The following is a 59,272-nucleotide window of genomic DNA, read 5'->3' on the forward strand; positions in this document are numbered from 1 at the left end:
ATTGAATTTAACATTTGTAATCTTGCAAATTGTATACCCTAAAACCTGTAATTTTCACTTCAGAGCATTTATAGGAAAACTACATGCTGCATGCACCATGGGGCATGTACAAGCAGTAGTGGTTGAATATTTGAGACATGGACACCAACCAGTCAGACCACCCAACTAATCAGAAACTGTACCAGCTATAACTAATGGGGTCTTACCGAAGCACAGCCACTGATGACCAAGTCTGTGTACAAGAAGGCTCATAGTTTTCACAGTAGCAAAAAATGACCCAAATGACCATTGATGGGAGTATGGTGATAATTACAGTATATTCATAGAACAGAATTCTGTACAACAAAAAATTTTTACAATTTCTGCATTAGCGTGTTAAAAATCTTAAACTATGAAGAATACTAAGTATTAAATTTACAAACAAAATCTGTGTTTAAATATACCAGTAAATCTTAAGGGAATGGGAAAAGCCAAAGTCACCTCTTAAGGAAAGTAAGGGGAGGAAGAGGAACACACGGGATCTCATCAGTATTATGTTCTATTTCTTGGGTGTTAGGTCATTCTTTTCCCCGCATTGGGCTCCTTGCTTGGGGAGCCTGGTTCTCCCAGGGGTAGTGGGTAGTGGCTTCTCCAGTTTATGTTTTATGCTCTGCTGCCTGCATATATGTTACTATATATATTCTTTTGTACATATCAAACATTCCATTTTTTAAAGTATGTATGCAACACCATTTATGTAAAATTGTATCCATATGTACACATAAAATATTTTTATTAAAGAGCTGGTTAATAAGATTGCAAAAATAAGCTTTAGAAGGTGCTACAAGAATACAAGAATGGCACAGTCTTGCGCTAGGTACTCAGATGATGGGCGGAAGGCTTAAGTTGGGTCTTAAAGGATGGATATAAGATAGAAAATTTAAATGAAGGTGAAGAAGAGCACCATATACGCCAGCTCAAAAAAGAAAGTTTAAGAGATGCTCTGAGAAAAGCAAGTATGTAAGTTTGGAGTAAAGAATTAGGTAGAACTGGGGAGATATATTTAGAATGAAAACAAACGTTTACTTAACTTTACAAGCGTTTACTAAGCATCAGTTACATCCCAGGCACCTGGCCAAGGGCTACAATGAGACCAAAATGAAAAGGTTCCTGAAGAATTTACAGCTTAGAACCGTAGATTCCATGAAATAGTGTAACACCACCGCTGCCACGGTATTCACACATTTCTTCGTTTAAGTGATTCTTCATCTGTTCATACAGTTATTTAACGTAGCAGTAACTTTGGGCATTACAATTGCTGCCGCAAAGTTAATTTCTGATTCTTTGTCCTCCTACTATTGACGTTTCTCTTCATTAAGTATCTACTAGTGTGTGTGTGCAAGGCGCCCCGCTTGGTGCTGTGGGGTGGAAAGGAGCTGGGAAGACCTGAAGTCCCAGCCCCACCGGGCCTCTCTGTCCAACGGAAGGGAAGGGAAAAGGCTCGAATACAATCCTGGCTTTGATAAACGTTCAAGAGGAAAGGGCTATATTAGGAGGCCAGAAGAGGTCTGGGAGGGTGGCGGCTTTATGGCAGGACCGGGCCCAGAGGGTCCGCACCGCCAGGTAGGTCGGCTGGCAGCAAGGTCTCCGCACGCACCAGCCTCGCGGGAGGGGGAGTACTCCAGCTGGAGCTGGGCGGGGGGAGCGCGGCGCGCGCAACCTCGGGTGGGCCCCGCCCCCGGCGGCGGTTCTGTGCGCTGATTGGCCTGCACGAGCTTCGCTCCCGGTTGGCGGGAGGTCTCCGAGCGGGTAGTGGCCGCTGTGGAGCGTGTGGCGAGCAACCGCCTGAGGCCTCATAGCGTCCGGGGGAGGCTGTCCCGCGGCCCGGCGCCCTCTCCGCAGCCCCAGGCTTTCTCAGGTATCTTCCGCTCGCGCCCTGTCTTCGGGCCTCGCCGGCCACCCTCCAGTTGCGGCTGCGCCTGGTCCCTCCATCCCTCTGGCAGCGGGCCCCGCCGCCCACCGTGTGTGAGGACTGGGTGGCGTTGCGGCCCCTTTCCTACGCGCTTCCGCTCGTGAGTCCCCTCAGGCTCCCTCGCCGCGACGGGAACACGCCCTCCCAGCGTGCGGGGCCTGGGCTCGGGAGAGGGGCGGGGGGCGTCCAGGTCGGAGTTGGGCGGCGAGGGGAGGCGGCTACGAGCGGTGGCGTGGGCGAGCCGGCGTGGTCTCCTCGGGAGCTCGCCGGTCCCCTCCGTCGTTCTGTGGGGGCTTCGCGAGCCCGTGCCCTCGCGCGGGAGGCCGCGGACCGGCGGCGCAACGGGAGCTACGGAGGGACGACGCGCTCGCACGTGCCGGGCGGTGGCCTCCCGCCGCGGGCCTGGACAACTTGCCGTCGGGCTCTCCCGGCGCGCGGCGTGGCAGAGAGGCCCGGGGGTGGGGGGCGGGGACGGCCCCGGCCAAAGTTATCCTCCGGGTGGGCCAGTGTCATTCTGCGTCCGCCCCTTCTCCTTCGGCCGCCTTCATCACGTCTTCTTGCCCAGGCGCCACGGCACCGTAGTCGCGGGATCTGAGCGGCTGCATCTCCGTGCTCCGCCCGAGCCCTTCTCCCGGTTTCGCGGTGCCCTTTCCTGCCCGGTCCAGCACGGCCGCAGACCAGCCAGCTTCGATTTTTAGAAAAGAAACTTGTGAAGTAATTGAACACTTGAAGACCGAAAAACCCATGCTTTGTCAAAATTGAGATTCTGCCTGTTAATTTTATTCTCTAACAAAAACGCGTTTTACAATACCTATGATCTCTGTCACCAATACAATTTTAACATTTAAATTATATTTATTACTGGAGATGAAATGCGGCTGTCATATTCTGACTCTTCTTTCCTTGAAAGGTACCGTTACCTATAAAAAAGATAAAATAATAGTACTGCTGTATTTGGAGTTTTTGCTAAGGGTTCAGCACTGTGTCCATATAGTTCCTTTGCTCATTAACCCTACTAAATGTGGATTATTAACAATATCTAATAATTTTTATTGAATACTAGTCTGTGCAGGTTCTAAGAAAACAGGTGTTTCTAGTATCATCATAAGTGAGGACACGGGTGTTCCCAGGATTTGAATAACCTAAGGTCACATAGCTAGACAGAATCCAGTCTTAGTAAAGGTCTATTCTCCAGTATTTTAGCATATACTCTCAACTGGCTCCTCCTTCCTTTCTGCCTTCAGGCACACTTAAGAATCCTGTCTCTCGGGGCACCGGGGCCGCTCACTCGGTTAAGCGGCTGCCTTCGGCTCAGGTCATGATCCCAGGGTCCTTGGATCAAAACCCCGCATTGGGCTCCTTGCTTGGGGAGCCTGGTTCTCCCTCTCCCTCTGCCTGCTGCTCCCCATGATGTGCTCTCTCTCTCTCCCTCTCTCTGTCAGATAAAGAAATAAAATCTTAAAAAAAAAAAAAAATCCTGTCTTTAAAAGAAAAATTCTCCTTTGATTATTGTCCCTTCTAGCTGCTGTTCATTTTCTTCTTTCCAATGATTGCCACATTTAGAAAAGGGGAGGAGCTTCACACCTCGTGCACATCCTTTTATAACACATCACCTGTCATCCTATTCAGTCTAGTTTCCATTTATTCCCACCACTTAATTGAAGTGTCTTGGTTTATTCACTAATGGGTTGGATTTCTAATCAGATATCAACCTATCGAAATGTCGGTGCTGTGTAATTTTACTAGACTGTAGCACCTAGAGCTTGGCTATGTCTAAAACTATTCTATAGGGGCACCTGGGTGGCTCAGTGGGTTAAGCCGCTGCCTTCGGCTCAGGTCATGATCTCAGGGTCCTGGGATCGAGTCCCACATCGGGCTCTCTGCTCAGCGGGGGGCCTGCTTCCCTTCCTCTCTATCTGCCTGCCTCTGTCTACTTGTAGTCTCTGTCTGTCAAATAAATAAATAAAATCTTTAAAAAAAATTTTTTTAAACTATTCTATAACCATTAGGTGATAAATTAAATTAGAAAAAAAATTAAAACATAAGAATAATGGAGATTTTATAATAGCCCCACGAAAACTTCCAGCAATTTTGCCAGAATATTTTTTTTCAATTTGCTATATTGTTTTTTAACAATTTAAGTTTTGTGGTTATGATAAGGAAAGATGCTATAGTCATTTCAATAAGGATTCTTTTCTAAGAATTATTTTAGAAAAACGGTGATAAACCCATCTTTCTCCCCTAAAACAATGGCTTATTTAACCACTAAGTCACAGTGTCACATGCATATTTACAATGCAAATGCTAGACTTAAATTTTTATAAAGCAAAAGCTCATAAGCTGGCTTTGTGTCTTGGCAAGATGACAGTGAGTAGTATTAGACTGCTTATCATGTGTCAAGTGTTTTACACATGACTTCATTTAATTTATTAAAAGTTTTTTAGTGGTTAAAGTATATGGGACTTTGGTGTCAAACAGTCCCAGATTCAAGTCCTAGTTTTACCACTCACTAAATATGTGTCCGTGGGCAATTTTCTTCTTCCCTAAGCCTCAAAGTTCTCATCTAGAAAATATGGATAAATAATGCCCATTTTATAGAAAAGTTCTGAGGATTAAGTGAGAAAATGCATTTAAAGCTTTTAGCACATTGTCTGGCACATATTAAGTGCTTAGTGTGAGACTATAATTATAAGGAAGTCAAGTTTTCCCTGCCTGCCCTGAAATGCCATTGGATATTGCTCTTAGATTTTTCATATAGCCACACGAGTCCCCAAATACTACTACTATTGTATGGTTCTGTGAGCCACCACCCCTACTACTCTTTATATTGCCCCCAGAGAAAAGAAATTATTTCAGTTGCTTATAGATTAACTGTGGTCTATTAAAAAAAATCCAAGATATCCTATTCAAGTGTGAATTCTGGTATGATTATTTTCATGTTGGTGGAGTCTATGTAAAAACTCATTAAAGGATTTTGCCATATGAGCATAGTTTCTTCTAGTTCCTCCTTCTTCCCTGTCTCTTAGCTTTTCCTGATATGGCTCATATATTTTTTTAAGAGTTTTTTTATTTATTTGAGAGAGCACATGAGAGAGGTACAAGCTGAGGGAGTGGCAGAGGGAAGGGAGAAGCAGGCTTCCCGCTGAACAGGCAGCCTGACACTGCCTGATCCCAGGACCCTGGGATCATGACCAGAGCCAAAGGCAGCTGCTTATCTGTCTGAGCCACCCCCTGAAATGGCTCATATTTTTTATTTGCCTTGCATTCTTTTCTTCTTGCCATGAGAACTCTATTCTCTCATTATATCTAAATAAAAAACAAAATTTAAAACTATCTAGGGGCACCTGGGTGGCTCAGTGGGTTAAACCTCTGCCTTCAGCCCAGGTCATGATCTCCGGGCCCTGGGATCGAGCCCCAAATTGGGGTCTCTGCTCCGCGAGGAGCCTGCTTTCCCCTCTCTCTGCATGCCTCTCTGCCTACTTGTGATCTCTCTCTCTCTCAAATAAATAAATAAAAATTAAATTAAATTAAATTAAACTAAACTAAACTAAACTATATCAAGGTGAAATTTGACCAGGAACATACCATTGATAGCTTCTATCCTTAAGCTCCTTCATAACTTTCCAGCCCAGTGTTTGCTGATTAACTTCAATGAATCTCTGTTTGGGGAATTTCACACAGTTCTTTCCCCATTTCCTCAATTTTTATTTGAAGTATCCCAACACATACATAAGGGTTTAGTGGAGTAGTATAAAGCTATACTGTGGACATATTTATTCGATTGACAGTATTTGCATTCTATTTCACAATATATCCATGGTTGTCCTAATATAACAAAACTATTTTAAGTTATTTACTTAATATTGAGTAAAACTTACCTCCTGGGAAATATACCATAGTTATTCTATATTCTGGTACATTCCATCCCCAAGCCTAGCCCCTTCACCCCAGTTTGAAAAGCCCAAATTTAATTCTTTCTATCTAGTTGTAAGGCTGCTCTTACTTTTAAAAAAAGATGCAGATGAGACCTCCAGTTGTCTCCCCAATGAGGTCAGTAGGAAAGAGCAGAGAGTTCTTACGCAAGTCTCAAGGTATAATTTATCACTCATTACTTTTTTTTTTTTTAAGATTTTATGTATTTATTTGACAGAGAGAGATTACAAGTAGGCAGAGAGAGAGAGGAGGAAGCAGGCTCCCCGCCGAGCAGAGAGCCCGATGCGGGACTCGATCCCAGGACCCTGAGATCATGACCTGAGCCGAAGGCAGCGGCTTAACCCACTGAGCCACCCAGGTGCCCACTCATTACTTTTTCTGTGGAGTTTGTAGCACCCCAACTCCATAATTGCCTTCAATTAGGTTGGCCCTTAGGATCTAAGAAGATAGATGAGGTGAGGGGAGGAGAGTGAAACAGAGTAAGGAGAAGCGATTATAGAACAATTGAATATAATTTCCTCTGCCTAGTTCATTATCTAGCACCTTGCTGTCTAATATGTAGCTGCTAGCTACATGTGGCTGTTGAGCAGTTGAAATGTGGATGGTGCAACTGAAGAATTTTTACTTTTAATTACTGGAGGAGTATAAAATATTTTTCACTTATACACTATTGTTTTGGTAGGACTACATTTCACTCTAACTGTTGGAAATTTAGCAGCTAAATTGAAATACACTGTACATGTAAATACATACCAGCTTTCAAAGAGTTGGTTTAAAAATAAAGTTTGTAAAATATCTCATTAATTTTTATATTGATTACACACTAAATTGATATTTTAGACATACTAGATTACATAAAATACTAAAATTCAGGCCATTTGCTTATTTATACTAATGGAATACAGCTTTAAAAAATAAAAAATTACATATGTGGCTCACATTATATTGGGCATTGCTGATCTAGCCCTACTATATCCAATCTTACTTTCCATTCCTTCCTTCAGCAGGGAAGTTTCTGAGGGTCAGGAAGGAGAATCTGTACCTAACTCCTTGAACACCAAGGGCGGCATGGCTGCCTGGGTCACTGTGAGTTATGGATTCAGAGGTTCTCATTAGGGTCTTAGAGTAGTTTCTTGCTTTGCCTATGCTTATCTCCATTTCCTATTCTATAAATACTTTGACCACAAAAGTAATACTAACTAGTAATTATGTGAACTGATTACCACCAAACATGGTAATGATTTTGCATATTGTTAAGTATTGATGAATTAACTTTGTTTCTAATTTTGTTGGATTATAACACTGTACATTCATGTACACTTATAATCAATCACTCAAATAATACGGTCATACACTTACAACTTTAAAAATTAGAGTGATCAATTTATGAGACTCCCTCAAAGCACAAATACCCTACATTTCTTTGTTAGGAATGTTTAAACTTTTCAGTAAATACCAATAAATGCTTGTTGAATAAGTGAATTGTGTAACATCAAGGAATTAACCAATAAAAAAATATTTTGTGTGGGACTGCTTTCAATATAAGACTTGATATGATAATAATTTAGTTCTGGAAATAGTTTGCCTTTTTCCATAAAAAATTTTAAGTGGCATATATAATAACTATATGGTAAAATTATGTCAATAGAAGCAGAATTTTAAAATACTAAGAAAAAAGAATACCACAAATAGATTATAGACTCGGCATAGTTCCTGTAATTAATTTTCAAATTTGGTTTTGGGGTCCCTAGCCATCAAAGAAAAATGGTATACAGGATCTTACTGTTGGGAAGAGAAGGTATATCAATTACGCAAAGAAAGCATAGCATTTCTTAGCACTGAATTCTAAAAGCAATTTCTTACATGGGTCACTATCACAAATAACATTTTAGTAGCAAGTTCAGTAACACTTTATATGAATGCATCTGTAATGTCATCTGATTAGTTGTTTTTATATAGAAATGAACAAGAGTGTGGTAAATAATTATATGTTTTATTTTTACAGGAACCTTGGGAAACCAAAATGAGACATAATCAACTGTGTTGTGAGACACCACCTACTGTCACTGTTCATGTAAAATCAGGGTCAAATAGATCACATCAGCCTAAAAAACCCATTAATCTGAAGCGTCCTATTTTTAAAGATAATTGGCCAGCATCTGAAAAAAATGCACATAATAGCAACAAGTCTAAACGCCCCAAAGGACCCTGTCTCGTTATACAGCGTCAGGAAATGACTGCTTTCTTTAAGTTATTTGGTAGGTTTAAAATATTTTAATAGGGGTAATTGTAAAGTACTTAAAACTGAGAGAATATAAAGGTCTACTTTACTGTTTTCATAATAATCAAAGAGGATGTTATTTTCTATGTCATTTGTGTCTCCAGCCAGTTTGTTTTTGTTTTACTTAGGTCGTTTTTGTTTTTGTTTTAATGCTGGGTTTTTGTTATTTTGGATTGCTTTTGGTTTAGAAGTTCAGACTCATCTAGCTTCTGGACTACTTAAATCCAAGTGTCAAATGTGAATTCTGGGCAATTCAAGTTCATATTATGAGTTTTGTGTGACCTAAGTAAAATAGCTACATGAAGTCTCAGATGAACCAATTGACCCAGTTTGATTAGGCCTGAGGTGTTTCCCAGAATTATCAGTGCTAAAACTGAGCAAAGTGGGAAGATTGGTCAACCTCAAGAAGCTTCAGTATTATATATAGGGAATATATTTTTTTAAATATTTTATTTTTATTTAAGTATTCTCTTCACCCAACATGGGGCTCGAATTCATTCTCCAAGATCAAGAGTTGCATGTTCTTTCAACTGAACTAGCCAGGCACTTCACATAAGAGGATCTTGTTAAAAATTATGCTTTATCATCATACTCATGTAATGAAATTGAGTTTAAATTTATTTGCTCAGATCACGAGACAATACTACTTGTTGACAAATTTCTTAAAAAAGAAATTTCTTTATATTACTTCTATTAGCCAAGGAAGGGAAGATTTTTTAAGGTAAGGTAGTAAGGTATACAGATTAAATAGTAGAATAGATGAATCTGGTTAATATCTGTAGGAATGAAGCAAGTCAAGTAGATACCATAGTCTATTAGATCCAGGTGACAGGCAGAAGTGTATAAGATAGTTGGGGACAAGAGTGTTTGCCCTACTCAGAAGACAAAAATCTTCAGAAAGAAAGGAAGAAAGGAAGGTGGGCAAGCTGGTTAAGATTTTAAAGAAAAGCAAAACAGAAGAAAAATATAAATAGAAAAATGTTGAACTACCAGAATATTCCCTGTCAGGATCTAGAATGTTGTTAATATAAATTTCCCTTTCTCTTTAAGACTGGTGCAAAACCATTACCCACAAACGTTTTTATTATTCGTAACTGATCATGAGAAATAAGAGAAAATACCTGGCTCTACTGTAAGTAATCTAAGAAATAGTTGGGGGCCTGGTTGGCTCAGTCAGTAGAGCATGCAACTAACTCTTGATCTTGGGGTCGTGAGTTAGAGCCCCATGTTGGGCTTAGAGTTCACTTTTAAAAAATGAAATTAAGAAGAAATTAATTAGTCTAAGAAAATGGTACTTATTCCTGGAATTTCCATATATTTGAGCATATTGATATTTCTAGGATGTAAAAATGAGTATAAAGAAGTATGTTTTGTTTGTTATTTAACTTAAAATGAAGGGGGTGAATGGGAAAAAGCAGATTTTCTCAGATTATATTCCGACAGCTACTCATATATTTAGGGAATATATGTTTTAGCCTTTTAAAATTGAGTGTTTCTGACCTAATTTTGCATATTTTTAAAAGTATTTTTGTTAATCTTTTGTCATAATACTGTTTTTCCAAAATTACATGTTAATTATGAATAGGTAATAAATTATGAATCTTCTTTATATAGACATTTTCACTGGTATTTAGATAATAGATAATTGGGCAGAGATAAATAGGAGATGAAAAGAAGAATTCAAAACTAAAAATACCCTGAGATCTAATAGGAGAAAGTAGTAGAAAGAATAAAACAAGTAATATTCATTAAGACATTATTTACTAAAGACTGAGTTATCTTTTGTCAGATTCCATTTCCACCAGTAAAGATAGATTTTGGGAAGTCATAAAGTGCTAATCTAGAGTTACCCAAGACATCTTTCTCAAAGAGCTATTGGGCAGCAAGAAATCAAACACTTCTAACACTTCCCCTCCAGTCTGAGCAAATCAGATGGGAAACCCAAGAGTAAAGTAGTAGCTTTTCATACAGTGCTTGCCATGTTTACCAAAGAAATGCAAACTACATTTTAGACAACACTGGTCGGGCCATTTTTGTTTGCTTTCTAAGCACCATTTATAATCCTCTATCTAGAATTTAATTCTTCAAAAGGATTCTGTTTTTAAAAGACAAGTCATAGCTATCTTTTGTTGTAGATGATGATTTAATTCAAGATTTCTTGTGGATGGACTGCTGCTGTAAAATTGCAGACAAGGTAAATTTGTTAACAGTGTAATCGTTAATCAGCATTATTATGTTACTAGACCATCAGAACTTTAAAAAAGCCTTATAAGAATTTTTAATCATATTAATTAAGGTTAGAAAAAGAACCTGCATTACTCCCTCAAAGTGAAGCCCTTACACATTAATTTTTGAAATTTTTGAAATTTTGAAATTTTTAAAATTAGCATATGTCAGAGATTTACTTTATACTTGAGGAATTGTAGAATATTACTGATGAGATTTAAATGGCCTTAAGTCCATATTTGTTCGGTTGGAAATAAGAATGAGTATAGACTTAATACATTTTGATCAGAATTACTGCCTTTTTTAAAGCTGTAGAGAAAGAATATTTTGATATTCATTCCACTAAGGAAGTCTGTTATACATTCTGATATTTTGTAGGTAACTTAGATAAAACAAATCCCAGTAATTTCAAGGAGTAAAATTAGTTTATGTTCTTTAAGAACCAGTGTTTCATAAGAGATCATCATGATGCTAACTTACATATATAGGGACCATGATATTTCTATAGTCTTTAGATTTAGCTGAACAGTTATGATTTCAGCTTTGTAAATGCCATCTTAGACCAAGTAGTCATATCAGAAAATTCATTGTGACTCACATCACACTTAATTTTAATGTAACAACCAATGGGAAAGGGATGAATGGAAGACTAGCTTATGATTAAATACTTACTAAGTTAATACTGATGTAAACTTTTATTTCAAGCTTAAGGTAGCAAAGATAAAATTAGAGTTTGTTTTTTTAATTTCTAATTTTGGAAATTTAATTTTGGAAAATTTCAAACATATATATCTTGAGGTAGAGAAAATAGAACAAAGACCCTCCATGTGCCCATCATGTAGCTACTATGATCATCAGCTCATGGCTCTGCTTGTTTCCTACAATCCTTCCCAGAACTGGATTATTTTGAAGCAAATCTCAGACATCCTAATATCTTGTCCATAAATTTTTCAAGATGATGTATTTCTAGAAAATGAAATCCTTTTAAACATATTCACAAAGTCACTAATATTTTTTAAAAATTAGCAGTAATGTCTTCATATAAAATATCTATGTAGATGTGCATGTGGAGTTGTAGAGTTTTCAACAGTTAAGTGCATTACAGTAATTAAAGTTGCTGGACAGCAGGGGGCAGTGCTTTTAAAGTAACTAACTGGCATACCATATCAACACTATTTCAAGAGTTCTCTACTGAAAGTACCTTGAAAATTTGGAATAATCTTTGTAGTCAATCCTATGAAGACAGGATAAATAGGTATTTTATGAGAGGGAATCTAATACATCGGTACTATAAGTTGTTTTTAATTTGGATAGATAGGACCTGGCATAGTGTCCTAATACCAGCCTAGATACTTCTTTCTAATAACAAATTTAAAACACTGTTTTCCAATGAAAATAGAGCCATGTATTCTAATTTCTGGTTAGAAGTTATTTTTAAAAGGTAATTTTAAAAAGTGAGTATATGAAATTGCTAAGAGAGTAGATCCTAAGTGTTTTTAACAAACAGGAAAAAAGGTATATGAGGTGATGGATGTGTTGATTTACTTGACTTTGGTATTCATTTCATAATGTATATGTATATCAAATCATCACATTGTAAACTTTAAATATATACAACTTTGTCAGTTATACCTCAATTTAAAAATTGCCACCCTTCGATCAGTCATTCAGTCAACGAATAAATAAAAAGTATGGATGTCTGCAGTTAAGGAGTCAGGAAAAAGTTTTTGTATAGATATATGCATCAAGCCAATGTGGCAACATACTAACGATTGGTGAATCTATGCAAAGGATATATGGTTATTTGTTTTATTATTATTTCAACTTGTCTATGGATTTGAGATTTAAGGTAGGAAAAAATTGGCTTTCTGTACCCCTGGGGATAAAAATATATGTTTATATAAAAAATAAAAAATTAAAAAATTAAAAAATAAAAGAAAGCAGAGTATGTAACACCAAAAAAATAAAAAAATAAAAATAAAAGCCTTCCTTCCATTTAAAAAAAAAATTGGCTTTTAGTTAAAAAAATATTGGCAATAATAAAATTTAGGAGTTCTTCCTAATCTTAATCATGATAAATGGTTCAGAACTATTTCTCACCATGTACATGGACTACAGAAGTCAAAAAGTAAGGACCCAAATAAGTAGGGAATTCTGTAATAAAAATAAGTCATGCTTTATTGTTTTTAGCTTATTATTCATCTCAAAGATAACTATTTTAAAGCCATTTTACTTATGAAAGCAAAACATTAATATTAACTTTTACTTTTTTCCTTATAGTATCTTTTGGCTATGACCTTTGTTTATTTCAAGAGAGCTAAATTTACTATAAATGAGCATACCAGGATAAATTTCTTTATTGCTCTGTAAGTATGCTTTCTTCTAAGTGATTTTTGTGGTTCTTATTTGTAATATAAGTGATACCTTATTTATTTATTTATTTATTTATTTATTTTTTAAAGATTTTATTTATTTATTTGACAGAGAGAGATCACAAGTAGGCAGAGAGGCAAGCAGAGAGAGAGAGAGAGAGAGAGAGAGAGGAGGAAGCAGGCTCCCTGCTGAGCAGAGAGCCCGATGCGGGACTCGATCCCAGGACCCTGAGATCATGACCTGAGCCGAAGGCAGCGGCTTAACCCACTGAGCCACCCAGGCGCCCGTGATACCTTATTTAAAACACACTGTTTTGGGGCAGTAGCTGGCTTGGTTGATAGAACATGCAACTCTTGATCTCTGGGTTGTGAGTTTGGGTACCACATTGGGCATAGAGCCTACTTAAAGAAATAACTAAATAAAGTTAACATTGTAACTCATAAAAAAATAAACAGAGGCTTTTTAAAACCTGATACATATCTTTGAACAGGCCCTTTATATATAGAAGACATACTTTTTTACTTCAATAGGATATTTTTATGTTCTTTTCACTGATCTTATCCTGCAAGATGCCTAAGTATTCCACTTAAGTTTGTTTTTTACCTTTTACGTTTTTCAGAGTGCTCCATATAAATTATCCCAAATTTTCCTCTTTTGAATTTAGTTATGTTTTAAAAACAAAAATAGTCTCTTTGAAATTTCCAGTAAATTTATAGTTAAAATCATCATTGTCCTTTTACATTAAACAGCTTGTGGAAATGCTGTAGACATACTAATTGTAGATTTATGTCTATAACATAGAAGTTATTCATATCTGATACCTTTAGAAATGACTTAACTCTTTTACTTAAGACACTGAACTTTGACCAAGGAATATGGTTTGTTTTCCAGTTCTTCCATTGACTTTGTATTAGACAGTTCATACTAACTTTGTAGTCTATTAAATGGTTTTAATAACATGGCTTTCTGATCTATAGGTCAGAATTCTACTAGAAGCAATGTAATTTAAGAAAATCAATCTCAATCTCAAAATGTTTTCTACCTAAATATAATACTACAGTTGGAAATGTGTGATATAATTAAAAGGACTTAACTAGTGAACTACATGTGAATACTTAAGGTGAATAGCACAACTGTTAGCACTGATGAGTGAGTTTTAATTCAAAGTCTTTAACTCAGACTCCAAGTGGGAATAGGACTTGAAGAAACTGATCTCTTCTTGTGTTCAGAAGACATACTTCCCCAAGTGTGAGGAAAAATGAACTCTATAACATTTGGTGATGATTGCTAAATTGTGGGGATATAACAGTACTAGCTAATACTGAATGCTATATGTAAGATATCCCAAAAATGATTTTTATAAGCTCCTTGAATCTCCTCTATGAAATACATTATCTAATTATTTTACAGATAGGGAAGTTGAGACTTAGGAAGATAAGTACTTTCTAATCTCACAAAAGTTAGTAGTGGCAGAGCTCGGGTGCAAATTCAGGTGTGACTTGCCAATGACCAAATTCAGTGATTATTCACTGTTTACATATCTCTTTAGTATTATATCTGTATGTTGATGCAATATCTATTTTGTAGTTTTTCCCCACCTGAAAATTAAAAGCAAACCAGAAGAAGCTTTAGTTTTAATTCTTACCAGATTCCTGAAATTGGATTTGTTTGATGTTTTAGTAATCTTATAACCAGTAAAGCACTGTGTCCGTTTACACTATGTAATAGTATATGCAGTTGCATTTTATATTGCATAATAAGTTCCATGTTAAAAATAACATGGATTATTAATTTCCATTTTTTATCTAATCATAATTTTTATATAGCATGACTTAATAGTTCTCAGTAAATATTTTCTCAGTTAGCCACAGTTCTACTCGAGTTCTTTTCCCTTCTATGTATTCTTACAACACTCTGAACTTTTATTGTCATGATTCCATATTCTATTGTACAGTTATTTGTTTCACACATAGCTGCCTCTTTTACTTGACTATAGGCTTCTTAAAGGCAAGGAATGTGTATCTTTTTTGGGTTTTTTTTTTTTTTGCATCCTTAACATATGGATGTTCTTAATTCTTTATTTGGATAAACATAATTAACTATTATACCAAAAAAAAAAAAATGGACTCTGCTCCAAGAAAATCTACTTCAAATTAGAAGACAACTTACATGTATAAAATACAGATATTTTATCACATTGAGCCTGAAAAATTGTTAATCTAGAATAGAATTACAATGTAGACAGGATTTCATAGAACCATAGTACATTATAGATAGTCTATGTTTTGCTTAGTCAATAAGCATGAAAGGGGCCAACCTCTGGCTTCTATCTACCCTTGAATAAGAACTCTCAGGGATACTAAAATAAGGAATTACTTTATGTAATTTCAGAAGACATGTTTTGACTCATATAACTGAATGGGTTTAACAATGAAGTGCTTTATATTAAGATAATATATAATTTTTGAAGGGAGGATAAAGTAATATGTTGGTGTGAATTTTATATTAAAGTAACTAAATTGAATATGTATATAGTTTTTGTTGAAGGACATAAGTGTATATACAATTAAAAGTAAGTCTTCCTCATATCAAGACCTCAAGATCCTTCCTCAAGGATAATTAACATTTCATATGTATCTGTCTAGAAATAATTTTCTATACATGAACTAGTATATATATCACCCAAATAGAAGTGTACTATATACTTTTGTGCCTTTTGGAAATCTCTGATGTGAAATATCTACAAAAGGAGTGCATGAAGTGTATATATGTATGTATGTTAAAAGAAAAAGCAAAACAAATACTCATGTACCCATGACTCAAGAAAAGAACATTGCAGAATCTTAGAAGCTCCCAGTGCAGTTTCCCAGATAGAGCCCCCTTCCTTCCACAGGTAGTAATTTTCTTGATTTTCTTTATTCCATGTATAAACCTCTAAATAATATATTGTTTAGTTTTTCCTAAACTACAATGACTATGTAGAATAGTCATGTTTTCTGTTCTTCTGTAACTTCCTTCTTTTGCTTTAGAATTTTGAGCTCCATCAATACTGATATGAGTAGCCCTGGTTCATTCATTTTGGCTGCAGAATGATACTCTATTGTTGCTTATATATTTGATTTTTTTTTTTTTACTATCTTGTTTTTATGTCCCACTTTTTCTGTTTCTGCCTTCCACTCCATTCTTACCTTCTTTTTGATTGAGATTTTTAAAATTTTTACTTTTTGATACCTTTTGTCCTCTATTTGTTAGGAAATTATGCAGCCTATATCTGTTCTTTTAACAGTTATCCCAGTTACTTATTTTTTTTTAACTTGCTAGATTACTGGTTTATTATAAAGGATGTAACTCAGGAACAGCCAGATGGAAGAGATGCATAGGGCAGGGTATGGAAAAAGGGCATGGAGCTTCCATACCCTCTCAGCACATCTGATTTCCACATGTTCATCTACCAGGAAGTTCTATCCCATTTATTTTTAATCAAGAATCTTAAGTATTTTAACTCCAGTCACCCCCTTCTCAACTTATATTCTCTTGTTTTGCAATCTGTAGTTCTACATAAAGCCCTCCAAAAACTTAGACACATTATTGTTGTTGTTGTTTTATACACTGAATATTTGTTTACATTAACCCACATGCTTACATCTTTGCTTACTGTTCCTTCTTCCATCTCAAACGTTCCACTTGGGATCATTTGTCTTCCTTTCTTACTGCTTTTAAGAACTTGTTTCCTTTCGTGTTTGTCTATTTCAGTATCTTCACACTTCAGGGTCTGTTTCAGTTTATGGTGCCTTGTTCTCTTATGTATTTTGTAATTAACTTTCTTGGAAAGTCATCTAGGGGGTTTTCATTGTTTCCAGTGAGAAATCTCTATCCTTATCTCTGTTTCTGTTTTATCTAAAATGTCTTTTTTGCTTGTTTGTTTGACCGCTTTTAAGATTTTCTCTTTATCACTGGTTCTGAACAATTTGATTATGATGTGCATTGTTGTAATTTTTTCATATTTTGTGCTTTGGGGTTCATTGAGCTTGTTAATACTTTATAGCTTTCATCAAATCCCAAATTTTTCAACCGTTTCTTCAAATTTTTTTTGTCCAGCCAGTACCTGTTAGGGACTCCAGTTTCACCTCTATTATTTTTATTTCTTTTTCTGTGTGTGTCCATTTTGAGTAGTTTATATTGCTGTCTTCAGTGCACAGATCTTTTCTTCTTCAATATTTAGTCTGTCAGTCCCACTCTATATAGTTTTCATCTCTAGAAGTGCAATGGATGTGTCCCCTTATCTTTTTGAACATCCAGAATAAATATAACTGCTTTAATGTCCTTGTCTATTTAATGTCTATTATTTCTAACATGTTTCAGTTTTCACTGATGATACTTTTTATTATGGGTCATGTTTTCCTGCTTCTGTGCATGCCTGATCACCCTCAAGTATTGAAGATGATACAGATTCCCATATGTGTATAAGGATTCTACCTGGGTGTGGGGAAAGAGCATAATAAAAGATTAGAGGGAACAGTGCCTTACATTTACCCAGGGCTGAAAATAGTGCCTGTTCCCACCAGCCAGAATAAACTCATGATTCACAGGGTATTGAGTATAATACTCAGGAATGTCTTGGCTCAGTAGTGGGGAATGATTAGCCCCAGTCTGAACATTGCTCCAGATCCACCTAACAAATCATAAAAGTAAGACCTGAAAGGATCAGACTGTTTCCAAGTAACTTAACTGCATTCCAGAACAAAGCTCAAGATTTATAGGAGTACAAAAATATGCAGAACTCAACAAGGTAAAATTCACTCTATTTTTATTTTTGACCTACATTTCTTTAATTATGAGTAAGGTTGAATGTCTTTTATGTGTTTAGAAGTGATTGTGTGTGTCTGTCTGTCCATCTGTGAACTGCCTGTTCATGTCCTTTTCCCATTTCTTTTTTGAGTTGTTGGTCTTTTTTGTTAGGTATCTGGCTAATACAGTTGAAGAAGATGAAGAAGAATCCAAATATGAAATTTTTCCATGGGCTTTAGGGAAAAACTGGAGAAAATTGTTCCCTAATTTCTTAAAGTTAAGGGACCAACTCTGGGATAGAATTGACTATAGGGCTATTGTAAGCAGGCGATGCTGTGAGGAGGTAAGATTTTTTTAAGTACTTTATATATGTAATCTCAGTTTTCTCTTTATGTAATTTCCCTTGTCTTGTTTTTTAATGTGCTTCTAATATTTCATTTTTCATATATGTGAGAGTAGACTGTTAACCCTGATGGTTACCCTGAGTACAGCTTGTATATTACAATGTTGATGTTTTAATTTTATACCACAATAATTAAAAATTGTCATTTGTTTTTCAGAGCAACCTACTTCTGTAGTAAGTATTTTTGTTTGTGTTTCTGTAGTCTAAAAGATCACAAATATATTGGGAAAGAGCAGTGTGCACATTCCAAAATATGTCAATAACATTTGGAGCTGAATAATAGTTTCCATTAAATAAAGTTTGTGAAATTTCAAGTTCCCAAGATTGAAATGCAAACTGCATGGTCTAAAATTTTTAAAAATTTAAATATGTTAAAAATCATACCTCTTTTCACATAGAATAATACATAAAGTATGTTTCTTTGGTGCCAGATTCTATTAAGATAAAACAGAAAGACACTAAAAATTAAATGATGGGTTATTTTGGGAAGCAAAAGCAAAAATGAACTACTGGGACTTGATCAAGATAAAAAGATTTTGCACAGCAAATAAGATAGTCAACAAAACCAAAAGACAACTGACAGAATGGGAAAAGATATTTGCAAATGTCTTATCAAATAAAGGGTTAGTATTCAAAATCTATGAAGAACTTAATAAAACTCAACACCCAAAGAACAAATAATCCAGTCAAGAAATGGGTAGAAGATATGAACAGCCATTTCTTCAAAGAAGATATAAAAATGGCCAACAGACACATGAAAAAGATGCTGTCAACATCACCGAGCATCAGGGAAATACAAATAAAAACTACAATGAGATCCTACCTCACACCACTCAGAATGGCTGAAATTAAGAAGTCAGGAAACAACAAATGTTGGTGAAGATGTGGGAAAAGGGGAACCCTCTTATAGTGCTGGTGGGAATACAAGCTGGTGCATCCACTCTAGCAAACAATGTAATTAAAAAGTTAAAAATAGAGCTACCCTATGATCCAGCAATTGTACTACTAGGTATTTACCCTGAAGGTACAAACATAGTGATCCAAAGAGTTACCTGCACCCCAATGTTTGTAGCAGCAATGTCCACAATAGCCAAACTATGGGAAGAGCTCAGATATCCATCAACAGATGAATGGATAAAGAAGATGTGGTATGGATGTGTATGTATATATGTATATATACATGCAATGGAATATTACTCAGCCATCAAAAGATGAAACCTTTACTATTTACAATGACATGGATAGAACTAGAAGGTATTACACTAAGCAAAATAGGTCAATCAGAGAAAGACAATTATCATGATTTCACTCATTGGAGTTTAAGAAACAAAATAGGATCATAAGAGGAGGGAGGGAAAAATAAAACAAGATGAAACCAGAGAGGGAGACAAAAGACAAACCATAAGAGATTCAACTATAGGAACCAAATAGGGTTGCCGGTTGGGGTTGGGGCAGAGGTATAACGGGGATGGGCATTAAAGAGGGCACGTGATATAATGAGCACTGGGTGTTATATACAACTGATGAATCACTGAACTCTACCTCTGAAAATAATGATACATGTTAGTTAATTGTATTTAAATAAAATTTAAAAAATAAAAACAAAAGATGGGTTATTTTATCTAACATTCTGTTTTCACTAAAGAAAAGAGTTAATGTTTCAAACTAAAGAATATTCTAGAGTAGAAAATTAAATGGAAGGCAGTGATCATTGTAAACCTATACTAGTTCAGTGAAGTTTGGTAAATGTGAATTAGATAATGTTATAATGAAATGAAGTCCTATCCAGTTAATGATGATAGTCCAGAAGAGCCAATTAATGGATTAGTGTCAAACTTCAGGGACTATTTTGGAGATGCATCATAGAACTCTTTTCAGAATTAACTTTCTTAATTATATTAATGAGATGAAGATATTAGAAAGCAAGCATAATTGTGGATCAGACTAAGAGGATTGTTGAATGTTGGGGGAAATGAAAGGATTCAAAAATAACCAAGAAGACTGAGTAGCAGGCCAAGTTTTTTCAGAATTGAATTCAAAAGAAAAATAAGAAAAATCAGATGTGTATATTTTCCCCATATTATTGGATCCTCACTAAAGGATTTAAACAACTCATTCCAATTACAGAGCAATGAAAGAGTCCTGTATTGCTGTTTTTTATCACTACCTCCCTAGAGGATAAATTGCGCACCTGTGCCATCCTTGGACATGATAGTAGGCCTTATTTGAACACTCTGATTTTTCCAAAGTAAACAAGCCCCATGGTATACCCAGCTAAGAGCATGGAGTGGGTATCAGAGGCAAGAGGCTGGGCTAGGTAATGCTCACCTCATGGCAGATTGCCCACCCGCTCCTAAGAACGACTTGCACTATAACTGCAGCAACTTAATTTACATGATTAGAGCTGGGGTTATTTCAGTTGCTGGCATCAGAGTGTTAAACAGCCAGAGAATGGTATGGCTTAATGGTGTATATGTAAAAGACTAAAAAGTTTTGGATTGCTGTAAACTCAGTTGTGTAATGAGATTTACAGAAAAGATTAGTCTCTCAAGGCTTCAACACTGACAACAGATCTTTTCCCTAAATCTAGATGTGCATATCAAATTCCCTATCTATATTTCATTATCTAGTAGATACCTCAGACTTAACATGCTGAAAATCCAGTTTCTGATTCCCGCACACAGACCTCCAAACTTAACTCCTCCTATAAGCGTCCACATGTTAATAAATGGTAACTTCATCATTCTAGTTGTTCAGTCAAAAAAAAAAAAAGTGGTGTCCTTCACTTCCAACATCCATACCTTAAGAAAATAATCTAGCATCCTACCATTTCACCTCTTCTACCACTAAGCCCTACTTTTTTTCCCTCTTGCCTCAGTTATTGCCATAACCTTCCAAGTAGTATCTCTTATAATCTTCCTCTCCTGTAGTCTATTTTCATACACCAGCCCGACTAAATCTTTTAGAACCAAGTCAAATCATGACTCCTCTACTCAAAATCCTCCAGAGGCTTCCCATCTCACATAAAGTAAAGGCAAAACCCTTATCATAGTTCTACCTGGTCTGCCAACTCTCTTACCTCTTTACTTCATCTCACTTCCCTCCAACTACACTGGCTTCCTTGCCATTCTTTAAACACAACAAGGACATTCCAAGCTCAGGATTTTTTTTTTTTTAGGATTTTATTATTTGGAATACTTTTCCCCCAGATATCAGTGTACTTCTCTTCCTCCTTCATTCAAAATTCTACTTAAATATCGTCTCAGAGAAACCTTTCCTTACCACCCTCTATCTAGTAGTATCTCCTGAAATGGAATAAAATTGAAGAGTCCAGAAATAAACCTTCATTTTTATGGTCAACTGAATTTTGACAAAGGTACCAAGAAAATTCAATGGGGAAACAATAGTCTTTTCAACAAATGGTGCTAGACAACTGGATATCCACATGCAAATGAATGCAGTTGGACCTCTATTTCACGTCATATATAAAAGCTAACTCAAAATGGATCAAAGACCCACCTTTTTAAAAAAGGTGTAGTGATAAATCTTCATTATCTTGCATTAGGTTTCTTAGAGATGATACCAAAAGTGCAAGCAACAAAAGAAAATAGAGATCATCATCAAAATTAAAAATTTTTGTCTTTCAAAGAACACCATAAAAAAAGTGAAGAGACAAGTCACAAAGTAGGGGAAAATTTTTCCCAATTATCTGTCCAATAAGGGATTGTATCTAGAATTTATAAAGAACCCGAACAACTCCACAGGAAAAAGACAACTCAACTTTTAAAAGGGCAAGGATCCAAAAAGGCTTTTTGAAAGAAAATACACAAATAGGCAAAAAAGTACATGGAAAGATGCGCAACATCATTAACCATTAAGGAAGCATAAAATCAAAACCACAAGGACATATCACTTCACAACCCCTAGGATGGCTATTATGAAAAAGACAAATAGAACAAGTGTTGTAAGGATATGGAGAAAATGGAACCCTCATACATTTCTGGTGGGAATTTAAAATAGTGTGGTTGTTTCGGAAAACAGTGTGGCAGTTTCTCAAAAGGCTAAACAAAGGGTTACCATACAATGCAGCAATTCCAGTCCTAGCTATATACACACAAAAGAAATGAAAGCTATGTCCACACAATAACTTGTACATGAATATTCATAGCATTATTATAAAAGTCAAAAAGTAAAAACTCAAATTTCCATCAAGAAATGAATGGATAAACAATATTATATATCTATACAATGATATATCACTTGGCAAGTGAAAGGAATGAAGTAGTGATCTGTGTTAAAACATGAATGAACCCTGAAAACATTATGCTAAATGAAAGAAGCCAGTCACGAAGGACCACATATTGTATGATTCCATTTAGCTGAACTGTCTAAAATAGACAAAGCCCAAGAGAAACTAGATGAGAGGTTGCCAGAGGCTGAGGGGAGGGAAAAATGGGGTGTGATTTCTTTTTTTACGGAGTGATGAAAATACTCTAAAATTGACTGTGGTAATGGTTGTACAACTCTGAATATACTAAAAGCCATTGTATTCTTTAAGTGGGTGAACTGTATGGTATTTGAGTTTTAGCTCAATAAAGCTGCTAAAATAACAAGTAGTACCTCCCACTATTCCTCTGTATTTCTTTTCCCAGTTTTCTTCATAGCATATAACCATCTTATAATATATTCCATTTCACCTATCTTGCTAATGTCTATTTACCCTTGCTAGAATATAAATTTCAAGAGGGCATGATCTTTATTTTCTTATTGTACTCCCCAGTCCCTAGAACAGTGTGTGGCATATAGTTGGTACTCAGTAAATACTGCTGACTGACAAAGTGAATGGAATGTAAAGCTTGCAATTCTTTTTTTTTTTTTAAGTTTTTTTGTTTATTTATTTGACAGATCACAAGTAGGCAGAGAGGCAGGCAGAGAGAGAGAGGAGGAAGCAGTCTTTCTGCTGAGCAGAGAGCCTGATGTGGGGCTCGATCCCAGGACCCTGGGATCATGACCCGAGCAGAAAGCAGAGGCTTTAACCCACTGAGCCACCCAGGCGCCCCTAAAGCTTGCAATTCTTTTTCATACATTCTTATCTGTGTAGTAGAAAAACAATAAACTATAAAAGTTCTTCACTGGGCTGATTTAGCACTGCTTGTTACAACAGGGGCACATAGATAGGATTTCTTATGGCTATTTCAACTAGGTCCAGTTGAATCATGGTCGTATATAGGAAAGGAAATTACCTGGACTTTATCCTGTTCTCTTAACTATTCATTTAACAGCTAAGTTAGGAGTAAGACTCAAGTTCAGTGTTGTGGGGGTTGTTATCAAGAAGAATTATATCATTCTTGCCCTGAGGTTTGATGCATTAAAGTGGCAAGACATGTTGTTAGAAATTTAGTTAAGTATTCTATGCATTTGTTAATTGACATTACTGCCAACCCATTTCTTTAGTCTCATCCTAAAGTAAACCCAAGTTATGATAGTATTTACAAACTGGCTTACAATAATTTATATCTACATTATGCTGTACAAATTCATAAATATTTTCATATAAATTCTTATCCTCACAAAAATATCTGTGAGGGTTGTAGAATTCTCATTTGACATCTGATGAAACTGAGGACTGAGGACGTTGAGGTTTACTCAAGATCATACGTCAGTTGAGTGGCAAACCGAGAACTTCACATTTAATGAATTCCTAGTGTTGTTTTCTCTGACAGCTTGCTTCCCACTGCTTATATTGGTTAATTTGGAAAACACATTTATGTCTATTGTGTTATTTTATCTCAGGAATTAAATAGCATTTTTAAAAAGGACTGAAGTAGCATAAGTATTCTATTTTTTCTGATGAAGAAACTAGGGCTTAAGGATTGTAACTTGTCCATGGTCATTCATTTAATAAGTGGATGGGCCAGCTAGTACTTAAATTTGGCACTCTTATATACCACTATCAAAAAACTTATTTCCTCCTTTCAGATAGTATAGATTTTTTTTTAAGATTTTATGTATTTATTTGACAGAGAGAGAAATCACAAGTAGGCGGAGAGTCAGGCAGAGAGAGAGAGAGAAGCAGGCTCCCGCTGAGCAAAGAGCCCGATGCGGGGCTCGATCCCAGGACACTGAGATCATGACCTGAGCCGAAGGCAGCGGCTTAACCCACTGAGCCACCCAGGCGCCCCAGATAGTATAGATTTTTTAATTCATCTTTTTCTCTCACACCCTCTCTCTCTCTCTCTCTCTCTTTTTTTTTTTTTTTTTTTTACCTTGGTTGTTGCAAAGAAGCTAAGAGCCAAATTGTATACCTAACTACATTAATTCTATCAGTCTACTATGGGCATGTCTGCTTGCTCCCTTTAGCCAAAGTTTTCCTTTTGGGTCCTAGTTTAATGATTTTTCTTTTTCTTTTTTTTTTTTTTAACTTTTTGTCAGCTGCCTCAAGTCCTTTTTTGGAAAGAGATGAAGTATGATTATATTGAAAAATATATGTAGGGGTTCTCCAGAAAAGAGTAAAGACAACTTCCCTATTTATTCTGATCTTATCATCTTACAATTAGTTTACCTTTTTGGATATCAACTCCTCTGAGGTGGAAATTATTTAGATTGATGATAGCTTAATTTCTAGATTGGTTCATAGATTATGGAATATGCCAATCTGATGAGAATAAGATTCCAATTCCAGTCAGTTTATGCATGATGGAAGGTAGCAGTTTTATCAAGAGGAAGCTTTTCTCTGTTCTTCTTTCTTTTCTTTTTTTTTTTAAGATTTTATTTATTTATTTGTCAGAGAGAGAGAGAGAGTGAGCACAGGCAGACAGAATGGCAGGCAGAGGCAGAGGGAGAAGCAGGCTCCCTGCTGAACAAGGAGCCCGATGTGGGACTCGATCCCAGGACGCTGGGATCATGACCTGAGCTGAAGGCAGTTGCTTAACCAACTGAGCCACCCAGGCGTCCCTCTCTGTTCTTCTTATGTTGTGATGTATTCTGTCCTACATGGCACAGTATCATCAGAACTGATATGTCTGTCCGCTACTATTTGATTCCAGACTAGAATTTAGAAAGTAGAGATGTGATATAAACAGAGTTTTGAACAAAATCCAGTGACCATATGTAGCAGAGACCCAATATAGGGAAGGTACTGGAAATTGTTAAACTTGCTGTAGTTCAGGAAGAAAGGTATAAACCTACTGCTAAAGATAGTGATGCCAAAGAGAAGTCAGTTAAGAAATTATACTTGTCACTCCTCCTCCCCCTCCTCCCCCTCCTCCCCATTCTTAAATACCAAAGAGAAGTCAGTTAAGAAATTATATTTGTCACTCCCCCTCCCCCTCCCCCCCTCCTCCCCCTTTCCCTCCCCCCTACCTCTTCCCCCCTCCCCCTACCTCTCCCCCTTCCCCTCCCCCTCCTTCCTCCTCCTCCTCAAGTAACTTAGGTTTTTAGATCTAGTTTTTAAAGATAGCTGCCTGTGAGTCATATTTTTGTACTTAATTTTACCAAATTTTAAAGTCTTATAAAATTCTAAAAGAAAGCTTTCCATCGTAGGTTATGGCTATTGCTCCAACCCATTATATATGGCAACGGGAACGCTCTGTGCATCACAGTGGAGCTGTTAGAAACTACAACAGAGATGAAGTTCAACTGCCCAGGGGACCTAGTGCCACACCAGTAGATTGTTCACTCTGTGGTAAAAAAGGAAGATATGTTAGACTGGGATTGTCTTCATCATCTTCATCCAGTGATACAGTAGAGGTGATGGAGAAACATTCTCAGGAATCACACAATTCCTTCTCAATGGACATAGTAGTCGATCCTTCTCGAGCTTATAGCTATTCTCAAGGTATGATTTAGTACTACGTCAGAATTAGATTTATGTAAGTTATTAACAAACTCAAGTTATTTATTGACCTGTGGTTGGTCCTTACAGGCAGGGATATGTAATAATTTTATATACTAGAACAATATGAGTTAAATTAGTGTTGAAATCCTTCTCCTTTTCAGTTTCTTTTTGTCTTGTGTCCACATCTATTTTTGTAGTAGCTTACCTACACTAAAAGATTTTTATTGTGACTTGTGTTAAATTGAAGCCTAATATACCATGAATCTCAAGTATTTTAAAGTATTAAGTATTTGAAGAGCCTGAATCATTTTCTTTGAAATGTTTTATTGAATATAAGTTTCAAAAAGAAAATAAATTTATTCATAACCTCACCAGCTTTATCAGTGATTAAGTATGGGTTTTCTGCTATACACTTTTTAAAATTGAGTAATTGATATATAATATTGTATTAGTTTTAGGTGTACAATGTAATGAATTGACATACTGTGAAAGGATTACCACAATAAGTTAAAGTCTATCACCACACATAGTTTATTTTTTTTGTGATGGGAACTTATATACTCTCTTAGTAACCTTCAAATATGCAATACAGTATTGTGAACGATAGTCACCATGTTGCTCATTGCATCCCAAGATTGATTTATATAACTGGAAGTTTGGATCTCTTGACCACTTCATCCATTTTGCCCACTGTGCATCCCCACCTCTGGCAAACACTCATCTGTTCTCTGTATCTGTGAGTTCATTTTTTTTTTTTTTGCTTTGTTTTTAGATTCCACGTATAAGTGAGATCACACATTTTTTTCTGTCTAAAGTATTTCACTTAGCATAATAACCTCAAGGTCATCCATGTTGTCTCAGATGGCAGGACTTCCTTATTTTTTATGGGTGAATGATATTCCATTCCAATATTATATGGCTAAATGATTACACACACGCGCGCATGTACACACACACACACACATTTTCTTTATCCCTTCATCAGCAGATGAACACTTAGGTTGTGCCACCTTTTGACTATTGCCAAGTGCTACAACAAACAAGGGGGTGCAGAAACCTTCTTGAGATAGTGATTTTGTTTTCTTAGGATAGATACCTAGATGTGGAATTGGTGGATCATATGGTAGTTCTAATTTTAATTTTTTGAGGAAACTCTATGCTGTTTTTCCATAGTGACTGTAGCAATTAATATTACCACAACAGTATACATGGGTTCCCTTTTCTCCAAATCCTCACCAACACTTGTTATTTCTTATCTTTTTGATAATAGCCATTCTAACAAGTATGAAATGATCTCTCATTGTGGTTTTGATTTGCATTTCCCTGATAATTGGTGACGTTGAACACCTTTTTGTGTAACGGCTGGCTTATATGTCTTCTTTGAAAAAAAAAAAGTCTATTCATTAACTCTGCCCATTTTGTAATTGTGGGTTTTGGGTTTTTTTCCCCCCTCTTGAGTTGTAGGAGTTCTTTATATATTTTGGACGTGAACCTCTTATTAGATATATGACTTGTAAGTTTTTTCTCCCATCCATAGGCTGCTTTTTCTTTTTGCAGATGGTTTTCTTTGCTGTACAGAAGCTTTTTAATTTGATGTAATCCCACTATTTATTTTTGCTTTGTTACCTTTGCTTTTAGTGTGAAGTCCAAAAAGCCATTGGCAAGATGAATGTCTCCCATTTTGTTCTAGTTTTATGGTTTCAGGCCTTACATTCAAGTCTTAAATCTATTGTGAGTTGATTTTTTGTGCATGGTATAACCACTTTTGTGCAGTGCTCTTCATTTCTTTTGCATGTGACTATCCAGTTTTCCAAACACCATTTACTGAAGAAACTATCTGTTCCTACTTCTTGGTTCTTTTGTTATAAATTAATTAACCATATATGCATGAGTTTATTTCTGGGCTCTCTATACTGTTCCATTTCTCTATGGGTCAGTTTTATGCACATACCATCCTATTTTGATCATTTTAGTTCTGTAATCCTATATACTTTTCTATCTTCTATTTTTAAAAAGTTAGAAGCATAGTATATCTAGGCTTGCTTTTTTCACTTTTTCATAAAGCATTTCCCCATGTCATTAGTCTTAGGAAACCTGAATTTTATTTGTGACATGTTATAAGTATCATAATATATTTGCACATTTCATTTTTGTTGGGATTTATATGACTTTGAACAATGGTATCTTAATTAGAAAATAACCATATAAACTAGAAATACTTTTGGTCAATCACACCGTAATTTTCATTCAAATTATATTTATAGAGTATTTCTGACACTTCTCAGTTCTCATTAATACTCTACTAGCAGTGATCCCTTTTACTTCTTATAAAGCCCTTCTAGATTTTCACCCATGTAAGATATAAGACTGAGATTTCTTACGGTTCTTCCTAAATTCTATAATGAGACCTGTGTTATTTCAAAATATCACCTATTTATTTTTGTTGTATCCTTATGAGATTAACAGTGGCTACTGAAGTTTTATTAAAAGAGAAACTAAACTCTTAAGACTCTTCAAGGTAGGAATCACATCTCAGTCATTGTTCCATTCTCTGGCCTTAGTAATCACTAAACAAATTTGACTGTCTTCCCTTGCAACACTTCCAAGCATAATTTTTATTGGTTCACTTGTATCTGAAGGTAAGTAGGATATACCATAGGCTAAATTATAAGATAAAAATTGCCTTTTAGCATCCTTCCCCTCTATCCCAGCAACTTTTACCTGTACTCTTTGACTCTTGTAAGATTTACTAGATGTTTAAAATGTTCCAGGCAATGTGTTAAACATTTTGCATTGATAATCTCACTTAATGTTCACAGCCAGCCCTATGATAAATACTATTATCTCTACTTTGCAGATAAGGAGACTGAGGCTTAGAGAGGTTAAATCATTTGCCCAAAGTGGTGGAGCGACAATTGAACCCAGGTCTGTCTGACTCTAGACTATAGCCTGAATTCCTTTTATGCTCTACTGCCCCCTTTGATGAAATCCTTTGATGAAATCTTTTCACCTTTGGTGGTGAAAATAAGCTGCCACAGAAGTCTTTTAGTAGACTACTAAGAACTAAGGATATGGTGAAAGTACTAAGAACCAAGTTCCTGATGAAAGATTGTATGGAGTGAATTGGGAGAAAATTCTAGGCTCAATTTGAACAGATATTTATAGAAAGCAGAACACGAGTAGTTATGGTTTACTCAGACTAGTGCCTGTAGATATCAAGAGTAGTAACACTATATTTTAGGCTTTGTATCTCAACAGGAAAGCACAGTGCACCCGGGGAAGAAAGGGCTCTGCCAGTCAGTTTGCTTTGAAAAAAAGAGCATGACTTTGAGGGACTGTGGATGAGAAGTGGAACACTTAAGGGAGTTATAAATGGAATGTGCTTTTATCCTATCCCTGGTTTAGGATATATACAGATCCTGTACAGGAAGGAACAAGTATTTACTCAATCTTCTTTTGTTCAGAGTATTAAAGTTAAATGTAAAACTTTTGTTTCAGGATGACAGAGGGTAGACAAAATAGAGAAAAATAATTGATCGTACATACCCTTGACCAGTAAACATGTACATTCATTTTCCCTCAGTAGGCATAATTCAAAGTGAGCTTTTTGGGGGTGTGGGGGCATTAAGGGTAACACAATCTTATCAGGAGCAGTGGTCAGCCTCTTATTGCCTCAGCAGCTACTGATTCCCAGTAGTGACCTTTGCTAGCAAAATTTTCTTCCTTCAGTCTATATGAGGTGGTTGGAATCACCTAATGGTTTGCAGTTGCAGAAAATTCAATTCATCATTCTACAAGAGACACAAAGAGCCGATGCGCTACTTCAGGCTTTTGTGCTAAAATATCAATGCTTCTGTCTTCAGATACAAGCAAGCAACTTCTTGCTTTTCAGGTAAAATCCTGTTTTTCTGCCTTTAAAAATTTCTCTCAGAACATGTTCAAAAAACAAGTTTTACATAAACATGCTTATGACATTTATTAGGAACAAAACAGTTGTCATTTTGACAAGGTTGGGAGATAAATGAGGCATTTCTTATGAATTTATATACCTCACAATCACCAATCATGTACCAGGCATATTATAAAGGTAGTCTCATTTAACATTGAACACCGACTCAAGAAGTCTTTAAGTGGCATCATTACGCACTTTTTAGTGACAAACAAACTCAGAAAAGTCACAGTTGTAAGGTAAAACAATAGTAACAACAAAAACAGCAAGATGGCTCCCAATTCTATCTGAATATACAGCCTATTTTTATACTAAATGGACACTTTCTCTTTACTTTATGCTGTTTTGAGCCTTATGACACTTAAATTAATCTGAAACATGAATATGCAGAGGACGCCTCAGATTTTAGAGTGAAGCCAAAGGAAAAAAAGCATATGCCAAATCTTATTCCTGGATCACATAGGCAGGAATGGGACACTGCAACTGTTATATAATCTAAAACCAAGTAATTTTTCCTCAAAAAAAAAATCCTTTTCTGAACTTATTTATTTCAATCACTACAAATGATGTAGTCTTACAGGTTTAAAATCCTAATACTTAATGAAGGCATAATGAGGGCTTATAAATTAATGATGTAACAGGGCAATGCTAATTACATGATCAACATTTAGGAACACAAAGATTCCAGAATTAATTTTGTAGGATGAGAGACTTGTTAAAGACTTTTTAGAGGAAGTAATATATGAGCTGAGCATTGACTAAGTCCTGCTTTGCCCAGCAAAGGAAGGGAAACAGATTCTGAATAGCAGATAAAGCTTTGAAAATACATAGCTTCATTCTCTCTACATCCAATGAATCATTAGCACATCTGGTTATTCCTTCACAATATTTTTTACATCTCTGCCTTTCCCTCACCTCAAAGTTGTATGTTACTACCAATCAACTCATAATGTATACTATGTGTTACTGTGAAATTTCTAATTCACTTATTTTTACCTTCGTTCACATACTCAGATGCTGCTTACAAACTAACTTTTAAATAAATACCTCCTTTCACATGACTGTAGAACCTTCAGGAGTCCCTACTGCCTCTGAAGTACAGAGTTCAAACTTCCAATTCTCCCATAGTCCATAAGCTATATGCCTAAATCTCTCCCTAGAACCAAAGCAACAAATAAAACAATGCATGATCAAGTATGGGCTTATAGCCATTAGCACACTTTTATTGACCATTTACTGAGTGGAAAAGGTAGAAACTCTGGAAGGTACTAGGAAGAGAGTTGAGTCAGTCACAAATCTGGAGGAGTTTACAGTATGATAGATGACAGCCAAATGTGAATTTAGAAAGCTAACTTTAGAAAACCTCATCTGTCCCATAAGTAAGACTACAAACATGCTTAATGCTCTAGTGGAGACATGGAGAAAGGGCTTAAGCTGAACTACAACCATGTAAATAAATGCTTACTTGCTTATATAGTGATTTTCAATTTAGCTTAATATTAGAATGGACACTGTTAAAGAAGACTTGTTCACCAACTATTGAGCACAGTGTACCAAACAGAAACATAATTCTACATGAAATAAGAATAGGATGGGGCACCTGGGTGGCTCGGACAGTTAAGTTTCTGACTCGATCTCAGCTCAGGGTCATGAGTTCAGGCTTCACGTTGGGCCCAGTGCCCAGCGTGGAGCCTACTTTAAAAAAAAAAAGGAAATAGGAGTAGAAGGTACAACTTTTCTTTGCTCTTAACCCAGTCCCTTCTCCAAGTAGAACAACTACAGCTTGCATTCAAAACAATACATGAAGGACAGAATTTTATTTCTGATTAAATAGAAGGGCAGAAGAAAGGGAAGTCCGTCCGTCCTTCCTTCCTTCCTTCCCTTCTTGTTTGACACAGGGAGAGAGAGGACTGCATGAGAGGGAGAAGCAGACTCCTCACTGAGCAGGGAGCCCCATGTGGGGCTTGATCCCAGGACCTGAGGCAAAGGCAGAAACTTAACCAACTGCACCACTCAGGCACCCCAAAAGGGAAGTATTTGACAGTACTTAAAATGTACTTCAGAGCTTCTAGATATCTGGCAATGTAATGAAAACTATAAAGTCATTATTACTGTATGTGTGTTCATATAGTTACCATTAAGAAATATGACACCCTACGACTACTCTGCTTATGATTCAGTCAGTTCCTGAAATGCAACCAGAGTGATTTTTTTTTTTCAAAACACATATCTAAACATGTTACCCTTCACTTCACTAAATCGTTCAGTGAGACTCTATTTTTCTTAGCATGAATAAACTCCTTAAGAGGTCTACAAGATCCTGCATGGCCTGACCCCTACCTATTTTTCTGATCTCTTTCACTCAACCCCAGCATTGCTGGCTTTTTGTACTCATTTTCCCTGTTATAATTAACTTGTACTTACCATTCAGATTTCAGCTCAATTGTCACTTGCACAGGTAATTACTTAACCAGAGCCAAGTCCCTACAATATTACTCTGTACTTCTTTGGAGCATTTATAACAATTTTAGTTTTGTATTTGTGTGATTACTTAATGTCTAGGCTTTTTTTTTTTTTTTTGGACTATAGTCTAAAAAGTCAGAGCTTTTACATTAAAATTTTCCACATAATGAAAAACATGTAAAATATTATTTAGAATATATATATATATATATTATTTTAAATAGCTCCAGCCTAAGGGATAAACCCAGGAATAGCAGCATTTATCCACCCAGGCACTACCCTTTAAAACCTATAAAACATCTATATTTAAACAATAACCTAACCACTCTTAAGTTTTTGTTTATCTGTAAAATATGGATAACCTTAAAGATGAACTACACATACTAAATGAAAAAATTTCATAAAGTTCTTAAAACAATGTAGGGCTCCTAGTAAATGCTAAATAACTGATATGAATAATAAACCCCTAATTAGGGGCGCCTGGGTGGCTCAGTGGGTTAAAGCCTCTGCCTTCGGCTCGGGTCATGATCCCAGGGTCCTGGGATCAAGCCCCACATCGGGCTCTCTGCTCAGCGGGGAGCCTGCTTCCTCCTCTCTCTCTGCCTGCCTCTCTGCATACTCATGATCTCTGTCTGTCAAATAAATAAAAAATAAATAAATAAATAAACCCCTAATTAATTCTGATGTTTTTTCAAATGAGTTAAATTGAGTCTGAGAAGGATAAAAGAGATTCAAGAACTGTTACAACTTTCCTTATAATTTTTAAGATGGTTATATCATTATCAGTTTTCTTCCTATTACTTACTATAACCCAGATTTCTTTACTTTTTAAGATAGATACAAGCCATTAAAATATGTACTTAAAATACACAGATACATAAAATTTATCTTAAAATGCATATTTTATTTTGGTAGCCAATGACCATCAATCAAAGAAAGAAAAGAAAACTAATTTTATGAAGAAAGACAAATCAATGGAGTGGTTTACAGGAAGTGAAGAATGAGATGGCTCAACTAAACCAACTTGGAATCATTAACTACAAAATGTCAAACTAACTACAAGACAAGTGTCAAAATGGGGACATTTAAACAGTTTTGAAATGTTACACATCTTCCTTTAGCTTTTGTTTTTCAAAATTATATGTCAAAGTTATACAAATAATAGTGATAGCTAATAATTCCAACTTATGAAAGTTGTGATTCACAATATAAAGTTCTATTTTGATACTTTTCCATCTTCAAATCACTTGCTGTCATCTGAGGTACTCAGTTATGTTGTGGTTTAAACTTCCTCAGCTTGACAAGAAAAGCTAATTTAAGGAGAGAAAAAAGTAAGGTCATTACAAAATTAGAAGAAAACACCATTTAATATGGCTTGAAAACCTCACTCACCTGTATGACCAGTTTGCCAGTGTATAGGTCTTGCAATATAGGGAAATGATCCATATGGAAAATCAGAATGTGATTCTTCTGTTGTAGAACAAAATATATATTATAAGCTATATAAAATATCTGAGAATTTGTTCATAAAATTGTTAAAATACAAATTACTGCCCCTTTAACTTTTTTCTCTCAGACATTTTTTTTCAGCATTTGTTTTGGAGCTACTCTGCTAGTTATCTTACAGAAACAATTTGTCAAGGATTAAATGATAAACATATACGGTTTTATAACCAAATGGATAAGCTTACATATCATCAATCAATGGAAATTTGAAAACTTGTTCATGGCCTATATAGTGTGTACACACAACAAAGACCTAAATTTAGCTCTTTGAGGAATTCCAGTAGCATCTTAGAAGTTGCTTTTTGGAATATTAGCTATTTGCATATCAGGTCCTATTAAATTCTTTCCCTTCGGTAATAATCACTGACCTAAATTTAAAATATCCTTTAATATATTTAAAGTATTTCATAAGCCAACCTCCTTGATACAAAAATACTAATACTGTAAGAAGTTCAATACTTCAAAGGTATCAGAGTTTTACATAAAAGGCAAGAAGAGTCATTATTCTGTCCCTTAGAGATTTTAATTTAACAGAATAAATACATTTCAATTTCTCTACAGAAAAAGAACAAATCCCTGAGAAATAGTTTTATAATCATTGGTCAATACACTCAGAAACCTATTCTCCATTTATTATTACAAACATGTATGAAATAAAATTGAAGCTCACCAATGTCATCCTCTTGAAACATCTCACCTTCAATTCTGATTTTCTTTTGAGAATGTAATTGTAAATCTGTGTTGATTTTAGGTTCTATTTTTTGAGCTAAAGTTCCATTTTTCTGTTTTGCAAGGCAAACCAACCAATCTCTAAGAATTACTTCGCTTATCTTTTCACATGAGAGAGCAAGTTCACAGATGCGAATTCCATCTAAAAGCTCAATAACCTGTGTGATGCTTTTAGAAAAGTGAAAAAAAAAGTACTTTAAATTTCTATTACAATAATAACTTGATACTTATTTTAAGTTCACTATACCTCTTAACCCAAATTTAAATGCTATTGTTAAACCAAGGGGGAAATATAAACATGCAAGTTAGAGCACAAAACATGCAATTTCATAGAATACTAAGTAAAAAAATACAGAGACTATGATTTAACAGTATTGTTCACATTAAACTTTTAAAACTTTTTTTCTAAATTGTAGGAAATATGCATCTTATTTTACCATTCAGGTAAAGGGTGATTTAAACAGCAATATATATTAATTGGGACATACATCATTTCATAACAGTTTTACAAGATGACATATATACCTAATTCGGTTACAAAATGAACATTATAGTCAACTACTTGAGATAAAACAAAAGTGTGTTTAAAATCACAATACAAAGAAGAATATCCATATTACTCACTTTGCTAGATATACAGCACACACACCACCCTGTTTAAGATTTGGGTATAAAACAGGCAAAGCAACTTGAGGATTCAACATGTCCAAAGCTACCTGTCAGGGGGGAAAGCAAATCAGACTGAGTTTTCATTAAACAAAGTACAGGTCTTCTTTCTTACTGTGGTATAATGATACACTTCTGGAAAGCAATTACCTAGTTAAAATCTTCATTTTTTTAAACTCTAATATTATTTGTTGCCATTTTGCTGCTCTCAAAAAGGCATCCTTATTATTATACAGTGTGTTATAGTACTTGACTACATGAAAATCATAATGGTGTGTCTTATACTTGGCAATATCAATAATACAGGAATCTTTCTTCAGCTATATCTAATATACACATATATATACAAATGTACATGTATATAAATAAAGTTTTACTGCTTTAGTTCAGCTTCTGGCAACAGAAATTCACATTATCTCAAATATGTATTTCTATGTTCAAAAGGAAAGTTATGAGTATTAATTTTAGAGATTCTAAAATGCAAGAATCCTGACCCTTAGTTCTTTATTTTTCATCCAACTGCAGAATACAGGGTTGTACTCATAAAAGATGCCAAATGAATACAATGAGTAAATGAAACTTAAAAAACAAACTCATTTAAAACAAAAATAAATATGGTCAAAATAGGAAATCAAGTGGCTTTTATCGATGGATAACTCTAGAAAGCTAAGAGTAGTTGACACAACATATTTACTAAACTAGAAATTATTCCATTATTTATGTGTTTTTTCAAATAGTATTAATGGGTCATCATTCATTATTAATTCATTCACCAAATATTTATTGAGTACCTTCCATGTGCCAAGCATTTTGCTAAGTAGTAAGGATATATCAGGAGCTTATATTCTATTTCATTTCAAGGGAACATATATTCTAATAAAGGGATAGACATTAAATAAAAATCCAATAAATAAGTCAGAGGATGATAAATGACATGAAGAACTACAGAATTATAAAGCAGGATATGAAGGATACAGAGTAATGGAAAGGAAGTGCTATTTTATACATAGCCTGGTCAGTGAAGAGACCTGAAGAAAATGATTAAGCTTACCCTATGGAAATTTAGGGGGGAAGTATGCTCCAAATGGACAGAACAGCAAATACAAATGTTCTGAGGCTGTAGGATACTTGGAGAGTCTGAGAAGGCCACTGTCACTGCAGTGGAGACAAAAGGGGGAAAATGGTAAGAGATGAATTGTGAGTGTACAGGTCAGTGGCATAAGTACATTCTGACTTATTTTTTAAATCTACACACAGAAAAGACCAGGAGAAGGCAAGGAAGGATGATGGTGACTTGCAATAGTAAAGAGCACTAGATGTGATAACCAGCGGGTATATATTTTGAAAAGATAGAGCCAATTAGAATTAGAATCGGTTGTTGGATACCAGAGAAAGAGGAGTCAAGATGAATCCAGTGTTTTTAGCCTAAGCCACTGAAAGAACATAGATGTCATTTTCTAATGAGGAAAATGGTGAAGACCATGGGAGGGGGCAGGCTTGGCAGAAATAATCAAGAATTCAGGTTTGGACAGGAGTTTAAAATACCTATTAGATTTCAAGGAAAGATCTCAATGACTGAATCAAAGGTCAACAGGATAAACATAAGTGGGCTTCTTCAGCTATAGTTCATGTTATTGACAAGGACCAAAAGTCACATAACCAAGAAACTTGCCAAAGCTCTTAAATACTCCATTCTCCATTAATACTTCCATCCATCCAGTCACTCAAACCAGAAACTTGTTCGGAGTCATCATTTTCTTTACCTTGAATTCTCTTTTGAGAATCTGTGGGATTTTGTTGTTTCTGTTTGGATTAAAATTACTCAGGCCCACAAACCTACCTATTAAGTTTTTCTCAAATTTATCTTCCTGCTAATGCCTTCTTAGATCAGGACCTCATTGTATCTTGTTGTAACATTACAATAGGTCTCTACATAGACTCACAGCCTTATTCTTCCACCAGAATTACTCTAAAATGGAAGAGTATACTTATCTTGATGAGTACTAAGCAATATATGGAATTGCTGAATCACTATATTGTACACCTGATGAATTACTTTAAAATAGGAATCTGGACATTCTCCTCCCCCACTTGGGAACTCATCAGTAGTTCTTATTATTTATAAGAAAGTGTCTTGGGGAGCCTGGGTGGCTCAGTTGGTTAAGCAGCTGCCTTCGGCTCAGGTCATGATCCCAAGGTCCTGGGATGCAGCCCTCCATCGGGCTCCCTACTCAGCAGGGAGTCTGCTTGTCCCTCTCCCTCTGCCTGCCTCTCTGCTTACTTGTGCTCTCTGTCAAATAAATAAAAATCTTAAAAAAAAAAAAAAAAGAATAATAAGAAGAAAAGAAAATGTCTCTATGCCCTAGTCCTAGCTTAATATATATACAAATGTTCTTCATTATGTAGCCCCTTAAGACTGCATTTGCAGCTTCATCTCATGATACTCAATTTCAGTCTTTCCAGTAATTGTTTATATGTTTATTTTCTAACTGAAAGCTCCTTTAAATGTATAATTCACTTCTGTCTTAGCATAGTACATGGCATATAACAGGTCTTTAATGTTTGTTGAAACAAACATTAGAAACAGTGGTTCACTAATCCAGAAAATGAGGATAAACCCCGGTTAGATGAGTAAGGTACATTCTATTAAAGAGATGATCTTTTATCTAAACTTTGAGGGGAAAATAGATTTTAAACAGGTAGAGAAAAGGAAAGAAAGAATAATGATGAAAATCATAGCTAATATTTCTTTAATGCTTACTATACACCAAGTACTGTTCTATGTACTTTATATGAAGTATCTTATTTAATCCTTAACAACTCTATGAAATATGAACTATTATTATCATTCCTCTTTAATATGTGAGGGGACTGAGGCACAGAAAGATTAAGTAACTTATCCAAGATCATCTTGGCTTTTATGGGGCCCCAAGAGTAAACCAGACTAAATGGACGCCAAAACTTAGTTCCTCTTCTCTCCCTTTCTCTCCTCAGGTAATCGTTGTCCTGTTTGCATAGTTTTAAATTTTACATATGTGTGGCCATTCCATACATATTCTTTTATAATGCCTTTTTTCACTAAGCACCATGTCTTTGAGATATACTGATTTAGGTATAGTACATTTATTTCACTAGGTTAAATAACACTATTTTTCAAGTATTCCATTTGTCCATTCATTCTTCTGATGGCTAGGCTTTTTAAATTTTGTTTAAAATATTTTATTAGCCATTTTTTCTCCTTTTGTTCTCTGTCTTTGTGGTTTAACACCTTATTTGTTCAATTTACCATCATTTTGGATGGTAGGAGTATGGCTCCTCCCCCTCTAATTTCTCATACTGGCAATCATCTGACACTATTACTCAAGACAGTCCATCATATAAATCTGGTAAGGAATATTCTTGTAGATCAGGGATGGCTCAACAGGTTTCTACAAAGCTTCAGCAGTATCATTAAAATCCTTTGTGTGTTTCATGATCATCAAGCAAACTTCTGATGACAATTAACCCTCCAGGTAACTATAACATTCTGATGATGGTCTATGTAAAGAAATTACTTTTTTCTGGCCCTTACTGAGCTGTAATATGCAAGCCAAACAAGGATGAGGAAAAAGAACTGTTGTCTTTGTATCTGTTGTCTTTGAGTCACCAAAACTATAGGAACCAGTCCTGATCAAAAAAAAGATCTCTTTGAACTTCATTTTTCAACTAGTTTCCCCATAAATGTCCTAAAGTAATCCTACTTTCCAACAGCCAATTAAAAAAAGCAAAGACAACCTAGATCTCAGTCTGTAGTGCTCTGAAATGATAATGGAATCATCAAGGATAAGGCAATTTACATTAGAATTCTGAACCTCTGAAGCCAACTAAATACCTCCATGTCCCCCATCACTACCATCACTGGTCAGCCTAAAATATTCCCTCATCATCTATCCTTTTATCTTCATACTACTCTATTTCTTCTCCCTAATTCAACCTCTCACTGTTCCTCCTCACAAATCCATCCACTCCACCTTCTGGAGCTATGCTCATAATGCATGCCTCCAACCTCAGTATCTTTAATGAACACTCATCTACATCCTCATGTTAACTGTCTGAAGATGCCTCTTGTCTGTTCCCCCACAAATGAGGACTATTTATTCCCCCAAACCTCTCCCACAAATGAGGACTATTTATTCCCCCAAATCTCATAACATGAGGTCAGGTACTGGGATATGCTCCCAAAGCTGCTCCTAAATTATTATTCCTTTATCCTAGAAATGCTGTGGTTCATGATGCTCAACTACTCCTCTTACTCTCTGGTCATTACTCGACATTTATTAACAGCTTTGGCACCTGATTCAGCATATCTCTCTGCTCTAAATTGTACCATAATATTAAAGGAAAATATTCCTCCTACTCCTAGAGACAGAAATGGGGCAAATAATAAAGGAAGAGCATTCGCCACACAAAAGAAGTGTGATCCTTGTTTTCTACATGGTCAGTATTAAATATCATAGGACCCACTTTAGAAAACTTACCGCATCAAATGTTAAAGGTTTTATGTCTTCAGTTGCTCCTGAAATATCCTTATGAATAAAATTCACATTGTCTGGCCACTCATCTACATGACTCATTTTCCATGAATCACACCAGTTTTTATAATTCCTCTTAGCCAATTCATGGTGGTCTTTTCGTGCTTCAAAACTTATGACTTGTCCTTGTGATCCAACTTAATTTAAAAAAAAGAATTTATGATATTTCACTGTATTATATCATTTCATAAAAGAATATAAAAAATATTCTGCAAAGGTATTACCTTGATGTGAAAAAATAATTCAAATAGTTCAAGGCTAGAAAACTATCCTATCCCAGATCCTTAATCAATTTTCCTCTGCAGAGAAACCATATTACCAGGTATTTTCTCTTCGCAAGATACCTAGTGCCAGTGACTTTCCCTGTTTTTAACACACAATGAAACATACATGTATTGTATATACTGTCCTATACTCCTTCCTACTTACCAGTGTTATTTCAGTTATTAATAATTACTCCATTCCTTTTAAGAGCTATTATGTTCCATTGTATGGCTATACCATAGTTTATTTAACTGGTCTTCAACTGATGAATATTCAGCTTGTTTCTAGTCTTATGCTACCAACAAACAATATTGCAATGAAAATTGTTGCCTAAACCTTTGTATCCATGAAAAGACAAAGTCGTCAAAATGAAATTACAAGCTCAAGAGGTATGTGACTTTTTTATTTTGAAATTGCCAAATTATCCTCCAAAAAAAATACCAATTTATATTCTACAAACAATGTAGTAAAGTGCCTATTTCTCCATACTTTCTCCAACAAAGACTTTTCAAACTTTTAACCTGTGTCAATCTAAAAACTGAATATAATTTTATCATTGTAGTTGTTATTTACATTTCTTTTGTTGTGGATGAAACCCTAAACCCTAGCCCTAATCCTAACCCTTACCTATGTTACAGATCACTACACTTGTATCTTTAGGGTAAATTCCCAGTAGTGCAATTGCTGGGTTGTAGGGTAGCTCTATTTTCATTTCTTTTGTTATGGATGTTAGGCATTTCATATATTTAAAAGATATTTGTACTTTTGTGTGTGTCTGAAGAACTTTTAAACTGTTTGGCATAGTAATCGTTTCTGCAGAAGACTATGCATTTTAATTAAAGGTGATTAATTTCCCACCCACCTCTGTTTGAGGTTATTTGATATCGTTTAGAAGTTGTCCTAGATCAGTAAGTCTACAGTTTATTAATGAAAAATTTAAATTCTAGAATATCTTTTGAAATATAACTCCAGCTGCAATTCATCATGTTCTCAAGGGACAGAATTTAATGTTAACAATAGCATACGCTAAATAATTGGAAAAGAAAATTGGAGGAAAAAAAAAATCCATCGCAAAGGTAAATAGCAATAATTTTTTGATCATGGTTTGGGATTATTCATGCCATGACACTCTGACACTATAGATGTTAGAAATATGAGCACTCCTCCTCTCTCACAGATTTTTATAAATGCATTTATAAAATTATATACATAATATATATAATTTATAAAAATTATAAAATGTCAAATGCATTTAGAATTCAGTTACTGATTGCGAAGAAATGACTGCCTTTAACTATGTACAGAAAAGAATAAATAAAGATTTGAGGAGGCCAGAATGAGTTTCCTGACCTAGAATAAACTGGATTATGATTGTATGTGATGCCATTAGGTGAAAGAACAAAAAGTTTAATTCAGTGTATTTCCATTGGTATTCTTTAAACAAGCTACCCACATGCACCTATGATAGCTCTAACAAAGTTTATTATTTAAAAAAGAATGCACTAAAGAGAACATGAATGGTTAAAAAAAAAAAAAATCTACCCACAGAGAGTGCGGTCACTGTTCAGTGGTCTGTCATTAACCGAGGAAGAACAACTGCACCGGCAGCCAGAGCAGCCAAAGCAGTCCTGACACTCAGAGGAATTAAACAGTCAACGGGAGCAATAATCAATTAGATATTTATGTTTACTGTATACCTCTTGATTTTTGATGAGGTGCTGCCTTCAAGCAATACATTTAAAAAACTGACAATTTTTAGAGACTTTGCAGCTGAGCGACCTCTACATTTTATATTCTCTCCTACTGAATCTTCATCTGGAAATGTTATTAACAAAAACATGTACACATATGAACCAAAAGACAAATACAAGAATGTTCAGAGCAGCACTATTCATAATATTCAACTCAAACACCCATCAACAGAATAGAAAAGCTATGATATGTTTATAAAATGGAGTAGCTACACAGCCACTAAAAGGGAAGAACTACCGCTACACGCAATGGCTGACTCTCACAAACAGAATGTTGAAGGGAGCCACATTCAGGGAGTACATACTGTCCGATTCTTTTCATACAAGGTTCAAAGCAAGCAAAACTCATCAATGATGGTAAAAGGCAGAACAGTGGTTATCTTTAGGGAGAATCGATTATGACTGAGACATGAGAACATTTCTGTGATGCAGCAGCAGTCCCTGTCTTAATCTGGGTGATAACTACTTGAGTATGGTCATTATATTAAAAATTCTTTGAGGTCTACACACTTAGGATCTGTGCACGATAGCTATGTTATGTCCCAATAAAAAGTTCAGTTAAAAAAAAAAAAAGATGCCTTAAAACACATGGAGGGCACAAGAGAAAGCACAGAAAATGGAGAGAGGGTTAGAGAGAGAATGACTAGAAGAAATGTACAGGTGGAAAGAAAAACAGTTGCCGGTATTTGGTTTCAAGGAGAATATTCTCCATGACAGTTATGTGAATATTTTCTAAGACATCTTTATCCACTTAATTTTCTGTTATTATGAAAGATTGAATGTTTTCTTTGCCCATCTAAATTCAGCTCATTTCTCTCGGTATCTTACCTGCTTTGGATAAAAATAAGCTCATTCCACCAGAGCCTGAGCCAACTTCCAAAACAGTATCCCCTGGGCGGATATCCATCATCAACAGTATCATACTCATATCCTATGATTGAAACATAGTATGGGTGACTCAGTGTCCAATAAATATGTACTAAGCACAGGCTCTTATCAAACACTATGTTAGACCTGGAAAAGAAAGGAGTGAAAAAGAGTACTAAAATCTGGCCCAGCCTACCCAAGAGTTGATATTTTACTTGACGAAATAAGAGATTCAGCAATCAGTTAGCAAATAAGCAGCACTTCAGCATAATACCAAAATTATAGACAGTAGTAATAGAAGCCCAGAGAATAGTGTTATCAGCAGAAGGCCCTCACTTAAAGACACAGAGAATTTAAGGAAACAATCATGAAGTAGAAATGGTATTAAAGAAAACAGAGGTAGAATAAACACAGTTTCCTCAGATCAGAAGAAGAGAAAAGGAGAGAACTGAATGCCAGGCTAAAGCACTTGAACTTGACCTGGTCAGTAACTGGGGCATGTCACCAAGGTAATATGCATGGCATTTTATGAAGATTAATATGACAGGGAAATGCAGGATATACTAGAGAAGAGAAAAATTAGACCCAGTAAGACCAGTTAGGAAGTATTACATAATCTCTGTATGAAAGGAAATGAACTTCTCATTTAGCATTAGAATACCAGTGATAGATAGGACCTATTTCACAAACGCTGTAATTGAATTGTTAATGAGAGTATCAGGGATAATAATAATAAGGGCTATTTATTGAAACTTAACCATGTGCCAGGCTTCTTTAAGAAGACAAATTGCTTTCGGGGCACCTGGATGGCTCAGTGGGTTAAAGCCTCTGCCTTCCACTCAGGTCATGATCTCAGGGTCATGATCTCAGCGGGGAGCCTGCTTCCTCCTCCCTCTCTACCTGCCTGCCTCTGCCTACTTGTGATCTCTGTCAAATAAATAAATAAAATCTTAAAAAAAAAAAAAAGAATACAAATTGCTTTCATAAACTTATTTAATCAGGACAATAATTTGAGAAAACTATCATCATGCCCATTACAAAGACAAATCAAAGATGTTAAGTAATTTTCCCAAAGTCACACAACCAGGAATTAACTGGACAAGTCAGGAGTAAAACGGATGTTGAACCCACAGAGACCACGCTGTTGATCATTAACACTATACCACTTGTTATACAGAAAATTTTAAACATTAGCATGTATTTCAACACTACCCCATCTGAACCTTTGAAAATTGCTAATAAATAAGCAGCACATCTGGTAAGCTTTTACTAGCTTTTCCTTCTCTGGGAAAAGCTGCTGTGAAAATTCTTAAAGAGGAGATTTCTAGGTCCTGTCGAGTCACAAACATTGTATATTAAATATAGGTTTGGTTGCATAAGAAAATGTTCAACAGGTAAAGTTGTCTAATTAAAAGCCAAAATATATTTTCTGAAATGCAGGGCTAAGGCTTGGGCCAAATGATACACAGACACGTAATTTTTAAGATGTATTAGTCTAAAAGTTTCATTCACAAATGCTGAGTCTTTCAGACATACATAACCTCTCCCACATGCCAGGCACCTAGGGGTAGAGTGGGGAGGGAGTACAATTTCACACAGAAGTAGGAGCAGCTGGGTAGTCTTAATAGTGGAATGTCCTGCAGAAGGCAATTCTATTTTCTCGGATCACATAAAATAAAGAAACCAACTATTATGAAATAAAAACTTAAGCACACTTTAGCTTTTGCTTCCTGCTATTCAGGTTACATGGTATCAATGGGATGAGTTTTCTAGACTGGATTTCACTATATATATTCTAGCAATTTCAGTTCAAAACTTGGGGAGGGGAGACGTTAGCATTTAATCATTTCCCTACCTTTTCCCAAAAGGGATTTAAAGCTATTGGGGGAGTCCTCCAGGGTTACAAACTATCATTCTACTATTGAGTTTCCTGCATTTTTAAAAAAATTTTATTAACATATAATGTATTATTTGCTTCAGGGGTACAGGTCTGTGAATCATCAGTCTTACACAATTCACAGCACTCACCATAGCACATACCTTCACCAATGTCCGTCACCCAACCACCCTATCCCTCCCTACTACACCTCCCAGCAACCCTCTTAATCCTGAGATTGAGTCTCCTGTGGTTTTTCTCCCTCCCTGGTCCTATCTTGTTTCACTTTTTTCCCCTCCCTTCCCCCCATAACCCCTTACCCTGCCTCTCAAAACTCCTCATATCAGAGAGATGATATGATAATTGTCTTTCTCTGACTTATTTCGCTTAGCATAAACCCTCTAGTTCCATGTTGTTGCAAATGACAAGATTTCATTTTTTGATGGCTGCATAGTATTCCATTATATATATATATGCATATACACACATATATGCACATATATATGCACATACACAAACACACACACACACACACACACACCACATCTTCTTTATCCATTCATCTGGTGATGGACATCTAGTTTGGCTATTGTGGACATTGCTGCTATAAACATTCAGGTGTAGGTGCCCCTTCGGATCGCTACACTTTGTGTCTTTAGGGTAAATACCCAGTAGTGCCATCACCGGGTTGTAGGGTAGCTCTATTTTCAACTTTTTGAGGAACCTCCATGCTGTTTTCCAGAGTGGACTTCAGGTAACAACCCTTTCAAACTTCCATTTTTTCCTCAACATGAATTCCAATCTCTTTCCTGATTAACTCAGTAACATAAATCTAGCCCTCAGCTGAAAGATTTAGTAAGTAGGCTGCACTTAGGCTTCATTAAGTTGCAACAATTTCTACTCCCCTGTTGTTCTTCTGTAAGTGCCACAATCATGCATATCAGCAGAAAATATTAATTTTTAAAATTTGGGGAGTGGGAGCATCTGGGTGCTTCCATCAGGTAACCATCTTGACTTTTGGTTTCCCACCCAGGTCATGATCTCAGATTCCTGTGATCAAGCCCCATGTCATCAGGGTCTGCATTCAGCACTGAGTCTACTTGAGATTTTCTCCCTCTTTCTCTGCCCTTCCCACATGTGCACGCTCTCTCTCAAATTAAACAAATAAGTATTTTAAAATTTAAAAAAATAAAAAATAAAATTTGGGGAATGTTTCCATCTATATTCCTATTCCAAACCTAAAAGTGCTTGATACTGACCAATGTGAAATGTTGACATTTCACAAGTATCTGTTAGGAAGTTTATTTGAATTTACTCCCATAAAAACTAAATAAATAAATTACTCCACAGACCTACTTTTATTATTAAGACAAAACTATGTAATTCTAACACAGAGACCAGCTTTCAAGTCAATTGAGGTACTCTCTTTTTTTTAAAGATTAATTTATTTGACACAGAGAGAGAGATCACAAGAAGGCAGAGAGGCAAGCAGAGGGGTGGGGGGGGAAGCAGGCTCCCCACTTAGCAGAAAGTCCAATGCTAGGCTCGATCCCAGAACCCTGGGATCATGACCTGAGCCAAAGGCAGAGGCTTGAACCACTGAGCCATGCAAGCACCCCTATTGAGGTACTCTTTTAAAAAGCTTTTCAAAGTTGTAAAGGTTGAAGTCAAATTTCCTGTAGCCACCACTTGGGAAATAAAGAGAAGTGAACACCTAGAATGTCCAGTATTTTAAGTCCTGTTTAGGATGGAGGGGGTTTGTGGGTGGTCAGTAAAGCATCTACCTTCAGCTCAGATGGAGCCCCCCGCTGATCAAGGAGCCTGATGCTTCTCCCTCTCCTCTCCACTTGTGCTCTCTCAAAGAAATAAAATCTTTAAAATAAGTAAATACATACAGACATACATAAATTCCTCCTTAGAATGGAGCACTGTGACTTTTATCTGTAACAAATGGAAAGGCAGAAAGTGCACTAAAGATTCATCTTTATAACTTTATAAAATACAACTATTCTCTCAGTTTTTTCTAGTGAGGAGGAAAAAAGATGTGGGGAAGCAAGAGGTGAATTTTTTTTTTTTTTTTTTTTTTTTTTGGTAGCTAGATTGAATGGTCAGAAGAGGAAAAAGAAAATAAGAAAAAGTTTCTGTCAAGAGTTTATGGTACCTCTCTGGCCTAAAGCCTCAAAAGGTTTTCTTAGTCCCTTGGTAGATCTTTTAAAACATAAATTGGAGGAGCACCTTGGTGGCTCAGTGGGTTAAAGCCTCTGCCTTCGGCTCAGGTCATGATCCCAGGGTCCTGGGATCTGCTCAGCAGGGAGCCTGCTTCCCCCTCTCAGCCTGCCTCTCTGCCTACTTGTGTGATCTCTGTCAAATAAACAAATAAAAATCTTAAAAAAAAAAAAAAAAAGAAACACATAAATTGGATTCCTACTTAGAACATTCCAGTGGTACCCAATGCACATGGAATAACCACATGTCATACCACTCTCCCCCTCACCTAACTCACTCAAGCCATTATAGCATCTCCGCACTACTCTTCCCTTTGTGAGAACCCTGGGCTCCAAGATCTTTGCATGGCTGGGTTCTCTTTATATTGGGTTTCTTGTCTAACATCTTATTTCTTATCTCTTTTGAGACCTTCTCTAACCATCTGACATATTCTCTTCCCCCAGGTCAGCCAACATGTCATTGTTAATCTATTTGTCTTCATGGCACTTAGCACTACCTGAAATTATCTCATCCTTTCATTTACTTGTGTGTTCTCTGTCACCCCTTCTAGGATGTAACATCCAGGTTGAGAGCAAGGACTGGGGATCATCACCATACCTCCCCTATAATAGTACCCTGATTATAGAAGATAGGTAATTATTTGCTGAATACATGACAAATGACTCTTCATCTGGGGATAGGAATTGTTACAAAGGAATATTCTACCCAAGGACTGTGACTGTGATTAAAAAACTGAAATAAGCCTAGCAATGGATGATTCATATGAAGTTGTAACAAGAAACTAGGCAGTTAATTTATTATACAGAATATTTCTTGTATGTTCAGTGTTTAATGTTAGCTGTTTTAATAGAAAACTATTTTGGGCGCCTGGGTGGCTCAGTGGGTTAAGCCGCTGCCTTTGGCTCAGGTCATGATCTCAGGGTCCTGGGATCGAGTCCCGCATCGGGCTCTCTGCTCAGCAGGGAGCCTGCTTCCTCCTCTCTCTCTCTGCCTGCCTCTCTGCCTACTTGTAATCTCTCTCTGTCAAATAAATAAATAAAATCTTTAAAAAAAAAAAAATAGAAAACTATTTTTTCCCTAAAGCGAAAAGCACAGTAAGATATCTACCATTGATGAAACATACACCTAGTAACACGCTTTATTTAATTAAATGATGATTAAAATAGTTCCATAATAGGGGGTGCCTGGGTGGCTCAGTGGGTTAAAGCCTCTGCCTTCGGCTCAGGTCATGGTCCCAGGCGTCCTGGGATCCAGCCCCACATTGGGCTCTCTGCTCAGCAGGGAGCCTGCTTCCTCCTCTTTCTTTCTCTACCTGCCTCTCTGCCTGCGTGTGATCTCTTTCTGTCAAATAAATAAAGTCTTTTTAAAAAATAATTAAAAAAAACATTTCCATAATGGTACCAAAGGGTTGAACATTCTCGAATCCTGAACTTGCAAACTTAAGGGTTATGGGGGACAAACATAAGTGCCTGATTAGCTCACATAACTCTATACATTAGGTCAGTATTCTTTTCACTTTACAGATGAGAGAGTCAACACTCCCAGAATAAAAGTAAAAGGTGGCTGTTTCCTCCTAACATTCGCAATCATAACATATGTAAGTCCCATCCATTGTTGTTGTTTTTTTTTAACCTGAGAATAAAAACTTTAAATGTTCTGAAATGTGCTTTAAGCACATTTATCAGGACTGTAGCTGGGCTCTTTCTGGAACCAACACGCACCTAACTCCCACCGCATTACCTTAGGATACGTTATGGCAGGCCCTCTTTTCATCAGTAATACATAGTCTTCCAGTGCCGGCCTCCTCAGCATGAGCTGCTTACCAGAAGTCGTCGTCAGTATCTGGCCGGGAAACTTTCCCACGATCTCGCTGAATGGGACTCTCCCCCAGCTACTATTTAAGTGTCCGGCGTTACTCAACCTAAATAACTTTTTAAATTGGGTTTCTCTCTTCCCAGTCTCAGCTAAGATCAGCTCCCCAGCGCGAAAGGACCCCTCCCTGGAAGCCGGGCAGAAAGAGGAGCCAGGAAGCTCTTCTACCCCAGTCACGGACTGGGCCATGGAGGCGGGCAAGGGACCCCCGGAACCCTGGTGGACGGGACCGGGCTGGCCCTGGTGTCCGCTCAAGTCTCCGCGCTCTCGAGAGGGTGACTCCTCTTGAGGCGTCGGCTGTCTGAGGACCTCCAGTGAGGAAAGACATCTGATCCCCGTGCCTCGGACGCGCAGAGGGAGAGATGGAGGCTCTGTGTTGGGGGCTTTCCTCCGTGACGCTTCGCGCCGTCCCTCTCCGTCTCGTGCATCTCTAGGACAGGATTCGCAACACAATGACCGGGCTGTCTCCAAGAGCTCTCGCTCAAGGCCCCGCAGGAACGAAGAAGCTCCGAGCCCTAGCCACCTCCCGGGGCGCCGCAGCCGGAGGACAAGCAGACCTCGCCGGCCGGCTGACAGCATGGTGTCCGGCGCAGGCGCCGTCGCACACAAGTGGCGTAGAGCCGGGCGAGGCCCTCCCCGCGCTGGACGCACTGACGCAGCCGTCAGGGTATCCGCCGCTTTTTCGCAGGAAGAGCTCCGCAAACTGCGCATGCGTCCAGGGGGCGGGGTAGTCCTAATGTGGGGCGGGGCGCAAGAGCTTCGGGGTGTCGCTGAGTAACTGTCCCAGGTGCGAGTCACACTCTGGGGCAGGAGCACATTTTCCTCTTCGGAATGTGGGCAGAGTAAACAGTTGGCCGCTGACACATCCCCACCAGCCTCACGCTGTGGACAGGTTGCTTAAGAGAGACAAAGTCTGTCAAAGTGCTGTGTAAACTGAAGTCCTGGACCAGGGTCGACTCGCCGGTCATCAGAAAGAGGAACGTGACACGATCACCTCAAGATGTAGGAGTTAAAAAGCCCAGAGATGCGTTGGACTGTCGCCTTTTGGAAGGGCCACCCGCTGATCCCCGTTCCTTTCCAACTGACTGCGAAGTTCTTCCCCCGCCAACCTTAGCAAGTCCCTTCGATTGGACTCTGTCTGCTTGCCTGCCCCAGGCTTAGGGAGTCGGGGATGGCCGACTGAAGTTACTCACTGGGTTCTTATTTAGCAGAACTGTTTCTGATAATTAAAATATAACAGTTAATTCTTTTACTACCCCTAAAACTCAACAGGATCTTCTTTAAGGGTGGAAAAGCCGTTGCTAAAACAGGGTTGTAGGGCAGAAGGGTATAGCTAAATTTAATCCCCTCAAGATTCATGCATTGAAGTCCCAGTATCAGAATGTAACTGTATTTGGGAATAGGGTCAAAGAGGTAATTAAGTTAAAGTGAAGTCTTTAATGTGGGACCTAATTCACTATGAGTGGTGTCCTTATAAGAAAAGGGGATTAGAACACAGGCACGCTCGGAAGATCAGCTAAAGACAGGCAGCAGATGTCCATCTACAAACCGAGACAGACCTCAGAAGAAACCAAACCTGCAGACAACTTGATTTTGGACTTAACATGCTCCAAAACTGTGAGAAAATTAATTTGTTGTGTTAAAAAAAAAAAAAAGGATTATCTGCATTTTCTCTTTTTTTTGTTTTAATTGAATCTGTTTAAAAATCATTTATTCCAGGGATGCTTGGGTGGCTCAGTCGGTGAAGCATCTGACTGTTGCTTTCAGTTTAGGTCCTGATCTCAGGGTCTTGGGATTGAGCCCCTTATCAGTCTCCCTCTCCTCCCCTTTCCTCTCTTTCTGCTCTTCCCCTGCTATCTCTCTCTATGTATATACAAAAAAATAAATAAATACAATATATATATTTTTGAAATCACTTATTCCAGGTTTTGGCAGCCCAACCCAAAAGAGTTAAACAAAAACAAATTGATTTAATCCTAAAAATAAAACAAAACCAGAAAAAGTTATCTTTAGAGTCCAAAGTCTAATTTGACATTAAATATCACTAACCTGTTTAATAATAATTCACTTGGCAAAAGTTTATTGAGGGTTTGACAATACCAAGCACAGTAGATACTTACTTCATTTAAATTTACAACAACCCTGTGGTAGAAGTAAGTATTCCTGCTTCGTGCATAAGAAAACTGACCCAGGGAGATTAAATGATTTTGGCAACAGCCCATAGCTGACAAACGGCATGATGGGGTTTCTGATCTCGGTCAGTCTGTTTCAGCAGCCCATGCTCTTTGTACTACAACACCCCCTCCCAAAGGCCGGTCAACAGTACAGCTGAATTTAGAGTTAAAGTCAAAATATGCTCAAAGGGCTATGGGCTCAGTTTAAATTTAATAAAATAAGTTTTGTTATCACTTTTGAAGACACAAATCAGTACTTTCTAAACTGTGCTCTCTAAAACATCAGCCACCACAAAAATCCATTATCAGGGTTTCTCTCTTTTCAGTCCTAAAAATGAATAAAGAAACTGTTCTTGCCTCCACTCCACCTGTAGGTCTCATTTCTGGTTTTGATTTTTTTAAAGAAAGTTTTTATGACCAATCTTTTTATTTTACTGTCAAATGAAGGCCTGAGTTGAACTTTCTGAATCCTAAGACCTATTAATGGTTTTAAAATTTATCATTCCTGGGATGCCTGGGTGGCTCATTTGGTTGAGCGGCTGCCTTCGACTCAGGTCATGATCCCAGCGTCCTGGGATCGAGTCCCACATCGGGCTCCTTGCTCGGCAGGGAGCCTGCTTCTCCCTCTGCCTCTGCCTGCCATTCTGTCTGCCTGTGCTCGCTCTCCCCCCTCCCCTCTCTGATAAATAAATAAATAAAATCTTTTAAAAAATTTTATCATTCCTACTTTATTATCTCTTAAAGATGATTAAATGATATTTGGCTATTATTTCAGAAGGAGTAGGACTTGGAAAGGAGAAGATATATTGACAAAATGGGAAAAAACTTACATCTCTTTGATTTCTAGGATGAGAAATCATTTAAATTTACAACAATTTAAATTTGTTATAAATTTAAATTATAACATCCCATTATATTGTTTGAATAAGACGGGATGTTATGTTTTATCCTATACACATCTAACAGAGTATGTTAACATATGTTGAAAAATATAATTATTCCTTATTTATTCATGGTCTTTCAGAGCATTTAAGCTCTTAAAAAAAAGGTCACTATATGGGCCTTTCTATTTTTGGCTATACTTTTCCTTTTCCTTCTGTCTTCCCTATGAAACAATCAGCCTGCACTCTGAAACTGTTATCTGACAGTATGAGGCAGCATCTACTCATCATGTTTATGCTATAAGGTCAGAAAGACACTGTCTTCTAGTGGTATTTAGTTGAGCAATTACTTTAAAGCCCAAATAGCTGTCAAGAAGTACTATGGCTAATGACTGACATTTTAAAATCTCCATTCAAATTAGATCACTACTTCTAATTCCACAGATGTGCTCCTCTACCTCTTTGTGTGTGCTTCTTTCCTGTGTTTTGTGTAATTTTTCCCTCATCCTTCACCTAACAGCCTCACTAGAATGGGAACCTACAGTAAGTCCAAATCACTCGTAGAAGTGCCTCTCCTGTATGTTCTGTCTTCAGGCCAATCCTCCACAGTACATGTCAGATTAAATGAAATTACTTTATTTACCATTTTCCCAAGTTGGAGGATAAGATTGTGGAGAGGGCTGTGTCTAATTCATTATTGTAATTCCATTTCCCGTCATAGTGCCTGGAACAAAATGTGCCCTCAATAAATATTTGTAATATTAAATAACAAATAAATATTTGTAATATTAATAAATGAATGAAGAAAGTAGGGAATGAGAAAACCAGTAGTCCTGATACCTAAGTGACTATACTGAATAATTCAGCATGCAAATATGACCCAAATATATTTAATACTTGTGTATTTTATTGTATATCTTTACATGTATCTAAATTTTATTTTATTTTTTAAAAGATTTTGTTTATTTGAAAGAGAGAGAGCACACACAAGCAGGGTGGAGGGACAGAGGAAAGAGGAAGAAGTCGACTTCCTCTTTATAGGATAAAACATAACATCCTTTGCGGGGGCAAAGGGAGAAGCAGACTCCCTGCTGAGCAGAGAGCCCCATGCAGTGCTCCATCCCAGGACCCTGAGATCATGACCTGAGCTGAAGGTAGACACTTAATGACTGAGCCACCCAGGTGCCCCTGTAATTTTTTTTTAACTTTTAGTGAAAGGTAAAGTATTTAAATCTGAGAATATAACTGCTTTTCTCTTGCTTTTTCACTTGTTTCCCCGGTCACTGCTGAGCTTGAATCTGGCTTCTGTAGAAATCCTCCAGGATTTACTGTTGTATATTAGAAACCGAAGAAGTCAATTGAAGGAGGTCAAAAGGTACAAATTTCTAGTTATAAAATAAGTAAGTCCCGAGGATGTAATGTATAATGTGGTAACAATAGTTAGTAATATTGTTTTTTAAAGATTTACTTATTTATTTATTTATGAGAGAGAGAATGTGAGTGGGGGTGGGCAGGGGCAAAGGGAGAAGCAGACTCCCTGCTGAGCAGGGAGCCTGAAAAGGGCTCATTCCCAGGACTCCCGGATCATGACCTGAGCTGAAGGTAGGTGCTCAACTAACTGAACCATCCAGGTGCCCCAACAATTATTAATATTGTGTTGCATGTTTGAAAGTTGCTGAGAGTACATCTTAAAATTTCTTACACTGCCTTGATACTGTAGCTTAATTGTTAGTTGTGAAATTAGGTAGTATGAGGACACCAACTTTGTTCTTCTTTTAGATAATCATTTCACTTCGCATAAGAATTAATTTACCAGGGGCACCTGGGTGGCTCAGTGGGTTAAGCCACTGCCTTCGGCTCAGGTCATGATCTCAGGGTCCTGGGATAGAGCCCCACATCAGGCTCTCTGTTCAGCAGGGAGCCTGCTTCCCTTCCTCTCTGCCTGCTTGTGATCTCTCTCTCTGTCAAATAAATAAATAAAATCTTAAAAAAAAAAAAAGCTAACTTCTGAAATTTCCTTAAAAAAAAAAAAAGAATTAATTCACCAGTTTCTACAAAAAGTCCTGCTAAGATTCTGAGAGGGATTGTTTTGAATTTGTAGAACAAACTGAGTAGAATCACTGTCTTGACAATATTGAGTTTATCAATACATGAACATGCAATGTCTTTTCATTCATTTAGGTCTCCTTTAAGTTTTCTCTACAATGTTTTATACTTTTTAGAACACAAGTCTTGAACTTTTGTTAATTTTTTTCCCAAGTATTTTATTCTTTCTGGTACTGCTGTAGATGGAGTCATTCTCAATTTAATTTTGATTGTCCACCAATAGAATGAAGAAGTATCATTGGTTTTATATATTAATCTTGTATCTTGAGACCTTGGTACATTAATTTATTAGGTTTAGAATCTTTGTGGATTTCTTCAAATTTTCTATAAGTCATCTGTGAATAAAAATACTTTTACTCCTTTCTCCACAATTTGGATGCTATCACCATCATCATCGTCATAATTATTTACTTTATTGCACTAACTGGAACCTTCAGTAAAATATTGAATAGAATTGATGAGACATTAATTTTCAATCTTAGGAGGAAAGCATCAATCTTTCACCATTAAGTATGAAGTGAGCTGTGGGTTTTTTGTAGATTCCCTTTATCTGGTTGAGGATATTCCCTTTTGTCCCTGCTTTGTTAAAAGTTTGTTTGTTTGTCTATCTGAGAGAGAGGGACAGTACGAGTCAGAGGAGGAGTGGGGGATGCTGGAGGGGAAGGAGGGGGGAGCATTCTCAGGCATACTCTGTGCTGAGCCTGGAAGTTGATGTGGCTTGAGCTCAGGACTCTGAGATCAGGACCTGAGCCACTGAGATACCCCCAAAATTTGTTTGTTTGTTTGTTTTTAATTATGAATGGGTGTTGGATTTTGTTAAAATCTTTTTCTTTATCTTTCAAAATTATCATGCATTTTTAGTCCTTTATTCCCTTAACATGGTACATTATAGTTTTTGAAGTTTGAATGTAAAATCAACCTTGCATTCCTGGGATAAATCCCAATTGATCATGGTATTTAATCTTTTTTTTTTTTTTTTTTGTATATTGCTGACTTGATTTGCAAATGTTTTGTTAAGGATTAGAGATTGTAGTATCTAACACCTTTTAGGATAAAAAAACATTGGTTTTTATCTACAATTTTATCTACAGCAATAAAAAGTTGAATTGTTGGTAATTTGATGAGAGCTGGAATTGGGGCAGAGAGGGACCTGGGTGAGCCTAAATTATGCAAAAGAGCAGGACCCATGACAGGGATGATAAGGGCAGGAAACCAGAAGCAGATGAGGGTCTAATGAGTGATGTTGTTGGGGAGGCTGACAGGCACCAGCTTACAGATTGTTTTGTAATCCAAATACATTAAACAGCATAGAGTTTCTTTTATAGGTGCCAGCCAGATTTTGAAGTTTTTTTTTTAAAGGTTTATTTATTTTAGAGAGAGAGTGAGAGCATGGCAGGGAGGGGCAGAGGGAGAGACAGTCTTAAGCAGACTCCTCGCTGAGCATGGAGTCCAATGTAGGCATGATCTCAGGACCCTGAGATCAGGACCTGAGCTGAAACCAAGAGTTGTACACTTAACCAACTGCACCAGCGAGGTGCCCCTGTGAAGAATTTTAAGTAGAGAAGTGGAGTGGTTAGATTAATATTTTACAAAGATCATACTACCAGACTGGCATGGAGAAAGGGAGTCCAATACAAGCATTGGTGGCAGTTCCAGTGAGAGTGACAAGGCACAATAAGAACAGACATGGTTAGAACTGGATGGAGGTGAGGAAATTGAATAGAGAATTATTTAAGAGATAAAAACAGAATCTGGTGATTGATCAGATGTGAGTTATGTGTTTGGGCAGAAGTGAGATATGGGATTGGTTAATAGGGCTTATTTCTGGCTTTCTCAAGGGGCTAACTGGATGGCTGGTGGGATCACCAACTGAGGCAAAGGATAGAAAATAATGAGCACAATTTGGTTCATCTGTGTGTAATATCACCCAAAATACTGTAGTTTAAACAACAGGGATGTTTATTTTTTCTTGTATAAAAGAGGTCCGAGGCATTGGTGCAGGACTTATATCATGTTTCAGAGTCTCTAGTTTCTTCTGTCTTGCTGCTTTACTATTCTCACTATGCTGTTTTCTTCTCAAAGTCCATCATGGATGCTCTAGCTTTTGGCTATAACATTTGAGTTCCAGGAATTAAGAAGAAAAAAGCAATGAAGAATAGCATACCTTTAAAAAGGACATTTTTGTATTGGCTGCTAGTCATATGGCCTCACAATTTGTAGAGAAAGCTGGAAAATGTATAGTCTTCATTCTGGAAAGTCCCTTGCCCAAGTAGAGAAGTTCCCTAAGCTACCCTGATGTTAGAGAGTAAGAGATAAGGAAGAACCAAGATAGAAGACTGAGAAGAAGAACCAGAGAAATAAGAGGCAAGCCAGAAAGGTGTGAAGTCATGGAAGGCAGGCACGCTAATGACAAGTCACATGAGAGGCAGACTTAGAATGGACACATATTTAGCAACATGGAGGTTAGAGGTGGCCCTACTGGGAATTTTGGGCTAGTGTTGGGTTGGGATGAAAGTCCCATTGGAGATGAGAGTTTAAGAAAATTAGACTCCTGGGGTGCCAGGGTGGCTCAGTGGGTCATGCATCTGTCTTCAGCTCAGGTCATGATCCCAGAGTCCTGGGATCAAACCTAGGTTTGGACTCTCTGCTCATTGGGGAGCCTGATTCTCCTTCTCCTTCTGCCCACTTCTCTGCCTACTTATGCATGTGCTCTCTATTTCTCTGTCAAATAAATAAATAAAATCTTTTAAAAAAAGAAAATTAGACTACTTTTTTTTTAAGGAAGGAAAAGATTGAGAGAGTGACTATAAGGGGAAGTAAGATAAAGGAAATATTATTTTTTAGGAAGAACGAAAAAACCAGTATGTTTATATGTTAATGAGAAGGATTAAGCTGAGAAGTAAAACTGATGCTTGTAGATAGAGGAAAGACTTTTTGGAATCATGGGATCTAGAACTTATGTGGAAGGGTCGCCTTTTCTAGGAGCATGGAAAATCCATCTGGAGTGGCAGGAGTGACGGAGTACAGTTTGGTTAGAGTTCATGGTACTGGAAGCTTGTGGAAGTTCTCTTGTGATGCCTTCTATTTTCTCAAGAAATAGGAAGCACCGTCATTCACTGAGAGCAGGGAGAGAGGGATAGGTTTGAAGTGGTAGGAGAAGAAAGATATGAATCAGTATCTAGGAGAAAAATGGAAGTATGAATGGGCCAGGGAACAACTGATAACTCGGCAGCATTGACTTCCACATGAAGTTTGTGACCATGAATTTAAAGTAGATAAGAGTCATAATAGGAAGCTGTGACTTTTTTCTCATTGCTTTCAGCTGCTTCTGGGCAGAGAGTTAGATTTGACCAGGCTTGCACTTTTACCACAGAAGGACATTGATGTGGGAAAGAGGCAAGGGATTTGAGGGTTGTAATGATCGAGATTAAGATAAATTTAGAGGCAAGAGCAGCCATCAAGGAGGAGGGGTGAGGGTAGGCGAAAAGGCTAGGATCAGTGGTTTGACAGTTGGGTGGGATAGAAGGATTGCCTGGAGCCTTGAAGTTGGCGGGAGCAAGCTGTAAAGACCTGGAATCAGCGGGTATAGTGGTGTGGGAAAACTGAGACTATGAGGAAGTGCAGCTATTGTAATGATAATGTCTGAGATATGACCTTGGGAATAAGTGGCTGGTGTAGGGTAGAGGCCGAGATCATTGAAAGGAAGGAGGTCAAGGAATGACATTCTGGGTATTGAAGGATCATCTATGTGAACTCTATATAGTTTCATTGGGTTAAATTGTTCAGACCCAGAGATGACATCAGTTAGAAATCCAGCTCCTCCTCCACTGCTCAGCTCTATACCTCAGTTTTGTTATCTGAAGAACGGAGATAGTCATAGTTTCTACATCCCAGGGCTATTGTGAGGACTAAATGGATTAACGGACATAAAACACAGAGAACAGTACTGGACACACCGTGAGTGCAATAAGCGTTTATTTTATTTATGACTACTTTATAACTCTAGCTCAGACTTTTCTTCATACAGAAGAGTCTTCAGACTTTTTCTTCACATATGCTCCATTGTAACAGAAATCCTTGAAAACTTTTCTGAAAATCCCTTTTCTGTACTTTCTCACATCCCTTTTTCTCTTCCACTTTCCATAGTAAGTCCCCCACCCCAAATGCTTTTGTTTTGCTTTTTGTGTGTGTTAAGATTTTATTTTTAAATAATCTCCATACCCAGTGTGGGGCTTAAATTTATAACCTGAGTTTAAGAGTTGGCTCTGCCTTCTGAGCCAGTCAGGTGCCCCTAAAATGCTTTTGAAGAGTCACCAATGACCTTGATGTTGCCAAATTCTGGTTTATGCTTGGTCTTCATCTTACAGCATTTGACATGGCTTTGATCAAGTTTTCCTTCCTGAATCCTTATAAAGATTTGGTTTCCAGGACATCTCACTCTCCTGGGCTTTCATCCTACCCATTTTTAATCTTCTTTGCTGGATCTTCCCCCTCCTCCTGACCTCTAAAGGTTGCACAGTTTGGGGCTAAGCTTTCTTTTCTATCTATACTTGCATCCAACATGATCTGGCTAGTCCCGTAATTTCAAATAGCATCTGTATGCTAGTGCATCCAAATTTACATCTTTATGATCTTCTTCTGTAGCCAACTCCAGTCCCCCAGGACCTCACTGTCACCTGCCCCCTCCCTTCATGGTCCCAGCCCCCACCACTCTGGGGAGCAAGGGAGCCCATAGCCAGTAGGGGCCAGTGAGGGTCCTGAGGGAGGGGTGGTGGAACAGGCTGCCCCCAGCTCCCTCACTTGACATGGATTTCAGCATACTCATACTTAACTGTCCAAAACAGTATTCTTGATTTCCACTCCAACCAAACCCATTTCCCCAATCTAGCTAATGGTATCACCATTCATGAGTTTGCTCAGGCCTTGGAGTCATCCTTCACTTGTCTTTTTCTCACCCTTTGCAATCATTTAGCAAACCCTGTTGACTTTTAACTTCAGATTCTATTTGAAGTCTGGGTGCTTCTCCCCACCTTTACTGCTTGCATCTGAGTCTGACCCAGCACTTTCCTATATTGTGTCAGTTTTCCTTCTTGCCTCTTTACCATCTCCGTGGAGTCCAGGAGGCCTTTTAAACATGTACATGTTTGTCATTACAAATAATCTAAAACACAAATGTTACCGTGGCACTCCCTGGCTTTAAAAGTTTTAGTCTCCCTATATCCCTGAGGGTGGCGTTTTTTGTCTTTCTTGCTAGGCAATAAACTGTGGGCAGAATAATATTAATCTGACACTTCTTGAATCACAATGCAAGTTTTCGTGAAATATGGCGTCCAAATTATCTATTTGATGTAGTAACGGGATTAATCCTGACGAAATGGGGAGTGGGAGGACAGTAGATCCCACCGTTACTTTCACACTACTATGACTGAATAAATTGTTATATGTATACATGATTACAGCATGGAAGTGGTTAAGAAAAATGTAAACAGTTGCCACAATCACGGCGCTATAAGTGATTGTCTCTTAAACATTTAGTTCAATCGTGTTATTAAAAAAACAAAACAAAACCCAACCTTTTT

General features: G+C 37.0%; 2 protein-coding genes across 8 annotated transcripts; one reads left to right on the forward strand and one right to left on the reverse strand.

The window, feature by feature from the left end:
* Nucleotides 1–712: 712 nt before the first annotated feature.
* Nucleotides 713–33,208, forward strand: SPDYA (speedy/RINGO cell cycle regulator family member A; the record flags this gene model as incomplete). 7 transcript variants are annotated; one of them, XM_082745177.1, is made up of 8 exons in its annotated part: nt 713–1,897; nt 7,890–8,142; nt 10,301–10,359; nt 12,672–12,757; nt 17,724–17,895; nt 25,498–25,792; nt 29,522–29,684; nt 33,120–33,203. In XM_082745177.1, the coding sequence occupies exons 2-8, from the start codon at nt 7,908–7,910 to the stop codon at nt 33,124–33,126; spliced, it is 1,017 nt and encodes a 338-aa protein (XP_082601303.1). In that variant the 5' UTR covers nt 713–1,897; nt 7,890–7,907. The 7 variants fall into 7 exon arrangements, with proteins under 7 accessions (XP_082601303.1, XP_082601304.1, XP_082601307.1 ...); XM_082745178.1 differs by having other exon boundaries at nt 717–1,897; nt 29,560–29,684; XM_082745181.1 differs by lacking the exon at nt 29,522–29,684 and adding an exon at nt 28,650–28,717 and having other exon boundaries at nt 719–1,897; nt 33,120–33,204.
* Nucleotides 33,088–49,151, reverse strand: TRMT61B (tRNA methyltransferase 61B). The gene is made up of 7 exons (XM_082745133.1): nt 48,401–49,151; nt 42,520–42,622; nt 39,623–39,813; nt 35,064–35,155; nt 34,381–34,607; nt 33,597–33,674; nt 33,088–33,514 (listed from the first exon to the last, which is right to left on the reverse strand). The coding sequence occupies exons 1-7, from the start codon at nt 49,109–49,111 to the stop codon at nt 33,471–33,473; spliced, it is 1,446 nt and encodes a 481-aa protein (XP_082601259.1). The 5' UTR covers nt 49,112–49,151; the 3' UTR covers nt 33,088–33,470.
* Between the last annotated feature and the right edge of the window lie 10,121 nt (nt 49,152–59,272).

Source organism: Mustela nivalis, assembly GCF_964662115.1.
Source record: "Mustela nivalis genome assembly, chromosome: 8".
NCBI lineage: Eukaryota > Metazoa > Chordata > Mammalia > Carnivora > Mustelidae > Mustela > Mustela nivalis.

Bases quoted from the DNA above. Each gene is read 5' to 3' on its own strand.
- TRMT61B (XM_082745133.1), bottom strand. From the start codon at position 49,111: ATGCTGTCAGCCGGCCGGCGAGGTCTGCTTGTCCTCCGGCTGCGGCGC. The intron at 35,156-39,622 runs GTAAGTTTTCTA...CCCCCCTGACAG, and splicing joins AACCTTTAACATTTGATGCG to GTAGCTTTGGACATGTTGAA. The intron at 33,675-34,380 runs GTGAGCTTCAAT...GTTCTACAACAG, and splicing joins GTTTCAAGAGGATGACATTG to AAGAATCACATTCTGATTTT.